The following is a 72,089-nucleotide window of genomic DNA, read 5'->3' as shown; positions in this document are numbered from 1 at the left end:
ACCTTTAAAAGGTGTCGATTTTGAGAACGTAGCCTCATATTTATTTATTTTTTTCTTAATGTAGTTTTTAAGGACTGAAACAAAAGAAGATGTCAACATGATGAAAGTGACCTACTTTATCCCAGGTGCTTGTGATGATGCTTTTCGTATCCTACTGCGTTGTTCGAAGCGGTACCTGTTCATTTAAAAGAAAAAGTCATCATGATGTCAAGCCACTGAATATTATTAACATACATCAAGAGATTTTTATACATCAAATTACTTGGACATTTTTGAATCTGCAGACTGATTAAAGGACATTCTAAGAGAATTACACAGACTAAAACAAAATAGAATCACAATTTCTGCTTTAGATAATAGGACTGATTGGAGGAATTGTGTGCGACTTTGAAAATAGACATACTGTCAATTGCAAAAGATGTAAAATTCTATATATTTATCCACATGTGTTGTGATCATCATCAATTTGTATCAATTACTCCTGAAGAAAACAAAGAAGTAACTATATATTATATATGGTCATTAGTCCTATAAAGGGTTAAAGTACTGACCTAAGTAGTCCTTGTAGTCCTTATTATAGTATTTGTGCCTCAAGCCACGTCCATCTGTAAATAACACAACAAAAACATAGACATAAAACAAAAAAATACGACATGCCATATCTTATATATTCACACGGCAAGTTGAAAAGTTATTTAAAGGTGCGAGACGACTGTAAAAACTCAAATTCCTTCAATAAAACATTAGTTTTAGATTCCTTCCATCAATCCAGTTTGCAACAGTTCACAGAGTTTCTAGTATCGGTCAGACTCGGAACACCGGCCGACACAGCTCCTCCACATGTCGGTGCATTCACGACAAAAAAAACACTTTAGTTATTAATAAAATAACAATTTAAAGGAGTAGAGGACAAAGGGCTTTGGTCCAGGACTCACACAGCCGTGTACATAAATCAGGAGGAAGCCCTGCAGGCGTACCAGAGTTACCGCGTTGTTTGATGCACTGCCCTCGGTTGGGGATGCCAGTGGCTGGGTTTCCCGGGTTGATGATGTGGCATTCATAGCCGGTGGGGCAGTGAAGAGGCTCGTCTCCATCCTCCGTTGTGCTGCAGGCCTCGGCTTCAGGGCAAAGCAAGATGAGGCACATTTAATCTCTCCAGCACCATTCAGACAATTCACAATGTTTTACAAGGAAATAAAGGAAATACATTGAGACAAATTGATTAAAAGTACTAATCTTAAGAGATTAAGTAAAGGCATAATAAATAGGTAAAAAAAAACAACTATTAAGATAAGAGTAATAAAAACAAGTATAATCTATTGTTTGATGAAAGACTTGAGCAAATAACATTAAGTCCTGATTTAAAGTGTGTCATCAGTCCTCATTCAAAGCTTTACAGACCAGAAGTCAGACTTTGAGGTGGAACCTTTGACTCACAGCAGGGAGGGAAGCTGTGTGTATGTGACCGCAGTAAATGTTTGAATGTCACATGCCTGATGATGAGCTGCGGCCGACAAACAGATTTTCACCAAATCATGCAAACGCATTGTTAAAAAAATCCAGCCTGCTGAAAATAACTGCATGAACAAGTTTCTCTGAACCTTCGCTCAGAAATCCTTTAATCCTCGCCATGTTTTTTCAGACATGTGTTATTGTCTTGTTCTTAATGTGGTTGTTGAATTTCAGGTATGAGTCCATAATCATACCCAGATTTTTCCTTCTTGATTGTTCCATAAGCGCCAACCTTTAACCTTACAAGTAAATGTTGTTGAAGAGCCTCCAGTAAAAGTAAAAACTGCTTCTCCAAAACTGCGTCGGTTAACTTTTCAACTACATTTAATGGCTTTTCCAATGAGAGAGTAATTTGATTGATTTAATTTGCATAAAGAATCAATGTTAAATGATATAAACAGGGCACGGTGGTAGTTTGTTTTATTAAGAGATGTAGCCTGAAATTCTCTCTGTTATTAGAATGAGCTTATTGTTTCTTCTCACCTTGAAGAACTTCTTCAGGACCATCCAGTAGCCAGCCGTTGCCGCCCAGCCACCGAGGCTTGGGCTGCACCAGCCAGTCCAACACTGCCAGCAAAATACCAAAGTACAATTAATGCAAAAGGAAAAAGTTTTTTCCCCCAAAATTTTTATTGAAAATGAGCTCAATTCAAACTTTCTTCAAATTCTTGAAGTTAATCATTTGTCCTCCTATGTGGTTGTTCCCATGTTTATATGTTAAACTCAACATTACATTAATGACAGTTACAACACGTGCCTTTTCTGAAAAATACAAATTTTTGAAATGTTGTGCATTAAAAATAAAGTAAGTCTTGAAATAATCTTCAACAACACCCAAGGGGGAAAGTTCTCTCTGTATAAAAGTATTTCAAGGATAATTTTCAGTTTATTGGCGTTAAAACCAATAACGATATAATGACCACTAATGTCTAATACCTGCCAATAATCAACCATTTTCTATGGAATAAAGCCAAAAATGCAATAACTTGCCAATACTGTCAAAGAACATTTGAGCCATTACTGTAATATTTCAAGATGAACAGCACCCAATAATGTACTAAAACATAAATACAACTGTATTTCTTGTAAATAAAAGCTTATTTTGCAGGTTTTGTGCAGTTTGCTGATCAAATATTCATCATTATTATTCATTCATTGAGAATCAGAATTCATTATTGGGACATTACCGTTTAATTGACCTGATTAAACTCAGAATATCCACAATTATTACATGACTGGCAGTGGTTACATTACTGGCTGCTACATGGAGCATAAGGCCTTGATAAAAAAAAAAATCTCAATTCTTGGAGCTGTATCTGCTTTCGGAGTTGACTCCGCTGACCTGGAGGTGGTTGAACAGACTCCAGGCAGGCGTAGATGCAGCCGTTGTAGCAGCAGCGTTTATGGCGCTCACACTCAGAGTCTGAGCGGCAGCCGGGCACCTCGCAGGCCCTCTCCGGCAGCATCTGGGGCGGCGGAGGACACCGGTCATTCTTCTGGTGTTGTGTGGACTGGGGATGGTTTGGGTATTCATAGTCCTGAGACACAGAGATAAGAAAACAAACACAAACTCTCATTAATAAGAGCTTAAAACATTTAAAAGGCAGTTAAAAAATCAGCACTTTTGAAAAATATCGAGCTCGGGAAGAACGAGATTAAAAGTAACGCTGTTCCCATGGAGGACAGTCTGTGGTTTGGGGTTTCAGGAATGGCAAAGAAAATGTAAGTTTTTGTTGTTGTTTTTGTGACTTCAATTGCAGATGTTTTGCTTATATTATGTATAGGGTTAGGCAAAATAAGTTTGTTTTTTCTTTTTGTTGTTGCATAGTGTATTTGGTTGTCCGAATAAACGCTTACTACTACTACTATTACTACTTCTAATAATAAGCATTAAGAATACATAAGTACTCTTGGAAAAATCGATAAATTCAATAATATACAACTTGAAACAACCAACGTTTATTAGAAAACATGTCAAAGTATATTCACAATCACATTGGAGTTGGAAAAGTGAAGGTTTCGTCTTCTTTTTTTGTTTCATTACTGTGTAAAAAGAAAAAAAATCTAAATGACATCATTCCAGTTTGATTTGAATAATGTTTGTCATTTATTCAAGATAAATATACAATATGCATACATACATACATACATACATACATACATACATACATACATACATACATACATACATACATACATACATACATACATACATACATACATAAATATACATCAAAGAAGCGACTGAAATCGGTGCCGTGTCATGGAGATCATGTTCCTCTCTTTCTTGTTAAATGAATAATGTTAAAAATATCTATAAAACATGCGTCTAAACTTCAGGCTGCGCAAATATTTAAAACAACCAGCAGGGGGCAGCACGGGACCGCCAGCGCTGCGGCTCAGACGCGCAGGTTGGGTTTGGTATGCATGTCTGATACTTAACGTCCTGACCTGGATTAGGAAGGTGACTGACTGTGGGAACAAACACTTTCCCGGCGAGTCTGAAGACGGAGAAAGTAGGTCACTTCACGCGCTCTCAGCAGCTCGTGCCTGCTCACAAACACTCAGCCATGCGCTGTTGATCAGACGATTTGCAATCGCATGCGGAGCAGAGGATAATGTAATCAGAGCCACAGTCTCTGTGGTGTAATCATTTCTTTCTTTTTTTTTTTCTCCCCCTGCAGTCATTCTCACTCACAGTGCAGAGATTGTGAACACATGGGAAATGTGATTAAAATCCCAAGATGCACAGCTGCCATTGACTTGATATGAATGCACCAACTTTCTTACACATTTGTTTTTGCAGTGTAGTCGTAGTTGTGCTCGATTCCACTCAACGATTCAATAAAATCACCCATAAGGCAGAAAATTCTAACAAAAGTATCTTTTTTTCGCAACTACTCTGTGCAAAAGCCTCCAGCCAGTAGACCTGCCACACTTCTGCTGTTTGCATTGATGCTTCTCTTTATCACATTTACTCATGAAAGTTGTGTTTTAACGAATTGTAATTGTTTTAAACTCCACCTCATCTATTTTAAAATCACGATTTATTCTTAAAAATTAATCAGAAAAGAGCATGTTGGGCCAACTCCATCAAGAAAATACACTGTCTTGGAAACGTCACTGCCTCTGGTTTGGTTTATAAATTGCTCCCCAAGTGAAAGAAAGATTTCATGGACATAAAAAACTTTGTTACAGTAAATCGGTTGTAGATCTCTCTGCAGGATCGTTTCTCCATGAGGCTGAAATCCATTCCGGAGACTTGTACAATCGCAGAATCGGTTTTCATGCCATTTTCAATAATGCACGGTGAATTTCTCGAACTCTGCCGAGAGGCCAGCGTTCTCTAAAAAAGAGCACGGTTCCACAATATGACTGTAATTAGATAATCGCTTTGTGGGCTGCACACGACCATTAAAGCAGTGCTGTTTATTTGGCAGGCTTACGGGCCTCTGGCCCGAACCGACTGGAAAAACAAAAGCAAATGTTTGGCACCGATGGTGGTATCACACACACTGTATGTGTGCTCACTTTGAACACACCATAATTCGCCCTGGCAGCTGCGAGCTCAGTGGGTTATTTGAGGGGTTTGGATGAGGTGCGCTGGGAGAAACTTTTACAGCGTTCGGCCGTGGAGGCGAACAATGTGCGGCTCAGCCGCAGCCTGTAAAAGTTAATCTGGGATCCTGCACATTAAAGTTGCGGGATAAGAGTGTGACTTGAGTAATTGCGTTAAGATTGACTCTTGGTTTTTGTACGTAACATGCAATGCTGGATTGTAAGTTTAACTTAGAGGTGTCAAACACATTTTCCCAATTTCACCTTATAAAATGCACTTATACAAAATAGTGCCATGATAACCTTTAAATTTCAACTTGAATGTTTTTCTTTGTTGTGGCGAAGAGTCTAGGTGATAAAAATGTCCATATTTGAACAAAAACCAAAGGATTACAATAGAAAATGACTACAATTTCAACGTGAAGCCAATTTGAATGATGCACTCTGGTGCAAAGTAAAGTGAAACTTCCAGAAAACTTGGCTGTTGCTTTATGAAGGCATTGCTTTGAGGCTACTCGTTGTGTCGATTTTCATAGTTTTCTTGTCGTTGATATCTCAGCTCGGTTCTCAGTGTTGCGTTGTCTGTTACCCTTAAGAAATTTGCTTAAAATCATAGTTTTCTTTGAAATTCTATGGCTTGTGTGATGAATTGATGTGCTGGATTGGAGCCTGTTGCAGCCCGATTTTACATTTGACGCTGTTGTGTTGTTTTTCGAAGCTCTGCTTCTTGAACTGTTTCTATTTCCAAACTCATGCCCAATGAATCCAAAAAGTTGAATATATGCAAAGAACATTTTATTTAATTGCTAGAGGAATTTTCAAGCTACAACACATTAAATATGTATGATTATGCAAAATAAATCTGTTAAAACTTAGAAGGATTCACCCCACCAGTATGTACACTGTATGAGTGATTTAAAGGTTATAACCATAAACAAACCCACAGAAAATTGTTCACATTGCTCTCTTTCTTCTCAGCTCTGCTCTGTATTTTAATATCTTCCAATAGATTGTTTCATCTTTAAGATCTGCAATTTATTGTTTATAAGTTCTGTTTTTCTAAAACTTTTGCTGGAGGACTTATATTTTCTTTGTTCTGCGTGGGTGAAGTCCTGGTCGTGATTTCACTGTCAAGCGTCCTTATTGAAAAATGAGAATAAACTAAAATTCCTCATTCAACTTCCTCATCTTTTTTTTTAGAAGTAATGAAAAAAAGCATTGTGTAATAATTACATTTTTTTTCCTTTGTACATCTTTAACCCTGTACTTTGTGCTTTGATGTTACACATAAGTAGAAATAATCTTTTATATTTCTACTGAGCTTTTGCATTGAATTGGCACCCAAAGCATTTCAAACTGTACTCTGTGGTAATTACTCTGCTTTGCAGAGCCCCTCTTTGCAAAATACCAGGAGACGTAAGTAATCACTGTAAATGCTCAGTGGTTAACAATGTCTCCCGGTACAATTACATCTATGAATGAGCACTACAAAGTACGCTCCGACTGGATAACTGCATAATGACTACTGCTGTTTTCCCTTGTCTCACATCCGATCTGCTTGCAGCGTCTCTAGTAAAGCCGTCCTGCCCAAGGTCAAACGTGCCCTTCCTGTTTATGTGACGGTCGTGTGCTTGCTCTGTTGGTACAAATGCATACTCCACTTCACGAGTACAGGAAGTAATTCATTCTCATATGGTTGAACCATAGAAACGCAGCCTCTAACTTTACTTTTGCCCTTCTTTCCCATCATCCGCCCTTCAGTGGAACTGCTCGACTCTCAGGACTCATCTTGCGTCTTTCGTTCTGCTTTCATGCCTGTCGTCCGCCAGGCTTTACATCCCGACTCCCATCGCACAATCCTGCACAAATCTCTCTGATGTTCCACATTGTTTATTTACACGTCGGGCTTGCCGTGCCGGTCTCCCGCAGAGGCACTGCCAGCAGGCCTGTGTGTGATGTTCCTGTCTATCCGTGGGCATATTTTCTCTTCTCTCTATTTGTCTCTGTCTGTAGTGCTCTATCTCACTTCCTCACATTTCTTTTTTCTTTTAAGTCTCTTTCTTTTCCTGTTGTTGGTTTTGAAATGCTATAATATGGTGGTGGCTGCGGCGTTTGATCCCCCCCAGTGATCCCCATCTCTCTTTTTAATGCCTTTTACTCCGGTTTTATTGGGAGATCCTCTCTCGCTCTGTAACCAAGCGAACATTGAATCATTTGTGGGTCAGTGTGGAGAATGTTAGACAGATATTAAGCTTCTCTGCGTCCTTTGTGGAAGCATGAATGCAAACACACACCCGTGTGCACAATAGAGCAGTGTCGAGACTGTGCAAACATGCACAAACAATAGAAACCTTTTTTTTTTCCTTCATTTTTTCAGTGTTTACTGCCAACCTGTGTTGTCAAGGTTGATTTCTTACCTCTATATCAGGATGCACTCTGACAGAAAGACAGACGGACATGCAGATGTGTGAAGACACAGCAGGCCAAGATGGGATGCGAGCAGACAGGCGGGTGAATCAGCGGGAGATGAGGTTTAGTGAAGGACGCGTCGCCGTGCTGACAGACTTAACAGGTAGAAGCACGGCTGGGAAAAGCAGTCCTTGGAAAAAGTGGACAGACTGGTGACGTCTGACCTTGAAAGTTAGACGAACAAGGTGAGCCGATGTGAACGGCGGCTCGAGCAGCAAGACAGAGGGAAACCAACTGTGAGTGCAGCCAATTAGTTTGGGGGAAACAGTTTGAAAAGATTGTCTGCTACCTGACACACAGAATTAGTGGGATCATGGTTGGCCATGATAGAAAATAAAACAACCTTTGAATCAGTATTGCTGATGTGGAAATACATTTTTGTTTTTGGGTTATTGCATATGAAGCTGTGGCACTGTGAGGTAATCTACCCTCCAGTTCAGTCTAGTAATGTACTATTTCCCAGCAGGCTCATGTCATTTGACTGGGATTAGTCCTTTCCCTGAACTCCAAAAGCCAAAAGCTACAGCTTCACTGGAAAACAACATAAATCTTTCAAAAAGAAAATAAGGAAAAATGTGACATTTATTCAAATGCTGGTCAGAACTGGGCTGTGGCACCAATGGGAACCACTGATTTACACTGTTGTCTCAGGTTAGAGGCAACAACTTTCCACCACAGTCCAAGGACACACATTTTAATTGCCGTCTCTGCATGAGTGGTAGGTACAAAAGTGAGAGAGTGTATTAGCCGCCTGATGTACATGATCCCAGGCTGTACTCCGCCTGCTGCCCAATGTCATCTGGGATTGGCTCCAGGGCACAACGACTCTGCCATTTGCCCAAAGCAGGTATCAATTATGGATGAACGAAGGACAGTTGTGTTTTCTTTATTCAAAACCCTGTTTTTGACCCAGACTTTTGTTTTCAAATGAGATCCAGGTTCGTATGTGGTCATAGATTCAAAGTGACTTCAGTTTGGATAGTCATTTTACATTTAATCTGATGTGTTTATACAAAATACTGAGAAAACTCCCATCACTCTTTGCATTCAGCTCACTTCGGGATCATAAATTGTTCAGCGTAGTCTGATGGTGGTCCCATTTAAATCATGTTGTGAACAACAAAACCCCCCCAAAATTGGATCCGTTCAAAAAGTGCTAATTGAGCAAAGTATTCATGTAGTTCAGAGACGTTTGTTGATGTCCCAAAACTGCAATCAACTCATCATTTTTAACTCTCTCCAATGCAAGCTCCTTCCTTATTTCTCACCATTCGAGGTTATAACATAAGCTGAGGTCATTCTGTCTTGACTTGGGGTCTTTTTTTCCCCCTCGAAACAACTCACGAGTGCCTAAATCTGCTTTTATGTAGCAGCCTTGGGCAAATTCAAACAGCCTACCAGAAGAACAAGAGCAGGAAGTAAAAGTGTTTCTGACCATCTGCAGGGCGTCCGTATTAAAACCAGGTGCTGTCAGAGACCCCCCCCACCCCCCCACCCCCCTCGCCCCACCATCGCATCCCGCAAATGAAACTGTAAAGATTTATGATGCAAGCGTTAGACACACTGACATGTCCAGGCAGATGTCTGAGCCAGACCCTGTTATTGCCGTGGAAGACTAAACAAGTGTGTGTGCGTCTGTGTGTGTGTGTGTGTGTGTGTGTGTGTGTGTGTGTGTGTGTGTGTGTGTGTGTGTGTGTGTGTGTGTGTGTGTGTGTGTGTGTGTGTGTGTGTGTGTGTGTGTGTGTGTGTGTGTGTGTGTGTGTGTGTGTGTGTGTGTGTGTATTGCTATTAAACGAGACTCATGGAGTTGTTTTTATTTCAGATCTACCTGTGGGTGAAAATACTTAGTTGTAGCTCTTCCAAATCCAGAGCTTGGCATCATTGAGCCAGTTTCAAAACCACATAATACCAATCATGTACCAATAAAAAGCAACTCTTAAGCATAATGTTTCTTTTTTTTCCTTTCTTTTTTTATTGTAATGAATTTTGAGTATTTGTATTTAACAAGACCCACTTAGTAATGTGTTGAGTTCACTACACGTGAACAACTTTGTGAATTTGATTTGAAAAACTGTAGGAAACTGAGTTATAATCTATTATACACCACTGTCTTAAATCCACCTAAATTTCATGAATTTAACTAAAATATTAAAGCGAACATGCTTTTCTGAAACTGAAAAAAAAAGACAATTTGCTAGAGTTGTGTAAGTGTACATATTGGTAATATCAATTTAGTCACAACACGCACTTTCATTAAAAAACAACAATACAACTTCCACATGTGCTTTACAGTAAGCTAAAGGGAAATTAATAAATTATTTCAGAAAAAAGGACAACGAGTTGGCCATGAATTTGCATGTTGTACAATTTTAGCTCCGTCATTGTTTCACATTAGACTTTGAGACAGTCTGGACACATTAACCAGACTGAACCAGTGTTTGTTGTTATATTTGCCATCTTCACAAATATGCCATAAAAATAAAAGCGAAATTAGTCTCCGAAACTTCCCCAAGCCTGTCAATCAGGATGACTTTGTGGCGGCGGAGTCACACTCATTTTAGTTGAAGTACCACATTCAGCAGAGTGACTCTCAGTTGTAAAACAACCAAGTCCCAGGAGGAGTCGTGACTCTCTGGAGGAAAACATTGTTATATTCCTCCTATTTGTACTTGTGCAGAAGAACTATTCACTATTGCATGCATGTGCAGCAGTAGCACTTCAAAAAAAGTTCCATCTTGGGAGCCATTTTCAAAAAGTAGTCTTGTCAGTGGCTCCGACCACCGTTGTCATGTTAAACAACTGAAACGAAATGAAAGTTTTGCATTTCCACTTGAAAACGGGTCCTTATTGAACTAAAAAAAAAAAAAAAAAAAAAAATCGAAGCTCTGTTTCAGTGAAAGGAAATACAAGTAGATTATTAACAACCTGAAAAAAGTACGACCTGGGAGCCATGTCGTTCTCTTTAGACTCAAGCCTAAGTTACAAACTCGATGTCCTATAGAAAACAAATTACTGATTTCAGTGCAAGACCTTCTATTGCCACTATATTCTAAAAGAATGAAATCCAATGTGGACAGTTTAGTAATGGCAGTACCGGTAACTTTCATTTAAATATTGGGAGTTAATGTTTAAGTTTGATCTTCTTGCAGGCGGGACATATGATTTTGTGTTTTTGTGCTGAGCATCCTGATGAATTTAGATCTATAACAAAATCACAAATTTTTCTCTTGGGAGCCATTATTTCTCGGTGCAGCTTGAATGTGAACCAGCGACTATAATTTAGCTCCCTGTAAAGCCCCGGTGTCGAATGAATGAGGGTTTGTTATTGTGTGCATGTGGGGAAGAGAGAAGAAAAAAAAGAGATAGATTGAGAGATGCGGAGATGAAAAGGTTCAGGGGATCGTGGCTAACTCCATATGGACGGCTGTCTCAGCATGTTCCAATTACAGTAGCTTTGAAGCAGAGTCCAGCAAGACGGTGCTTTTTGGCCCATCCCGAGAGCCGGAGGAGCCGAGGGGGGAAGACTTTTGAAAAGGGAGAAACCTGAGGGGAGAGGGTGTCGTGGGGTGCGTGGAGAGGTGGAAAAGAGAAACGAAGGCTGTGAATGTCCCTTGTTAGAGATGATCAATCAGCTACACTGAGCTGAGCTAACAAGCAGGGGCCTGGTCTGCAAGTTCAGTTCCTGCCCTAATAATCCACTACAAACAGACACACTCCAGCGAATGCTGCACATCCTGTGTGTGCCCTTCAATTACTCACATGGAAACTCGAAAATTGGCGACTCATTCCAACCTGCTGCACGTTCGACTTTTTTTTTTTCCCATGCTCCACAATCAAAGCAAGCCTTTTCTCAAAACTGCTTTTTTTTTCTCCAAGAGGTGGAATAAATACCCTATAATAGTATTAAACTATTTCACATTATGATCACGTATTAGATTGTTTTATACATGTTTACATTGCCGCTCATTGAAAAAGTGGTTGTTTCCACAATTTGTGTATAATTATAGGGTGATTGTCACTCTAACAAACAAGTATTTTAGTGGGTGACCATAAGTTTTGCGAACCCCTTAATTTACAAGCAATTTATTTTATAGAAAAAGTGAGATAATTTACATAAAGTAGTCATTCGTAACTAAAGCACATTACAAAGTAAAAATTACATTTACACATCTGTTGTCGTCGCTTAGAAATAAATAAATGGATGGCCATATTTACTTCATACCAAAAAAAAAGCAGAAAAAAAAAAAGCAAAAAGAATGTGTAGTTTGTTAAGGCAAAGCGTAGCTGCAACTTGTTGCAGGTGGCATAGAAACTAGTCAACCATAATTAAGGATCCAATATTGACTTTAAGAGACAAGTGAATACTAACACTAATTTCCACTCGTGTTCTTTAACTTCTTTTCACATGTGGTCACAGGTCAACTTGAAGCCCTCTCTCACCTCAACCACTAAACCGCCCCGGCGGTGTGAAGTGCCCCGCAGTATCAGAGCCAGTATTGTACGTCTGGCTTTCGCCGACTCTGGAGGAATCTGCAGTCTTACTGTGCACAAATACAGAAGTCAGAGGTGAGGATAACGGCCTCACCTTGTGGTTGAGTCCTCTTTTCCTGATTCTTCTGGCATCACTTCCTGTGGACAGGGCCAGCAGGGACAGCAGCAGCACCACTGAACTCAGCATCGTGTTGAGTTTGGCACCTGAACTCCGATCGCTTGCAGCAGATATCCCCTCCTCCTTTTCTTCTCTCGGAGTTATTCCTTCGTTTGTCTCCTTACTCCAGTGGGTCCTTCAGCTGCGTGATCTTTCCGAGCTGAAAGCATCAATGGCTCTCGGGCGCTCCTGTGCAGCCCGAGATTACACAAGCCCCCTCTCTCTCTCTCTCTCTCTCTCTCTCTCTCTCACTCACTCTCTCTCTCTCTATCCAACAGGACCTGCCTTTATAGGCGCCCGAGGAAAAGTGCAGGGCAGAATGACAGAGCGGAGGGAAGGAAGGGGAAAGTACAGGAGAGATGAATGGAGGCAGTGTGGAGACGAAATGAAAGAAATAGCAAGGGCAGTGGAGAAACGGCAGCTGTCTGTGCATCAGTTGCGGAGATCTGGAGCTGTCTGCTGGCACAGTGTGCGCACATGTCTCTGCGAGCGAGGAGGGTTGAGCTGAACCGAGGGGGGAACAAGGGGGGGGTAGCGTTGGAAAAGGGCAGTGAGTGGAAGTGGGACCTCCCCCTTTACCCCCATGTTGCGTCTTCCAGCACATCTGGTGATTTTTACTCAAATGTGTCAGTGTCGTAGCAACGTGCAGTTGGTCCGTAGCTTTGGTCCAGTAACTTTTCTTGAATGAACTCTCTGCTATTCACGTGATCTGAACCGGCTGGACATGCATATTAACTATTAACCGGCCACATGCATGTGTGTACATTCTTAATATTTCTTTGTGTCGATTGGGGCTTAAAATGCATCGATGCATTGGAGTATTTGAATGTGTGAAAATATGCTGTCCTGTGTTTGTCTAATGTGTTTTGAGAGGATGCAGTGTGATTTCAGTGGCACTGACCCATACACAATGAAAGCATGTGGTGTGTCTCAGGGGGGAAAAAAAGGGGGCCTCTCTGTCTCTTTTCCGCCCGTCTTGTGCTTCACTGGTCGTCCTTTTTCACATACATCACAAGTTGCTCTCTCTCTCTCTCTCTCTCTCGCTTAAACTAGGACACCACCCCCTCCCTCCCCACCCTGTTGTCACCCTCCCACCTTACCATTAGACCTTTATCCCCTCCCCTTGCTCCGTTATGAATGTCTTGCTCTGAAAAGAGGGGAAAGAATGCTAAGCCCGCACAAATCTCAGTCATTATTAGTTTTACAGGAGCAGGGCTCATGTCACTGGGAGGCCCCGGCTTCACTTACACAAAAGACAGAGTAAAGAAAAAAAAGAGTGGGGGGGGGGGGTGTGTGTGGGCTGGAGATAGTGGGAAAGGGAAGTGACTGTATGAATGAGTGTGTGAGAAAACAAGAGGATTGAATGTTTCCCACTACTGACAATGATTATTGAGCATGTGACAACTCGCGGATGTTACTTTACAATTTGTTCTATTCTGAACTTTGCGCTTAAACATTTCATCTCCACAACCGGCTGGTGCAACCCTCATCATCCCCATCAAACAGTTGGGAGTATTGCAATATATCGGAGGTAAACACCAGCTAACGTTAGAGGAAATGACATGCTGGCGACTGAGACAAAAAATGTGAAGGTTTGAGGCGAGTCTGGTGCTCTTGAGCAGAAAGGAATTCGGCAGCGCAGTTCATAGCTGCAGACGGTGTGCTGATATTCCCAGACGTGCTTTCACATACATCATCCATATCCTGTCTCCTTTCTGAATGTGGAATGTACAGTACACACCATTATTTGATAAACTAAACAAACCCATGAGCCCGGTGCGGAGGGGACAATCCGGCCCACAGACACAAGAACGACAACTATTTGGGCGCATAGCTTCACACATACCAGCGAGTAGAATCCTCCCCACACACGTTTAGATTTGTTTTCATTTGTGACTGACGAGTGTGCGTGTCAACTTTAAAAGGCGGAATTCAAGAGAGACATAGTAGGGGAAACACCTCAGAGGTAAATATTTTTTGCCGACGGGAAAACAGCCGGCGCAGATAAACTCCGCTTGATAGAAAAATTCCTTTCATCCGACAGGCCAAGATGCATTGGAGCTCTCTCTGCAGGAATGGACTGTCTGCAAGTCCCGGGGGGGCTTGATTTCACATGCGCCTCCTCTCTGATGGTGGAGATTCATTCCAGTCTGATTCATGGTGTAATAGTTGGTAACTGTCCAGAGGTCGGCTCTGGCTCGGCGGACAGGGCAGTGCCGCAGTCACAAATGATGCCGAAATGCATGCAGTGAGTATGATTTTGGTCGCACCAAGAAAAATATGTGAGGCATATGTTTGATAATAACGGCCAGCTTGTACATCTGGATGGAATATATGAGCTTAGAGAGCTAACAGTGGTTTATCCATAGCTATTTGTCATGTTGATACTGTGGATTTTTTTCTTTTTTGTCCCTGTCCCAAAAAACATTTACAAGATGAAATATAATTTAGTATCCCAAATCCTTATTCTATCCAAAGCTCCTGTGTTTATTCACAGCAGGAAGTGAAATCCTGAACATCCCATTAAAAGGATGGGTTATTTATATCGTATAATGCAAATACTTCGTATGGAACCGTAAATCACTCCTAACCTTTAAAGAAGATAATACAGCCGATAAAAAGATTTGTTATACTTACAAAAACTGTATTTAGAAAGTTTTGCATCTACAGTTTGGAAAGGTAGACATTCTATGCATTCTGTGCTTTATTGTAGTTGCTTTAATGCATTCTTGTCTGGAAATGATGACACAAGGAGCATCACGACCACATGGCTACAGAACAGAAGTTTGTTTTTGCTCCGTTATTCGGCGTGATTGTGATCCTCTCCATGACGTCGATCTATCCAAGGTGGCGCTTCCTTTCAACTTTCCCAATTTTTTCAGTTGTTTGATTTTAGAGATGTTTTTCAGAAATATTAACGCAGCCGTATGCGTTGCAGGCACCCCAGCCCAGTCAGCTGGCTCCTCTGGTGGGCCACTCCTGTGTCGGTGTGCTGAAACAGAAGCTTGTCAAAGTCATTCCTCCCAAATCGGGGTTGTCAGCTGCAGGCAGAGGTCAACTTAGGAGGTCAGGGGTCATCTGTGATTGCTTGGTATGAGCCAGGCGGCTGTTTTTGAAACCAGAGTCCAATTTGCACCTGGTTGGATTGTCTCTTCTTGTTGGGAAATGCAGTATGTACGGCAAATATTTATGTTAAATTATTTTTACATGATTTTATAAGCCAATGAGTTAATATTTGCACAGGTCAGAGGTGGAATGGTTATTTTAATTTTACTATTTAAAATATTTTAGGACTGAAAAACATCAATTGCAAGCTTGTTGATATCCACCTAACAAAGTGTGATCCTTGCAATGAAGCAGTAGCTATAATTATCAGATTCACCAGGAAGAAGCAGTTGCTCCCTATTGAAGTGGATAGAGGATGACATCCTACAGTTCATTATTGGTCGACCCTCAAGCTTTGAATCTCTACTGTTTCTACTATTTCCCTTAAAGAGATCCCAAATGCCAAACCTCATGATGTTTATCAGCTTTAGTTTGTGAATTTACATTTGTACTATTTCTAATGTTATTTTTCTGCTCTGTAATGCATAAGGAAGAGGATTTTACTAAAGCACTTTTAGTCTTTATTGCTCTCTGACTCACACAGTTAACTTAAAACCAAATTTCGTTCTCCCTTTGATGTGCTCTATATCAACAGCAATAAACATCTTCTCTGACCTCTCTTTACTGTTTGACATTTAAAAAGTTCAGCGCGCATCAGCTGCATCCCAACATTTCCCTTTAATGTGTGTCTGGGAGAGTGTAAGCCTCAAGTATCTGGATGAGAGCAGGAAGATCTGTGACCTCGGAACCTGTTTTATTCACTGGACTAGTTGAAGATTCAACTACAGCTAATAGGAGCACACATGCAGTATGGCTGCAGTCGGAACGTTAAATTGCATTGTGAGTTTTGTATGATTTATTCAGCTATAGTGAGACCAGAATGTACGATGCTACACTGACTTTACAAGGATATCAACTCTTAACATCGGCACAGAAATGGAACAGGCTCACTAGCAATATACAGTAAACTAATAATGCACCTCCCCATGTATTCTACTAAATCTTCACCAGTATAATAAAACCCATATTTGTGTAATGTGTTGTGTATCGAATGCGGCTGCCTGTTGGGCCTTTTTAAGTGTCTGCCGGTTATGTCAATACAATGGGCTTGATGAATCGACGTGGTGCAGCTGTTTAAAGATGTGGGTTGGCACTGGCTGGTGAGAAAATGTGAAATGAAGAAGATCAAGGTGGAAAAGGAAGAAAACAAGAGGGTGGGGGGGGGGGGGGGGGGGGGGGGCAGAATAACTGCAGATTAAAGGAGGAGGATGAAAAGGCATCCGCACAAACCAAGCAATCATCAGACTCAACCATTGTTTCACTCACCGATTTCAGAATCAGAAAATGCAGAACTTAAGCATTTATTGCATTATCCTGTAGGGTGACATCGACCACATGAAGCCATTTTTTTTTTTTTCAGATTTGCAAAAACTCTTTCCATTGTTTTACTCACTTAAGTTGTTAAGTTAAGCTTCTGAAATTCACCCGGAACGCCACAACATAATTATTGTTTTTACAAAGAGTCCCTGCACATGCATGCGTAACTGTTGATGTTTGAAGCACTTCAGTTGTGATGCGGGTTCGGTCCTGGAGGTCCGGTGGTTTGATTGCTGCTTTTTCTCATCAAGCTAAACCTTTGCTCACTGGAAGGATCATTTCTCAATATCGGCTTGGCTTTCTCTCTTTTAATCAGCAGTGAGGTAAAAGCACTTTGCTGTTCCCTGTGCATGTCTTTTTTTTTTCTATACCTGAAAAGAACAGTCATGATGCGATCCTTGAAATGTAAAGAAAACAAACCATTGTATTGCTACATGTAATTTCGTCATCATCAGTATCAGTGTTGTTAATGTTAATATTATAGTTTTTTTTAAAACTTATTTGATACTCTAAAGTTTGTAAATGTTTCTCCAAATAAATCAATTTTTACAAACTGTACAAGGATGTAGCAGTAGTAGCTACACCCTCATGACTGCTATTGTACTGCAGTATCATGTATTATTGACAAAAAAAGAGTATATATAAATGAAAGGAAAATAATGAGATTGAGGTGATTTATACAGTATATTTAACCTTGTATGTGTGTACGCCTACATTTAAACATATTTCTGCGAATATTTTAAAATAAATTACGTTTAAAATTACCAAAAACAAGAATAAATAAATACAATGAAGAAAGATTTTAATATTTTTATAGAACATGTTGGTAGGATTTACATCTATATTGTTCTAAACATATAGTTTATATTTATTTTAATATTACAAAATCTGTTCTCTTGTAAAGTTTCGTTGTCTCATTTTCAAATTATGTGGAAGTTTCTCCACAGTTAGGATCTTTCCTGAAGGCTCATTCTCAGTTTATAGTTTCCATCACCGTGTTTTCCTTTGCCAGCTTCCGTCAAACGCCCTTCTCACCAATCATTTCTCTCCTCTCCCTCCGCTTTCTCCGCCTGCTACCAAACAACTCTTAACTCAGGTAGCAGTGCAGCATTCCTCGACCCGACCTCGAGGTCAGGGGGGGTTAAAAAGAAGAAGAAAAGAAAACAGTTTCAGCTGCTTCTATAAAGACCCTGAGCCCAGGGGTTCCAGTGTGAGGTCAAAGTGACCCATAAGACCCGTCAGACTTCAAAGCTCTTCCTGTGTTTCCGCCTTTATTGGAGTTGATGTTGAAAGGGTCAAATTTAGACTAGCTTTTTCTCTTTCCTTCTCTCCTTTTCAACAGACATTCACATAGTCGAGTTGGAAACTAGCACTTTGCTCACAGTTTGTCATAATAATGCCAGGTACTCATGCGCAAATAAGTATTACGAAAGGATAAAAGTAGACACACTTGATTCAGCTTTTTTTCACCACCAAAGTTGCAAATGTGGGCTCCAAAATATGATAAAATAAGCAAAGTGCATCTTTTTAAATATGTAAAATTCACTATCTAATGGTTTTACAACAGTTATAATCGTAACAGGTAATGACGCCCCAGAAATGAAGAGAGTCCGTCATCTCTCTTCCTGGCTTGTTTAAGTTTTTAAAAAGTGTGTTGCTCCAACGAGCCAATCAGAACTCAAACCCTACATAGTGTCATCTGGGGTTTAGCCAATCCCAATCAAGGTAAGCCCTCCCTTTAACCCTCTGCTCTGGCACATGGCACCACGAGAGGAAGTACTTCCTCCTCTTCCCAAGATAGGCATGTGTGGGTAGAGCAAGTCCAGCTCACACAGACACAGCAGATTCTGAATGCAGCTCCTATGACCCAGTATTCAAATGGAGGAAAATCAAGGAAAGGCTGGATTTGGGGCAACAAACCTTGAATGCAAAGTTTTTAGACCAACAAGACCCATGTGGAAGTGTTAAAAAGCTGCATAGCTGAGGGGGGTTTTGCTTACACATGCTGTCCACATTCAAGCATGATCCAAGCTTAAATCAACTTGACTTAATAAAACCTTTAATCGCTATTACAACTCCGGAATTTTTTTCTCTCTTGCTCAGTAAGACATGTTATTTCTATTAAGTGAGGCACGGATTCAACAAGCCTGTTATGTCATTAAAGCACTCAACTTTCTCAAGTATCAAATAACAGAAGACTTTTTTATACAAAAAGGCATTTTTATGGTTTAAACCTGCAGTAACCTTTTCCTCTTAGGTGGCCTTTTTCTTTGTGGCAGTCAAGTGTGTGTAACTGTGTGTGCGTGTGTGTGTATGCATGTGTGTGTGTGTGTGTGTCTACCTCCAATTAATTTGAATTACTAGAAACTACTCGTAAGAATGTATGATTTTTCACTGAACTTTAGACTGATTGAAAAGGGAGAAACCCACAAGTGAGTGGGGAAAAAAACAACCCTTTTGGGCTTCCCAAAGCATAAAAACAAGAACATCTTTGTTTGTTCTTTTTTCATTCCAGGGATCTGAAAGCTGAGACCAAACTCAACTTTTGAGATCCCGACAATGTTTGGCATGTTTTTAAAGGTCAAGCTATTTTCAAGATGAGTTACTTGAGTTAAAGTTAGGTAATAGTTATCAGTTTTAGAGTTAAGCACGAGGAAATGCATTATCTCATGTTAACTTTAATGATATTTATCAGAATGTTAAACATACCTCGGTTTTGTACAGTGCTTATAGATCAGCTGGAAAGAGAGGATTCCACAGACATGAACACAAAAATAGTTTTACTCCACTTGTGGGGTCTGAACCCTTTGAACATACATAATGTTTGGGTGCTGAATTCCAAAGTTTATGGATCCATACATAGTTTTAGTGATAACTCATTTTTATGTTCAAGTTTAGGATAGCATTAATCACTATGCATGATGTTAAGAGGACTGGACAAGTAATGCTGCCCAAAATTGTGCGTGGATGCAATAACATTTTAATAATATAGTCTTAAGCATGTCTGACATTTACTCAGCTGTCCACCCACTGGTGAGTGTATACGTGCATATAATAAAAAAAACCTTTTTGGGGCTTACTAAGGATGAAAACAAGAATGTGTGTGTTTGTTCTGATTTTACTGCATCCATGGGCCCTGAAATCTTAGACGATATGCTCTGTTAGGGTCTGGCCTCACAATTTTTAGCACGTCCGTAAGGGTCAGGATGTGGCTCCAGGGCTAAGTTGCTCTTATGCGCAGGTTAAAGTTAGAATTCAGGTCAGAGCTAAACTTTTGCACGGGGAAATGCATTATATGTAAGGGAGGCCTTGCTAGTAAGGTTGTCCAAGTGTGTGTGTGTGTCTGTGTCTGTGTATGTGCGTGCATGTCCGTTTGTGTGTGTGTGTGTGTGTGTGTGCTTGCAGAATATAGGGCTTCTATAAAACATGGATTATGTCTTTCTTCTTGTCAAGTAGATCAAAGTGTTGTGGTATTTTGTAACCAGCTCTTTTTGTAGCAGGCTTTCTTTTCTGCAGTGTCATGTATTTGCTCTCTGCGTGTGCGTGCATGCGTGTGTGTGTGTGAGTATATTTTGTATACTTTAGCAGCTGCGTGTTTGTGTGTGTATTTGTGTTGGAGCGGGGAGGATTTCAGTGTGGGCTATTGTTTGTAATTCTCCCTTTAGAGTTTGTTATTGCAGGTTTATGGACAGTGACATGTTTATTTATACGTGTTACTGCATGTTTGCAATATACCAGATTGAAGATGTTTATCTTGTGCCTCTTGTTGCCTGGGTTTATGAAGCCACTTTTCTTGATGGTTGCACATACCAAACAACTGCAACAGAGTTTCAGGCTGCTCTGGGACAAAACTAAGCCAGACGTTGTTTGAACCACCTTTAACATATTGGCTTCAACAGTTTAACCTTTTCGAGATTGTTTTTTAAAAGGATTTTTGGTCGAGCACGCTTCATTGACTTTGCTTAGGTTTTAAAAACTCATCCAAAGGGATGATGCAACTTTGTGTAATATAGTCGTCTGGTTTGTGTTGGTAAATCCTTGAATAAATAAAATATATAATCCTCTGTATGGCTGAATATATCAGCTTCTTCTTTTTTTTTTTATTAAAAAGTGCAATAACAGTAGCCTCTCACTGGAGGGCGCAAAAGGTACATTTGAACTAATCCAGCATTTATTTGTCCATTCATGGCACTAATGCAATGAAGGACAGAAACATTCAGTAACTGAGTTACTTTGAGGAAACAGCTTCTTAGCTTGTGATTTCTTTCTGGAAATCAAATAAGAGTCAGTAGGTTGCCGCGATTCTTGTGCTCCTGACACAATTACTGCACTTTTTTTTTTTCTTACTGTGGAGGAAAGTGACACCAAAGCCAAAGTGTGTTTCAGAAAGTGAAGGCTGTGTTCAGTATGAGCCTCAGAAAATGTTCTCTTTCTCTTGTTCCTGTCATGTTTCCTTCAGCTCAGAGGAATTGTCCGATTTAGTCATCGAGCCCGTCTGGGTTTTGCCGGCTGTGCGTCGCCGCCTCCGGTTCATCTGACTGAGGAGGAGCAGGAACATGGCAGAGATGATGAGAGCCACTCCCGCCATGAGGAATCCCGTCCCGTAATCACTCATCTTGTCGATGAAGAATCCTGAAAAGAGAAGAATTTGTGAGACTTACACACACTTTACCCAAACCAGGACTTTGAGGATTATTCTTTGTAGCTATCTTTACTTTGATGGCTTTTTACTTTTACAAACTGCATTTGGACACAATAATCAATGTTTTTTATTTACTTTACTTTTTAAAACTGGCCTGTTACTTGTTTTGAAATTTCTATTCATGAATACAAGACACAAAAGATTTAACAACACATAGGAAAACAGAAGGGATTCCATGAAACTCGATATTCATCAGAGGCTTACAAGACATACTCACAATATAGTTTAGAGAGCTTTTAAGGTGTTGTTTTTGGACATTTTTTAAAATTTCAATTGATTTTACTTGTGCTTGCTACAGAGTGGAAACAAGTTATTACTTAAAAAGAAAAAGTTTAACATTGTTTGATTTGTGACTCGAGTTCTTTTCTTATCCTCCAATAATGAAGCTGGTCATTCAAGGCCAACAGACATAGTTTTACAAACAATAGTTTTAGTGTGTGTATGTGTGTTTGTGCACGTATCCGCACACCAGGCTGACTCGCTACGTTGACTTTCAAATACGTGTCACCTCTGGTCAAAATCTCCCACAAACACACACATTCACACCTCCAGCCATTTTAACCCCATCAATTAAGATAACAAGCATGTTTGCTGAATTGTAGGAGTTGTATCCCTTGCACAGTTTAGGGTTAGTGTTATATATATGGCAAAAATCAGGCAGAGATAAGCACAGGTGGATTCCACCATAATAAAGTTCATCCTGAGGCGATAACGCCCGAGACCTCCTCTTGTGAAAGAAACATAATTAAAACGCTTTGATGCATCCTCAACATCCATCAGCTTGGTAGTCTTCAAAGTGGTGGTGCTTTTAAAACAGTAAATAAGTTGAAAATAGCCTCTGTGTTACAGGGACCATGCTGGGTTAAAAATAGAACACTTCCGGCTATATTTGTATCTCCTCCACTTCAGTTAGCATTTAACTGAGTAAGAGGTCAGTTTTTGCCTTCAGCACTTCATTAATTTAACATTTACATGTGGTCGTAATGCTTTAATCCAGATCAGGACTTTCCCAGCTGCCGGTTAAATGGAAAACACCATCCAGTAGTGAAGGAAGTAGAAGCTATTTCAAAGGATTTAGAAAAGAAATGGTTTAGGATGAAGGATTGCTTGAATTTCTTTTTTTTAATTACTATATCTAATTGGTCATACTTTAAAACAGGACTGTCTATGTACAGTGTCAAGAAGTTGTTGTCCTTCACACCTCAAATACTCATGCTGCTCTCATGCCCTGTTTGTTTTGCCTGAACAACAGCCTTATAAATCCCATCGTATGAACCTGTCCAAACTACAGTCTGTGAACTTGCTTGGTTTCTGCCTGGGAGGTTTCCCCTGCTGATTTACAGCTCGATGTGCTCGCAGGCGGGACGCTTTCTGGCAGAGGTGCCCCTGCCTGATGCCAACTATAGCTGGGTGTTTTTCAGGCTGTATTTACTGCTATTGTTTAGAGCTGTGAGTGAATGTGGGCCATAACCTCAGTAATAAGGTTCAAATCTTCCCTGGTTTGTAAAGCGGGGCTGTCACGACAGGGAGGTTATTAAGTGCTGATTCGCATCGAGAGAATTGGAAAATATTTTATCCTGCTGGCTGCAGGAATCAGGGGATTTTTTAACTGCAATTTGAGTGTGATGGGTTTTTTTTTTAATGATTGAACTGATTTAAAAAAAGATTGCTAACAGAGTGATACTGGAGATAGTTTTGAGTTGTGATAACTTTTACAATCACATAAAATTGCATTTGGAGTTTACATGCACTTTGCATGTTTTCTGGTACTTGCAGTGCACAAACATGAGGTAATTGGTGACTTGACATTGCCTGTGGATTTGAAGTGATCTGAGTGTGTGTGTGTGTGTGTGTGAGTGTCCATCTCTGTGTGTTTATCGTATGATGGACTGATGACCTGGTAAGCTCTGTCTTCAGCAATGGTCGGCTGGGACTGGGAACCTCCACGAGCCCGAGCCGGTATATAAGATGGATGGATTTACAGAAAAAAATGGGAAAATTTGATGGTAGATGGGAAATAGTGACGTCATTAGACTGCAGAAACCTTAATATACAAATATTGAAAAGTCACGCAAATTAGATTTTTTTTTTCAATCAGTGAATAAGATGTGAAGTTACATTACCTGGCAAATATATACCATTTTTCAGATTATACTTAAGTATTATTTCCTAATTTACTGAAATAATCAATGCTTGTGCTGACAATTTAAATTTAAAGGCCATGTAGAAATACTCTTCAGTTTCAAATGTGTGTCTTTCATCTTTTTTGCTGGCTGTACTCTTTAATTTTCTTTTTTTTTTGTGCTAGGAATATATTTCTATTCAAGAAATGAATTCTGAAACCGACTGTAAATATGTACGTGTGTAGAACCACACTGCAAAGGTAATGACTAGCTGTGGTGCAAAATAAGAAATTAGGCTTAAACGTGGGCTAAAAGATGAATAAATATTAGATGCCTGATTCTTCATGACACATTCAGAGCTGCCAAGACTGTAATGCTCGATTTCTGCACATCACATTGAAACATCTGCCAGTGCATTTTTACAAAGAGACAAAACTAATGTATAACAATGAGGTTTTTTTTTCCTTGTCTGCTTTTGCGTTGCGTTTCCACAGCTGTTATGACTTCTTCTCAGATAATGCAAAAATCAGTGAAGAAGAAAAAAGATATTTGGGAAGCGGAAAGTGATCAGCCATGAAATTGACACAATCATGATATCATAATTTTTGCCAGTTTGCTTTATGAATACCAAATTGAGGATCCTTGCAGGATAGATGAATGGCAAAATCCATGATTAACTGAAGGGCAGGGAGGCAAAAAAAAAAAAATCTCATTTGGTTTGAATGAGGCTTAGTGGGCCGCTTTCACAATGCAGAATGATGCATAAGCACCTCTATTGTGTGATAAATTAATGCCCAGGCAGTACAGGATGGAGAAAACCTTGATTTTTTTTCCCGACACCTCTTCTATTACAAATGTTAACCCAAGCGCCAACTGCGGCGATTATTTGTTATTCTAATGATATGCAATCTATTTTGTGTGGTATATTGCATTAATTCCTTCGCTCGCTGTCGAGATGGTGCAATGAATCAGTGTGGATTACACAAGGTGTAACTGCCAGTAGGCTAGCTGTATTTTTTTTTTAGTGTGTGTGGAAGACTCTTAAAGCTCACCAGCAATAGGTGGTCCAAACAGGCCTCCGCTGCTGCGTATGAGCATGAAAAACCCCAGCGCACTTCCGAGCTGTTGGACTCCCACCACCTCAGCCAGCACGGTGATGTGGATGGCCACCGTTGCGCCGTACACCAGACCGTACGCTGCGCTGAAAGCAGCCAGCTCCGGGAACGTTGCGGTCAGTGGGCAGAGGAGTAACACGGTGCCGAGCAGAGTCACTGTAACTGTCAGCTGATTCACCTGTTTGGAAGAGGGACGGAGAAGTCGGCTGAGTTCATGAATTCAAGCAAATACATGACTGCACACAGGGAACATGCAAACAACTACACAGAAAGGCCCTGAGCCCGGAATTGAGTTAACGACAAGACCAGCGTGCTGCCCTAAACTCAGTTTTGGGATATACATCAGTTTTAAGCATGGGGTTTATTGTTATGTCACAAACCATACCGTCTCCACCAGTCGTAGGTTTGCCACCCAGCCGAAAAACACCCTTCCAAGCAGATCCAACACTGCGGAGATGGACATGAGGGCAGCTGCCTGGTATTCATCGATCCCCCTGCTGCGGGCATATGGAACCAGGAACAATCCTGGGGCAAAGAATCCCAGGGCGGCAAACAACCCGAACATCGAGTACACCATAAACCGAGCATTTGTGATGAGGGTGTAATCTACGTAGCGACGGATTTTGGTTTTGAGCTCAGCACTTTTACTCCTTCTGGACGAACTCGGTTTGTCGTCAAGAGACATCTGCTGATCACCCCGCTCTGACAGATTCAGCGCTTTGGTCTCTTCACAGCTTGGCTGGACATGAACCAAGTCTTCCTGGGACAAGCCCTCCTCTTCTGCTTTTGCGTCACTGACATCTCTTGTGGGTTTCAGGGGCCTCAGGAGCATCCCGCACACACACAGGTTGAGCTGCAGACCTCCGAGGATCAGCAGAGCGCCCCTCCAAGAGTAGCTGTCAATCAATAGCTGGAAGAGCGGCGTGAGGATGAAGGTGAGGATACACTCTCCAGAGCTGGCCAGGGCGTTTGCTACCGGACGTCTCTTCTCAAAGAAAGAACCCAGCAGCGTCATTGTAGGAGTCCATGTCAATGCGTACCCAAGACCTGCAACGGAAGGAGAAACAAAGGAAGTTGCATTTTGCATGCATGATTTGGGTTTGTCTTACTCGTATACAACAAAATCCACTTACCGTTTAAAAACCCCACCGTTAGGTAAAGTTCCACTAAGGTGCGAGAAAAAGAGCCCATCGCAACGCCTACGCTGCATATCAGTCCTCCGATTGTCACTACGGTACGATGGCTGTATTGAGTGCTGAGCGCGGATGCTATCGGAGCTATAGAGGAACACAAGAAATACACAAAGATTCAAGTTTAGAACAAATACAAGCCCGTGAACTGATGCAGAGCAACAAAAACACTGTATTTTATATTACATAAAACACATTCATATTTTTAAAGTGTAGAAATAAAAACATTCTCTTGATGTATAATCCTGTTTCCAGAGAGGTTTGGGAGTTCGACGAGTGATCTTAGTCATTTACTGTTTTAACCCGGGAATTAGCAATGTCGTTAGAACACCGGAGATAAGAAAAAATACTTTATTAAGAGTTTTGGGATTAAGGTAATGTAATTCATCCAACATGGAAAAAAAGCACCTGGGATCTGATGACGCGAACTAAATAGGAGATAATAGAGTGCCACCTGCTGGTCAATTATTGAAAGATTTCACAAACGTGCAGCATTTGTGAAATGTATGCACTTGACATTTGGGTGATCCAAATGTGAACACATTAGTACGTTAAAGTGTTGAACGCGGAGTAAATGAATCTGTGATAGTTACCCACAATGTGAATGGTAGCAACAGCAATGGAGGTGATCCATGACGTTCCTGCTGCCGTGGTTTCAAAGTACTGGTGTATTTCAACATAGAACACACCGAAGGCCTTAATGACCCCAAAAGTAAGACCAAAGACAAAAAAAGCTGAGAGCAGGATGAACCAAGCGTAGCCGCCGTCGGGGGCTGCTGCCGGTGCCGCAGAGACCCTTCTGGTGCGAGTCTTCGCTGGAGAGTCCATGTGGACCTGGGCTGCTTTCTGCTGTACTTGGATATCTCAGGGCAGACGAAGCAAAAAAGGAGGGTATTTCTTAATATCTTTTTTGGTCATTTGTGCAACAATCACCAACAAAAAAAACAAACCCTTTATAATTACTTCTAATTATTCTCCTTTTAAAATATCAGTGATATCCATATAGTTTATAGTATATTGTACAGTGTTTTCATTTTCTTAACCAGAAATGCTACTACACTTATTCGAACATGTAATTTTTTATTTTATTTTTATATTTTTACCAAAATGTGATGCGATGCAAAGTATTCTACTTGAAAATGCATGCAAGAGTAATTCTTACTGCTGGAATCTGCTTCCTTTGAAAGCATTCAACATGATTTTAGTGAACTGAACTCGAGAGAAGACTCTGACCTGCATTGAACACATCAATGATCACGTCGTACAAAGTCAAGCTTAAAACCTGCATGGAACTCTGATAAACTGCCTTTTGCCCATCGACAGGTCGTCTCAGCACTCACAACTTGGTGGGTCGAGGTGATGAATGGATGTATATACTTTGATATATGCCTGCTTTGTGATATTCTAAATTTCGCCCTAAACACACTGCTTTTAAATATTTTATTTGGATCAGAGAGATACACAATCACATCTAAGGGGAATTTCACTAATAACCCTAATTTGCATGCCGTAGTGCATTGGGAAAACATGGGCACGCACAGAAGACAATATGCAAACTACTACACACAAAGGCCCCACTTAGAGTTGAACCATAGTTCATTTCTAAGTTCTGCTTTATGCAGGTCAAAACTCACACTGGTGTAGCTTGAATATTGAGATTTCATTCTGCCCGTGCTTCTTTCGCGTTACCGTTAAACCAAAGTCCTTGGTAAATCGACTCAAAGATTTCCATCTAGTGAGATTTACTTTCACTCCTTCCGTGGGAGTGAGGTTAGAGAATGGATCAACCTCACTGCCATGAGTATGCTCTTTTTACTGACCTTGGCTCAAGCCCTGACATTTATATTGCCTCAGTCCAGGACTTGGTTTCTAAATTGGAATTTCCAGAAAGGGGGTGGTCTTCAGTGATGTGTGTAATACGATTTTTACTCACCAATTCTTTGGAAAAACAAACTTTAAAGTTTATTAGAACAACTTGAAACAAGCCAGAGCAGGGACACTAATCTACTAGAAACCCGGACTGTTTTCTCTCAGATAACCTTGGCATAAAAAGAAAGGGGATTTGTGTGCTTCATTGTTCCCTTTTTAAATGGTGCTACATTTGTAAGATGAGCAGCAGAGCAAATCTTCTCTACAATGCCAAACAACCTTTCTTTGCTGTTGCTAATGATGCTTGTTTTGAGCTGACTGTGAGTAAAGTTAGTGTTTTCTCTAGGAATCAGCTTGCTAGGTTTGAATGACCCGGACACGGCAACTTCAATCTGGTGTGAAATTGAATTATGGCATGTTTTCCAATATGGCCTTGTACCATCCACATAATGGGGGCTGTTGGCAACAGACCCACATAGTGGGTATCCCCCAAAAGGAAAGTTGCCTCATTCTGCCACCATTCAAAACCTTCAAAGTCTTCTACAGATTTGCAGTCGAGGTTTGTAGGACAATATGGAAATGAGCAGATTTTCCAATAATATAGGGTTCACTGCAAGAAGCAGTGTCAAATTTAAAAGTCTTGTGTAAGCTCCCAACTTAAAAGGATCATCCAAAGGACATCCAGGCAGATTTCACTGGATTCCACCTGGATGAATGACCAATTTCCTTCTTTCTCTAGAAGTCAATTTGAAGATGGGACAGTTAAATATAAACATATAATGTATGCAGCCCAAGCTCAGTTTTTTTAGCCATAGTCATTGTCTTATGAAATATTTTACCGTTATTGTTTACTCTTAATCACAAATCAATTGTTTCCTAATTATTTCATCCTTTTCCAGTTCATCACCTTCAATGAAATCAGCGCCTGCAGTTAAGTCCTCATTACAGTTAAACCAACTCGCGCACGCCACGTGCCATTAAAGGGTTAACGCCGGCGTCATGCGTTGCCTGGCAACAGACCTGCTGCTGAACTGAGGGCAGCAGACTGCGTCGCGCAACAAACACAAACAAAAACTCACAGCCGCGTCTTCTTACCGGCTGCCTCGCGGCTGTCGCCGATGTCGTTAAGCTGCACAGGAACGCCGCGAGTTTTAAAAAAAGAAAACGGCCCCTGCCCGCCGCTGTCGTCACCTCTTGCACCGACATTGCTCAACCTGTGTGCGTCATTTTAGAAGCGCCCGACCGCGCACACGGACCATCGCACAAGGTGTTCCTCTTTTATCCAGCGGTTGTTTTGTTTTTTTGCGCAGTGTGATAAAATCCTGTTTTATTTTTCAATCCTTCAGTTGGACTTGACGGGCAATGATACGACCAAAAAAATAAATAAATCAACCAACCAACGAACACAATTAAAAATTGTTTCTGTGCGTCATTTTTGTGTGTAAATATTTTCAAAAAGTCTTCAGGGACCTGAAGCCTTCCTGCAGGATATGTAGAGTTTTTGCTCCAGGCAGTATGTTGATGGGCAATCATCTCTTGTCATTTGAAAGTTACTACTTCACAAATTAAAATGCAAAGCCTCCAGAGAAAAGGTTCAGTATCATGAATTAAAGTGAGTGCATGACCTTTGACTTCCTCTTGACTTTGACTCCCAACTCATAAATACCTGAATGCATTGCCTTAAAAATGTCTCAACATGATAACAACTATCCTTTAAAGGACAACTGTGTAGCGTCGCACAGAAACACTGCCCAATCCGTGTCACGTTATTAAATAAACAAAATAATAATAATAACGACAGCATCAACATTTTTTTGGTTGAAATTTAACCTCACTGAGTTTAATGTTCAAGTGCCGTCTTACTTCATCAGACTTGGTTCTCTGACTGATGATCAGCCAGACAGTGCTTGCATATACAAGCCAGATGCCATCCTGTCGTCTGTGACACAAACTAATATGCACACTCACTGACTGATGGTGAAACATTCATAAAGTAATAGTAAAATTATACAAAAGTCATTTAACTTAATTCAACTTTTCTCAATAGGAAGATAAATGGCACAGACCTAATCTGCAAATTGGTTAAAGTTCAGAAACTTAAAAAAAAAAAGAAAAAGAAGAAATGGTATTTTCTTTAACAAGACTACTTAATTTATTTTGAATGTTGGGATTTATGGCACACTGTGTATAATCAGTCTTGTTTCTATGAATATATGGTTATTACTTTTTTAATGAATCTCCAACTGAACCATTAATGAACAAAAATGATTAATTAACTTTCCTCTGAGCTTACTACATCTTACATTTTAGTTAGTTTTATCAAACCTATATAAGTTTGAATCACTTACAGAATGAATAACAAACGTTAACACCTCAAATATATTGATACAATTGGTTTTATACAACAGTATTAAAGGAAAACAAATTTGCCAGTGTAAGTATTTTTTCTTCTCTTTGGACCAGAGCCACCATAAGCAGATCAGGTTCACCGTGCATGATAGGATTTGGCTCTATTAATTTATTTTTCTGTTGATGGAAAAATGCATTTCACAGAAATACCAACGCTTCACAAAGAGCGGGGTGTGTGTGTGTGTGTGTGTGTGTGTGAGTATTTTTAAGCCCTTTCAACTATAGCGATTACCCGCCTTCTGAAAGAGGTCAGGACCTAAATCCTTATCATGAGCTTTAAAGCTTTCAGTTTAAATCAAGGGGGAATCACGGTATATATCTTGATATGATTTGCAAACTGTAAACATGTAAAATCATACCCGGTTCCTACCTGTCGTGGCCAGTTGGACACCATATGTGCCTTCCTGCAGTCTGGCTTTCCAGGAGGACTGTGTCACATGCAGCGTTGGTGACTGCTGCTGCGACGGCGGTGGTGCTGGTGTCACTCACACACTGCAAATCTAGCAACATACCACATTGTAGATTGACAGAAAGAAAAAGGTTTCATGTTAAATTGTGAGATTGTTAAGCATAGACATGAAGTTGCAAAAGAGCATGAGCAAGAGATAGTGAACAAAATTAAAATAGGAAGTAGCATGTAAAGGTAATAAAGGGTTAACAAGCATGTTGAGTGCAGCTTTTATGGTAACATGTGAGCAACCTAACCTGGACGGACCTCTGTAACCCATTCACTCAGCATCGCTGGGCATGTCAACAACTCGAGACCACAGCAGGGCAAAGTTTTATCGGCTGTCCGCATGTGTTCCATGCGTGGTTACGCAACAGTTTGTAACTTTGTTTTTACGATCGTATTCGTGACACTTTTTGTGAAGAAGTAAAATCTTACAAACAAGTGGTTGTTGCCACTCTGATGATAGTTAATCTCACCTTGTAATTCTAGTACCGGTAAATCATTGCAATATCCTCTAAAGGCATTTTTTTTTTAAAGCGTTGTCATGGTTGCAACTTCCTGTGGAGTCCAGTAAGTAGAAACACAACCTTGGTAGAGTTGACTTTCTTGCTGGGGAATGAATGCTAGGGTCTAGATAATGTCTTATGTTTGTATGGTAGAGAAGAGTAAAGGGAGCAAAGGTCATAAGAACACGCAAGTGCGGCTTAGTTATTATATAGCAATATTGTGTGTGTGTGTGTGTGTGTGTGTGTGTGTGTGTGTGTGTGTGTGTGTGTGTGTGTGTGTGTGTGTGTGTGTGTGTGTGTGTGTGTGTGTGTGTGTGTCTGTGATTGTTTCTAGAGAGAGAGAGAGAGAGAGAGGGAGAGAGAGCGAGAGATGAGGCCACCATTGGGACACACTGTCTATCAGGAGGATCAATAGGTGAAGACATGTTGTATGAAGGGTTAAGGTCGGGGTTAACGTAGGTGTTACAAGTTCGGGCTACAGAAAGTTTGCAGGAAGTGAATCTGAGTCAACAACTCGCAACAAACACTTGGAGCACATTACATTTGTGGGGTCCGACATCCCTTATAGGGACCATAGTGCAGAGCAATGCACAGTTCAAGGGCTGATGTTAACAGTTAGAAGAAGGTAGATTTGAATGATTATTGTGAAGTGTTATTCTGCATACTTTTTTTTTTGTTGCTTTTTCTCACTGGAGTTATTGTTTATTTTTCAAAGGTTATGATGGCAAATGCAAGGGACAACAGAACTTGAGACAAAAAAAAGAGAATAAGAATAAATATATAAATTGATAAATAATAGAAAAGTAGATAAATAATAGAAATACAAACGTAAAATTAAAATGAACGACGGATGGGGGTGGGGGTGGAGGATTTGTCAGGGGGCTGATTCTGTATAATCTTACAAAGACAATGCAACCAGTGGAAATTGCATAAAATAAATACCTTGAGGTGAAAGTTGAACGATAACTCTGAAAATTACTGTAAACTGTATGAAAACAGTTCATGCAATCTGCAAAATCTCTGGTAAATAAGTTAAAGCCCAGCTTGACTTCAAATCGTGTATTTCTCTATCACATAAAATATGTATGTCTTTTTGAAGTTTTGAAAAATATTCAGTTCATATCCATCAAGAATCTTTCCATATAAAACTACAAATCAAGAGTTCGAGTGCTATTTTATTAAATGTAATAAAATAGGTTGGGCTAACAGGTCCATCGTGCTGGTGTGCTATTATAACTATGTAAATGGCCTGGAAGTTAAAAATACATCAATTTTGATGATTTCCACTTCCCCTTGGGCAAAGAGTACAATAATTAAAGTCTGATTTCACTGTAATTTGTTTCTATTTATAATCAGAGCAAAGAATGAAGACAGACCATAATAAACACACATGAGCTACAGGCTCAGACGTCTAAGACAGTACTCTGCACGGGGCAAGGCAACGCAGCGGGGCGCTCGGCGAGTCCTTTTATAAATCATAAGCTTCCTCATGCTGCTGTCTGGCAGACGGCTAACATGACTCCTGCCATGATCAGCGTGTCAAGATGTGTCACACACCAAAACGAAATCATCCAGGCAGGTTAAAAAGGTTTACTCTCGCTTGAAGCAACACTTTGTTTACAACATGAAACTCAGACGTGGTCGTCATATTAGCTGCGAGGAAACAAACCAGAAAATAAGCTGTAATTGTTCTCGAGTCAAAAAGGGCAGCTCTCGGGGTCGCGACGACACGATCTCAGCTGGTGACCTTTCCAGGGTTTTGAAATCTATCACAGAATAAACACAGAGAGACAATTCCGCGCTCACAGCCTCACCGACAGGAAACTTTAGGCATTTAATGTGAAGTTTCAATGAAAACGCATTGCTTTTGTGTTTTTGCTCCAGAAAAGTTACGCGTTTACACGGCAATGTTTCAAAAATGATGTAGTTTTCTTGTATGGCCACCAGTGGCTGCTGCTGTTTGTTTTTGTGATGAAACCTCAGGCTTGACTCAGAACCACACCCTATAAACATTAACAATGGGGAAAAAACAGACCTTCGTATGGACATACAACCAAGTTGCTTTGCTATTATAGTGACTGTCAACTGTAAAACTACCAGCTCCCAGGAGAATATGAACTGACGACACTCTGGAAGCCGCCATTGTTGTTATTGCCCATCTCCTCGCACATGTGCAGAAGAGCCATTTATTATTTATTATGGTCGCGATGCCCATGAGCAGTAGCAGTGATTCGAGTCTGACCATTCTCAGAAAGTTGTGTTTTACCCCATTTACACAAAGACTGTGTATTTCTTTCTCATTCTCAATAATATACAAAGCATTCTCCAAAAAGATTTGCCATGACATTTTACAGTCGCATGCTTTCATTATCCCACATCAGCACTGACGAGGAGCTTGTAAATTTCCTGCAGCCACTTGTCAGCAGTGCAGCTTGCCAATAAACATTTTCAAACTATGAATTAAGCTCTTGAGCAGCATGTTTTTATGAGCTTTACGGTTCACCGAAGAGGCACAGTGTTGAGGTTTGTGGTGTTGTCATTGAGGACGGGGCATCTTTTACAAAGCCAAGACTCTGCTTTCTCCTGAGTCGGCAAGATGCGGTCCAGAGTCTGGCTTATGAACAGGCAGAAAATTATTCTTCATGGTTAATCCGTCTCATTAGAGCTGCCAATAGTGTCAGCACAACACCAAAACACTGCAACAACCAAAGAAGGCTGACTCACAGATTTCAATACTTTTTAATACATGCTGTATGTGGTATTTCAGATTTGATATCAGTCGCTCATGGTCCTATTTTCAAACTTTAGTTTGCTTCTGTATTCTGAAGGTCATTGTGTGGCGGCTCTGTTTAGGTATTAGAGAGAGCTTAGAGAGGGCAAAAAGGAGAGGTGGAATAATGGAATCAATCTTCTTTTTCTGCATCTGTCCACCCAGGCAATTATTTAGACCGGTCCACATACCCAGGGTGTTTCCATGCTACAAAATATAAGGTGGAATTGCCCCTGTCTTTTTTTAAGAGTATCAGAAAAATGACTTTCATGGAGGGGCAGGCTTTTTGGCGCGCTGAACACTCGCATATAGATCCCGACGGGTGCTCTCAAAACAATTAAAGATTCATAGGCATTGCTAATAAATTATAGATTTATGATGGGGATGACTGGGAAAGGTAGCGTTATAGAAGGAGAGGAACACCTCCTGAATAATAAATATGTGCTGCGGAGGCCTGACAGTGCACATCCCGGCTGGTGTTATTAGCTGTGTTTTCATAGGACCTCTCAGATGTTTGGCTGCAGTGTATCAAGCTCCATGTGTGAATTGTTGCTGCAGCAGAGAGTTGTTTGTCTGTGTAGGCAGCCCTCAGATGTCACCGTATAAGCCCTGAAGGAGAGAAAAAAAAAGAAAGGAGAGCGAACTTTCTGCTTTTTATACACAATCTCAGATCTGTGTGCGCATGAGGACGACCCATACTAACTCGATGGCATGTGAATAAAGCCGTTGTAAAATTTTTATGATGGTTCATGTTATACAACCAATACTCTTCATTCAGAATGCAGCTTGAACAGTGTAGGAACTTCAGAGAGCCTCGGCATATTGATTCAGGAGACTTTGCTGACTGAAGCTTTGTAGTTTTTTTTCATTACTTGCTTGTTTAAATTTTGAAACTTTTCTCTGAGTCAATGATGCAATAGCTAAGAAATGCAATTTAAATATGTCTCTTAAGTAAAAACGAAGTCTCATACTTAAAATATATTAGTCAGCCTTTGGGAATAATGTAATATTACAAAGTATTGCAATACTGTTGATTGTAATGCATTATCAATGGTTACAACAGCACTTATAGTTACTTTTTCCATTCCTATACACATTTAAAGCTAGAGAGCTGCTGTCTCTCTCTGGTTGAGCCAAGTTTTTGTAAGCAGAACATGATGTGCTGTGATTCCTTCCAGCCCCTTTTTTATTGCAGTGAGTTTCAAATGACTACAAAGCTATTTGAAGCTACTTAACCAATGGTAAGGAATTAACCGATTAAATGTATATATATATATATATATATATATATATATATATATATATATATATATATATATATATATATTTACATATTTTTTCAAATCACATTTTTAAAAAGTCGTTTAAAAAAAAAAGTCCCCCTAATGATCACAATTCCCGTGAAGTAATGCATCTCTCCTGATGTTCTTTTTCGACAAATGGCACCCCAGACTCTGTCTAAACTACTTGTTTCTAATAACATTCATATAAGTGTCTTATTATTTCACATCTAACACCCACTTTTGACACCAACATGAAATATATGTGACTGTTGGTGCCTGTGTGGACATAGATTTATGTTGCATTTGTCAGGTCTCCGATTTACCACAGGACATTTGTATGGATCTACCCAGCACAGAGCAACAGCAGCGTGACACAAGACAACTTCTCTGAATACTGATGCACCCACGATGTGCCCTGTGGCCACTCACACGTGTGGCACAGTATTTGCAGTAAAATCTAACAAGCCACTTGTCGTGTGCATGCTCTCCTGTGTGTGTGTGTGTGTGTGTGTGTGTGTGTGTGTGTGTGTGTGTGTGTGTGTGTGTGTGTGTGTGTGTGTGTGTGTGTGTGTGTGTGTGTGTGTGTGTGTGTGTGTGTGTGTGTGTGTGTGTGTGTGAGAGAGAGAGAGATGCAGTGAGACGCTTCATTGTGTGATGAGCCAAGGTCATCGTTGAAGAACAACGAGGTGGTAATCATTCGTCGAGAGAGTCTGCTCGCATTGGCTGTCCGGGCTGATTCCCTGGTCCCTGATAAGAGGTGATGCTAAATGGCTGGTAAATTATTATCACAACCGATCTCGTGGTGTTTTTCTGTGATGAAAGACTAATCTTGCTTGAATAACACGCAGACATGACATAAAGCACATTTTTTAACCTCTCAATCGTCACATGTGAGCTGGTTTCGAAGAATATTCTATATGAAGTGGATGCTCATTTTAAAATTTTTTAACTAAATTTCAAATAAAAGTAATGTTATTTGTGATGAAATTGCATGAGGCTGTTTTGATCTGTAAAGCCATCAAGCCATCTTTTAATCGATTTTTCTAATCCAACTTTGGGTCCCAGTGGGACTTGAGGTAATCTCAGCTGCCATTGGGCAAAAGGCCAGTACACCCTCAAGCAGTTTTTGAGTCACACACAAAGATTAGTCACAAATCAACAAGATAAATGTGTTTGGATGGTGGGATGAAATTGGACACCCTGAAGAAGATGCAAACTCCACTCAGAAATGTTTCCAAGCACCAAACCAAATAAGAGAACAAGACATTTGAGTTCAAATGAAATGTGATTTTTTTTTTTCTTACTCTGTTCAATAACATTAACAACACTGCATCCAATTTAATCCTGTCGGACAAAAGCTACATGGCTAATGTCTCCACTTAAAGATACAATGCCCCCATCCTTGTTGATCCTCAGAAAGACTGAACAATGTGTGTGAATCCATATTATATATTCATAAATGCAACATGACACAGCTCGATTGGTGCTTTAATTAAAAGACCCGTGAGTCTGTGATCTCTGCACTTTTGGTTCCTGTGCAGAGGAAACTTTAAAGATGTTTGTGCAAGCTCATTTTTAGGCTGGTCAACTTCTTTAAAACTGCCCCCCGGCACTTTTCCCTGTCTCCACGCTCAGTCGATGATCGTTTTGGATTCAGCTCTGCGCACGCACGCAGTTTGCTCCTTATTTCCTTCTGTCTGTCCTTTTAAACACCTCCACACCGTCTCCCCTCAAGACTGTTTAAGCAGTCTTTTTTTGTTTTTAAGCTGAATGTCGTCGAATGAATTACTCTGCTGAGTGAAGAGGAGCCGGGGGCTCAGGGGGATTGGAGTGGCGCTCCTCCAGAGGGCAACTGAAAGCCTTGTCAGAAATTATGCCGACTCGCGCAAAGTCAGCCAAATCATGCCCCGGGGTGGGAGATAAAGTCAACCTTTGTGATTCCCGGTGATTCGGGGTACACAAACAGATGCATTTCTAATCTTCCCTTTTTTTATAAGCCTGTTCTGACATTCTGACCACATTTCATGCCACTTGCAGTTGAGTTTAGAGTTTTAAGTCGCAGGAGTCTTACATTGGGAAAAGTGGGTGGGAGTATTTTGAGTAAATTTGCATCTACAGTGTTTGGATCTGTATTTCCCAGTCAATCATTATTTTCTTTCTGTCTGTTTATCTGTCTGTCTGTCTGTCCGTCTGTCAGTAAAACTGCTATTTAATCATTTCATAACAATACACATTACAAAAACTGAATTTAATGTAAAAATAATGAAAAAAACTCGTATTAGACTGTTACATGCCTGTATGCAATGATCAACCTACTGGCATGTTTTCTTTCCAATAATGCTTTTTCTCCCAATGCATCTCTGAGAATTGAGATTGTACACGCAGCGTGTGATCTTGGAGTTTACAGTGTGACTTTCACTATTCATGTGTGGGAGTTGGCATCCCCACTTTTGCTGGATGTTAAAACATAATTGTTAAGTGTATGTTGTCTGGTCAGCTGGTGAAGTAGCTTTAATCACTGTGAGAGAGAGAAAAATAAAATTGCAACCCTTGCAATAAAATAATTCCAGAAGGGGTAAACTTCCTTGCATTGCGCGAGGCGGCGGTTCCATATATCATCTGTTGTAATCTCCTTGCACAGCTTTTATTTTCCTCTCTTCTACCCCTCCACCTTGACTTCAATGCTTCAGCCTTCACTTGCCTCCCTGTGGCGCACTCCCAGGAAGCACAGGTGTGTGTGTGGGCTCGCCCAGATGGCAGTGCTGTTGATGACGAGACGAGGCAGCCAAGTAATCGACTACATGCAGGTCATCAACCAGCCACCAAAACTCTTTTCTCACTGGAGCTGAAAGAGAAACTTTAATCTGCGTGTGTAACGCGAAAAGACCTCAAACACACTTTCTAAACTTCCTCTTCAGTATATGAAAGCAGGTTATGTGCCAAAAATTGCCATTCAGGTAGAAGCTTTTCGTTGCCAAAAAGCCCATTTTAACACATTGTTTGTCTTCTTGTTTGCAACAATTTAAAGTTAACCGATGCGTCATTGCATGAAACATCTGCAAGTGGCTGCAAGTTGAGGTATGAGGGTGTTTCCACTCGCCCTAATGCTAAAGTAAACACAAGTATAGCCTCGTCTTTCAGCAAACAATTTGCTTAAAACCAAATATGATTTATCATGCATGCACAGACATCTATGCTTCTTATGGAAATAGTGTAAATTGTAAATGGAATTATGCAAATGTGTGAGGTTTCCCCTCACCTGTTGAGTTGTGCCGGTCTCCAGGCAAAAGGTGCGTATCAGGAGGTTGTTTCCAGGAAACTACGGATGTTTACAGGTAGATACAAGTGTGGCTTAATGGGGGTTCAGCTGAGGACATTTCATGTGGGAACAGCTCCCAGGAGTTTGGTAACAAGCCCTCCTTCTGTCTGCTCCAACATTAGATAATACTCTGACAATTACCTGTGGTAAACTTTCAAGTAGTCGTGTTGATAAAATTTTATACTGTGCCCCATTAGACTGACAGCCATTTGTGTGTAATTCAGCTTGTAGCTTGTGATATTTATTCTTGTTTTTGATCCTTCTGTAAATTATTTAATCAGATTTCAGTGAGCTGAGAAACACATGTACTAAGGCCAAATTAAATTGCCATGTGACCAAAGCCGACTGTGAGGTGGTTAATGTTGGTGTGAAAGGTAGCTGTCTCTTGTTGTGGGCTGTAATCAGTGAAGGTGCGATGTTCGGATCATTACTGTTGACAGCTTATTTTCCTTCTGCATAATTTATGCAGCTTGAGTTTGTGATGAAATGCCCTTGTGTGTTGTTGGAGTCCATTGATTAGTCAGACGTATGATGCAAGGTCTTGGATGTGTGGCATCTTGTTGAATATACAGAATTTATTTTTTACTTTCACAACACAGGGCATCCCTGACATACAGAGGGTTCCTCCTTCCTCCTCTGGGAGTCTTGCTGTTGATAACAGCAGCACTTGTTGGTTAGAACTGTCACAAAACAAATCTTGAATCTTTAACGCATTAGAGCCCGATATGTAACAACAACCCAAATTGTAATAAAGAAATAATGTAATAAAACCCTAAAATGTTATAACCGGTTCATAATGTCAGAAGATTTACCAAGAATTTAAATGTGATGTGAAAATATTTCATGTATTTAAACAAACAAAAAAAAAAAATCTTTTACAAAATGCCGCCATGCAAAACCCCTAAATAGTTCAAATGAAGAAGTTAACAACCATGTACAAATGTGCATCTCAAAATGAATAAGCTACAAAGTAAAATCTTATAAAGTATTTGTCCATCAGATATCAGGGTTTGTGAATAGTGGGCAATCTCCACAGAGGCTGTCAGACTTTATTCTCAAATGATCAATCTCATTCTTTTGATGAATAAGTGAACATAAAGCCCGGCCGAGCGTTTGTGACAAAATATTGATCAAAAAGTAAGTGCTTCAGACAAAGGAGCCTCGGCAACTGCAGCAACTCTGAACCTGTGGGAGTTGTAGCCATTAAGTTTCATCCCGCCTCAATCATTTACCTGATCGGATTTGCATCTCCCTCGGTTTGGGTCGGGTTCTTTCTCCCAGCAAGGCGCTCTTTTGGTTTCCATAACAGAAGCAAACATGGAGCAACACAGCTCTGGTATAATGATTTCATATGAAGAGTCTTCTCTCTGAATGATTTGTTTTGATTATGGGCTTTACTCCAGGTACTTGAGCTGGTCTCCTGGTGAGCTTTCTCAGGTACATTTTGTGTGTTTGTGTATTTGTGTGTATGTGTGTGTGTGTGTGTGTGTGTGTGTGTGTTAATCTCTTGCGGCCTTCATGATGTGTGCCTTCTGCTAAAATAAGGCTCAAAAAAAGGACTGAATTTTCAGAGCAAAGTTGACACAACAGAGAGGGAGAAATTGAGTCTGAGTAAATCATTCAAATGCAAATGTGATTGGCTTCAGAAAAGATGGTAGATGAAGAGACATCCCCTCTTTTCTCTGTCCACCCCCAAATTCTTTTTCATGTCTTTACCCACCGCAGCTTTCTGTCTTTTCTCATTTCTGTCAACCAAACAAAAAGTGCAGCCTACACATCAAATTTGATTCCCCAAACCAAGTTTTGCATTTTGAGAAAAAAAAATAAAATCAACATCTTTTTATTTATTTCTTCTTCTTTTTTTTTTGCTCCAGTGGCTCCAGTGTCCCGACAGTCTGGTGTGCATCGACAGATTTTGTTCACTTTTCCTTTTCATTCCGTTGAATTAGGGAGAGACGACACTCCGCAACTCCTTGAAGACTCGTTTGGTTGATTGAATCCTACATTTGCAGTCTCGGGCCATGTGGTCTGCCATCTCGATGGTGGGATCTGGCCTCTATAGGGGCTTTCTGTTCTGATAGTCTGTGTCTCTGTGCTTTAATTGGATTCACCGTCTTATCAGAAATCATGCGATGTGCATTCACCCTGACATCCACAGCAGGGAGCACATTCAGACTGATCACATCTCATCACAGGGAGAGAGTACATGAAGACGTTTGCTGTTTGTAAACAAAGAAGACGACTTCTATCTGTTGACATTTTCCCAGTAGAACTGTAAGAACAGAAGGCAACTGAACTAAAATCGGCCCTTAATCTGTTTTCAAACATTGCATGGTAAACACATTTCCCTGCTTCCTGTGATTTGAGCTACAAATTGGTTGCAGTTGTGGTGAGTATAGCTATTATGCGAAAACTGAGCAAATAATTAAAAAATAAAATGCATTGAAAGTTTTCTATTTGAATTGGATGGAAAAAAATGTCATCAGGACATATTTAATGTTCAGTTTATAGAGTGGACCTTCTCCAAATCCCAAGGTTGGTGGGTCGATCAATTCCTTATCTCTCCCTGTCTAATTGTGTGAAAGTGGCTTTGAGCAGCAAACTGCTTCTAATGGTGAATTGATGAATATAATTGATCACAGAAAGCATGATAAGACCTACGAAGCATTGGTGATGCTTCGTAGTTGACCTAAGGTGAGAAATATGACTTGGCCAAGACATTTCTTAGCTTCAAAAGCAGCATTTTTTTTTAATCAATTGAATAAGTAGCAGGAAGCTGACATAGGGAGGCCAGGAGTTGTAAAATGTGAGTGTTTTCTTTTCTGGACCAAGTAAAAATTTGAGCAGCTGCGTTTTGGACAAAGCGAAGGGAGAAGGATTTTTTTTTTTTTTAACTGACTGTGGAGAGCAGAGTATTAGACACAGCCTCAGTCGACCCGGAATGAAGATGCGAATAATAATTTCCGCATTTTTGGTTGATAGGAACAGTCTAATCCTTGAAGTGCTTCAGAAAATGTAGAAAACAGAACTGGATTATTGGTTTAACTTGTTTTTCTTTACTGAGATCAAAGTCAAGGATATCTATCCTGATGTCTGATCACAGCACCAGAGAAGCTGTCCGTTATGTCTGTTATATCCACTTTTAGATGATTTCTACAGGGATTGTCTGTGCTGACTAGTTTTTTGCTGAACTGTTTTGATAAATCTGCTCATAAAGTGAAAATGGGAGTACTGAGGCAACCTGCCATCCATTTATAAATAGTCTTATGTTTTAACTTTCCTCTTCATGATTTTGTTATCACATTTTTGCTTTGGTGGTGCTGAAAAAGACAAATTACATTCAATCTGAAGATAAGAAAGTAACTGAATTACAGTTGTGCTTATTGGACCTACGTATATTGAATGATATACAGAAAACATTAGAAGCATTTTGAATAACTGCAGTAAAAGATTAGAGAAGCGACTGAAGAGCAAGAACAACATCGTGCTGCATTCAAACAATTAAGGAAAACAGTGTTTGTGCCTGCCTTCTCCACTCAACTTCGCTTCATATTTATATCATGAATGTTTGAGTTACAAGAGTGAAAGTGGCAGATATTGTGTGTCTTAATTGATCTGTGAAGAAAGAAAGAAGGGAAAAAAAGTATGTTTTGCAGGTTAATGGCAAATCAAGATCTTTTATTATCTTTTTAAAAAAATTTTTTTTATAAAAAGCTCCTGGAGCGGAGACCTGTTGTCTGTAAAGTACAGGCGGAGGAATATACCACTTTTTTATTGGAAGGAGTGGAAAATCCACCTGAACTGCGGGAGTTGCCAGAGAAAACAGGAGGGGGAAACATGCAAACTCCAACGCAGACAAGCTCCCAAGCCTGGACTCCCAACTGGGGGTTCAAACTGCTGCACCTGTAGTACGAGGCCAACTTATCACGTGAGAGAAATACAAAGCTTTTGGCAGCAGATCCTGAGTCTTTAGATCCCCTAGGTATGAACAGATCACCCAACCATATCACGACATTGTCCTGGAGGTTCACCAAAATGAAAGAAGTACAGCGTGTTACTAGTAACAAACATGTTTTGTAAGTATCTGCCAAGCAACAGTCGTGCGTCTCTTAAACCTGCAACCATAGTTTTATTAACAAGTGTACATTAGAATGTCAAAGGATGTAAAACTAGCCAAAGGTATGACGAGGGGAGTTTTGGTGTCTAAACTGCTCACCTGATGAAGGGGAAACAGGTCGCCACGGAGAAAGTAAACTCCTCTGACCTGTAAATAGTAATGTAGCGTATCAGCTCACAAGCACTGCACAAAAGAAAACACTCTTTTATATATTTATTTTTTGTCAGTCCCATTGAGCATATCCACTCAACCTTCTTACCTCCATCAATTTTCAATTGATAGCTGAAGAACACTGAAAGTCAAGTGCTGGCTTAACTGGGAAAATTACTTCTTGCAACGTAGTCTTCAGCTCAAACAACCCGGCAACACTTGACTGTAGCCGTGAATATAAATAGAGAATGAAAGTATAGCCGGCCATGAATTTTAAGCAGCCGCCTCCCGTCTTTATTTTCAGTTGCTTCTCACATGGATGGCCGGCCCTTCACAGCACGAAGCCAGACAAAAATCGGGCCGAGTTGAAGAAGATCACTCAGCTCTCTGACTGAGGTTGAACTCTCTTTGCAGCCACAGTAACATGTGCAGTGAGCACATACTGCTTTCAGATGAATTATTTAGCATTTGAGGAAACATGGTGGTTTGTCTTCTGTGCAAAGAGCTTGATGAGAAGAGGGTTAATTATCTTAACCTTCCAAAATGCAAATCTCACATTTTCTAGAAACAGTTTCAGCTCTTGAAACATTTATCATAGTTTTGGTGATTATTTCAATTAATCGATGTCGGGGTTTTCTTTTCTTCTTTTTTTAATGTCACTATATTCTTTTCAAGGTTGCAGAAAAAAAAGAGTTGAATTCAAAACAAGATGACTGCAAGAAGCACAACAGCAGATTGTTGAGTAGCTTTTAAAAACTGATGCCAGAGCCGAACCATGAAACTTTCTTGTTTTTGAAAAACTGCAGTGGACCAGAACTACTGGGACTTTTTCTTTTCTTTTAATCTTAAACATTACATTAGTAAAAAGGACACTGCAAATACCAGATGAATCCATCAGGTTCATTTGCTTCATTCCCACCTTACTCCACGGAAACAACGTGCACATGTTCACGTCAGCCCTTTGCACCTCCGTTCTTACTTAACCCGCTGCAAAAGATGCACATTTGCAAGTTAAGTGTATTTGGACTGCATTTTTTAATCACTTCGCAGTCTCAAAGGGCTTTCCAACACCCACATCGTGGGAACAATGAATGCATGCAGTGACCTCTCCAGCCTTCAGACTTTCAACGAGACGAAATACTCCTACTAAAACCTTAATTTCAAATATGAGTGGGTGTGCGAGGGGGCATTTATATGTGAATGTAGTGGTGAAAGGGGAAAGATATGCCATTTCTAAAACTTGTGATTGATTGGTTAATATGTTTTGACTCTTGGCATAAATTATATAAGAATTAAAATTTTATTGTGGAAAAGCTGCTGTGCGGTGGTGTTTGAATCTTTCTGCATAATGTTTTGGTTTGATTGTTGAAGCAGAGCGGTCATGTAAATTTAGTTAGACGAAGAGGAAACTAAGGATAACATAAGATAGGAAAAAGTTTTAATTTTTTTATTTTATAAAAGTGAGAAAAAAAACACTGCAAGAAACAAAAATCAAGACGGAAACATAAAAGTGTTGCACTGTTATTGTTGGAGCAAAACTGTAAGAGCTCTTCAATTTGTGCTCAGCAGTAGAGTGGAAATGTGTCTGGCTGCAGCGGTGTATGTGACGAGCCTGCTGACAAGATCCTAAGAGAAGGCTGAAAGAGAAGCTACACAGCAGATCCAGTCCAATTACATCTTATAACACAATCTGTGCTCTACCATCCTGTGTGTGTGTGTGCGCGTATGTGTCTAAAGCAAAACAGTGAGTCGCTTTTCATGTGTAAAGATGTACATTATGTGCATGATCATCAATCTTCACTGATATTGGGCCTTATTTCATTTAAAAGTGGTCAATAATCAAGCTTCTGTTGTAATGTAGAAGACCGCTAAACCATCTGGGCCAATTAAAATTCACCAATCTGGCTTGTTAGTGTCATAAAGTCGGCCTCATTTGTTCATAAAGAGCATTCAGACAGGTACCTTAAAAAAAAAAACACGAGCCGTGATTTATTTCCAGTGGCTGCATTTGGTGGATAGTCAATTAACAGAAGTAAGGCGAGTCGTTTGTCAAGTGTAAATATGATGGGAGGTTTGTAAGTTATTACTCAGATTTTGACTTGCACTGTAATGAGTAATTGTCATCTTGGGTTTTATGCAGGAAAGAGGTGTTTGGAACATTTTAGTCTGGTTTAAACCATGGGAAGCAGGGATGGTGCTTCATGAAGGTTTTTCAGTGTTTTCAGATACAAATACTGCAGGTAATAATATACATTCAGTTTCTTTCGACCTTTTCTGAAGCATTACATACAGCATGACACAGACATAAGGATCCAGGATATTGGTCCTTGTGTTTCGAACCCTATCAACATATGAGTGATATGATTTCATTTGTGTTATTTGCTATATCAAAAATGTACATTATTTCTGTGGCTGTTAAAGTTATGCAAGAATTTACAACCAAATTTACCTGGAGACACCATTTAAAGGTTTGATTAAGAAAAAAATCGTCATGATTCCCCTTAATATCACTATTTTTGTGTGAGAGTTATGAAAATATTTATCTGTAATTTAAGTACATTGCAAGCAATTGTTCGTGCGTTGATCTATTCTGCACTGCTTATGTTACTGCAGAATCTCCTGTCAGATGTAACGCCTTTTAAAACTGGGTCCCATACACTAAAGGGACGACAAAATCTTTGCATTAGAATATTCTGGGGATTTGAATACCATGCAAAGTCACATTTCTGGCAGTAACTCATTTGACTGTGTGTTTTGTTTTAATCCCATCTTTAATCTAGATTACATCCACATCTGGCATGTCTTTGCATGCCTCTCCAGTCGTCTCAGACCCTTGTGTGTGGCAGATGACTATAGTCTGGAGGCCAGCCCCAGACTTAACCTGGGAGGATGGAGGGGGGAGTTGTTTCCCAAAACCTGAAGATGTAACAATAAGCAGATCTTTTTTTTTTGGTACAGGATAGTGGAGATACCCATCTTAAAACTGGAGATTTGTGGAGAGGCGTGGCTCCCTGCCAGTGTTGTAACTGTGTCCATGAAAGTACAGGGGATGATGTAAGGAGGGGATTGTTACAGAATTCACGGAATACTTATCTGTGTGACTGGCTGGGACAGCTGTTAGTTTTCTCCTCTTCTCGAAATGTTTTAAAACTCTTTATTGTAGCATCCTGAGCAAGCCTGTGAGATTAGACCTCCATAGTCAGAACAAAAACCAGAAAGTAGAATCAAAACAACGACAGCCCAGAAAATGTATTTCTCTCAGATTACTAGGAGAGCTTTTATTCGGAGCATTGCAAAAGTACATTTCATGGTTGTTAGAGCTTGCGCTCTTTCTTGCACTCGACATCCTCCATCTCTGAAACTAACGCTCATCTTTTTCTCACTCTATTTTGTGTTTTCTTCATTGATAAAAAAACCAACCAACAAAACAGTATTTGTAACACAGCTTGCAGAGAATAGAGAAAGCATCACTTCTTTCAGTCCAAGCATACAAATATACATGAGATAGATGGATATACGTTATATATTGTTCAAACTACCAAATGGTTTGTACTTATTGTGAGAACATGGCTTCAAGCTTCTCAAAAATAAACTAAGAGGAGCACTCTTTTAAATTCATGGCAAAATAGTGTACAGCATGGGATACATTTTGAGATCATACTGTAGGCAACATAACAAAAATAACGAGAATGAACCCTAAAGGTTGCAATCAGGCTTATAATTATTGTCACAGTGGAAGGAAAAGCAACTTTGGATTGAATATTGCATGTTTATGGAAGCAGCTTGTCACTTATATTGCTGCAGAGGCTTTCCGGTCAGTCACAGCGGACCGTCTGATTTAAAGGGTTTGATATCCTTCAGCTTGAATTGCATTGTGTGTAGTCCCTCCTTGTCCCAACACAACACTGAAGCGTTCCAAGGTGCATTGTTAGCCGAGTTTCCAGAGACCCTCGACTCACTCCTCCTTTAGTTGCAACTCAGATATCATTGGACTCCTGGAAGTTCTGGATTCAGTCAGTCAGTGTGAATACTGTTCAGAAAGCAGCTGCTGGAAGGCTGTGGTTGTTATTCCCCGCAGCCTGGCAGCCTTTACCTAGTAGAGACTCCAAAGAGTGCACGCTATCTTTGTCGAGACGTGTTCCCAGTCCAGACGGAGCGAAGTCCTCCCCTCCTCCCTCACCCCTCGCCTCCTGCAGCTCCCCCGTGACAGCAGCAGCAGCTGCGGCAGCAGCCGCACACTCCTCTTTGAACAATCGGTCATGCTCCATCTTGAGCTCCTGGTAGGAGCGGGAGAACATGTGGAAGATGGAGGTAGCCGGGAAGGCCATGATGAGGATCCCACTGAGGATGCTGCTCAGCGCCACGACCTGTCCAGGAATGGACCTGGGCACCATATCGCCATAGCCTACCGTCGTCATGGAGATGATGGCCCACCAGTAGGAGGCGGGAATGCTGCTGAAGTCATGGGTGCCCGTGAGCTCGCTTTCCGCTAAGTGGACCAGCGGAGAGAAGAGGGTGACGGCCACACAGAGGAAAAGCAAAAGGAGGCCAAACTCCCGGGTGCTGCGCCTGACGGTCAGCCCCAGCGTCTGCAGGCCGAGAGAGTGACGAGCCAGCCGCATCACATAGAGAATCCTCAGCGCCCGCAGGATCCTCAGCACCAGGCCCAGCTTGTCCAAATATCCTTTACCGCCTGACTTCTCCTGCTCCTGGTCTGAGTCCTCCTCTTTCACCACGAGGGAGACATAGTAGGGCAGGATGGCCATGGCGTCGATGATGTTGAGGGGCCCGCGGAGAAATTCCAGCTTACTGCGAGCCTGAATGAAGCGCAGCATGAACTCCAGGGAGAACCAGGCCACGCACACCGTCTCGATGATGAACATGTTGTGACACTTTGGGGAACACTCGCCCTGAGGTTGAGAGGGGGAGAGATTGAGGATGAGCGGAGCAGGGATTGACAGGAAGCAAGATAGATGGGGAGGAAAGTTGAGGGAGAAGGGGAAAAGACAAAAATCCTCAGGTCAGATAATCATCCTTGACATTCATTAATAAAACATGCGTTACAGTCAGTGAGTATGTCGAAGCTACTGCAATTGCACTGATACATATTCCAGCAACACAATCCATTATTTTGTCGGGACGACTTCTGTGATTAATATTACATTCAATGGGAGCTGTGGCAAAATGCAATCAGGCCTGTCTGCCCTCTAATTATAAAGGCAAAGCAATAAAATTTAAATAAGAACATCTATGTCACAATGCAGGAGGAATGTGGCAATTACAGAACTTGCTGTCAATTGAGCTTTTTAGTTAAACCTTTATGCCACGACAAAGTTAATGCTTCATAATCGTCCTCGACTTCACACTGTCACAAGAAATGATCTGTAACCACTAGAATGGTAATGAGAATTGAAGTAACAGCCACAGCAAAACAATGGGTGAAAATATCCAGCCATTGCAAATAAATTCATTTTCACAACATGTTTTAATGGCAAACAGATCCACCCACCCACCTCCCATCCATCCATCCATCCATCCATCCATCCATCCATCCATCATGGTTTTCCATCTTAGAGTCATCAACCAGCCCAGGATGAATGTCTTTGACTGTGGGATGAAACTCCACTCAGGGAGAACATGCAAACTCTACACAGAAAGGCACCAGTGTCCGACACTGCCATTGTTGAAATAACCTTACAAATGTCACAAAGCCAGAAAAGGTGGAGGTAAATGATAACACCCCTCCCAAGCTACAATCTGCCAATATTTATCTGACCCAATTCAACTACAACTATAAGTACATCCCCCTTCAGTCTTTTTTTGTGTTTCACTGTTTAAAAAAAAACAAAAAATCATGTTCCCTGCAGCCAGTTGATGTCTCTGTCATGTGAATGTCAACCTATGCTGTTGTGAGCATTTGCTGACAGAACTGATGCCATTGTTTATCTTAGGAGGACAATTTCCTCAGGCAGCACTCTGCTGTCCATGCTTGAGTTTACTTGCTGCAGTAACTGAGACAAATGGTAAGAAGCAGTAAATTCCTGGCTTTGGGCCTCAAAATGTCTCTTCTACCACAAGAGGAGGTAAACATTGATTCCATATTTTTGAAACATTTTCCCCTCAAGCGATTTGCACACTTGTTTTAATAAAAATGACATGCTGAATATAGGACTGCACGACTTAATATGTATTATTAAGATGGACATTGTTTGTGTCTTTTCTCTGGCTCCTCTTTCGTCAGCCTCTCCCTCCTCTCGCTGCCCGCTTTTCTCATTGTTCACTTTCTACATTCATCTCTCTGCACTGTGTCTCATCTATTTTCCTTCCATCTCGTCCTCTTTTTTTTCACCCTGCCACCCTCTCTTTTCTCCTCCTGCCTCCATCTCCACCTTCTCATCGCTCATTCTGTTTCCTCTTCCATCACCCTCTCTGGACTCCCTCCCCTCTCATCCTTCATCCCCTGCTTGCCCCTCGCTCTGCTCTCTTTCTGCATTAAATCCTTCATTCATTCAGCATGCCTTTAAGTGAAACACAACTCCCTCCACGGTTTCCTTATGCATGAAGCATCTTTCACACATATGTCCCACTCCTACTGCTCCCGTTCATCACTCTCTGCGTCCTCGCTGCCTTTTTCACCCGCTCTCATCTCACTGTGACTTCTGTGGCTTTATTTCTGCAAGCTGGTGTGTGTGCATGATTTGTAGTTTTGTTGTGTATGTATCAGGGCGAAGTTTTGACTTCATAACATCTTTCATTGTGCATTCATTCTCAAACCACTGCATCTGGTGACATGTCGAGATACTGTTGGTACTGCATTCAGCGGGTCTGAGTTTCCTCAGCATGACTGTTGTAGTCCATTCAAAGCTGGACAGACAGATTTAGTAATGCAGCTTTCATTTGCTCATCGACCTGAATAATTAGAAAAGACCGCAATGGTAAATGTTAGGACTACTTTTACATGCAGTATTGTCATTGCTTCATCTTTCTTCTATATCCATTTTATTCCTGAACAGGTTGCCAGTTCATCATAAGCCTAATGCATGCATGCAAACATGCAGCATTATAGGCACAAAGAATCTACAAATGCATGAGAAAATCCTGACACCCGACTTAATGACAGTTTGAAGTTAAAGAACATTGAATGATTGATTTATTTGACAGGAAATCTGTGTTTACAAATCCAGAGTAACATTTGGAGTGACTGACCACCAAACAACTAATCAATGGAGCTTTGCTTGGAACATCTGGCACCTTATCAGCTTAATTCAGTATATTTCCTGTTCATCTGTGTGGTGTGATGTTAGTAACTGTAAGTACAAAAAAAAAAAAAAAAAAAACTCTACAAAAAGGAGGGGGGGTGGGGGTGTCAGATCCACTCTGCGGAGGATTACAACACCATTCAATTACACTTAATCCTTTATCGTTTGCACAGATTTAAAACGTACTTACAGAAAGAAAAAAAAAAAGAAGAACCCTGTGACCTTTTTGAGTCCAAATTAACACAAACACAAATGTCTTTTTTAGTGGATTCACAGCTTTGTTTGGCATTTTGAAGCTGAATCACTGCACGTGGTTCTGGAGCAGCAGCTCATAGGAGTTGTCAGTGCAGCAGCCCACACAGTGAAAAGTGGAGCTCTAACGGCTTGATTCCAACAGCCTGTGATTTCTCCAGAGGTACGAAGCACTGACAAGGGGACATTTCCTCCACAAGCACAGGACACTTACAAAATTGAAGACACATTTTAAATTTCAAAGCTTCCCTGGAATAAGAGGATCAAATCTTTAACAGAATATTAACCTTGATTTTCACCTGCATTTCTCTTTTTTTTCCCTTCCACCTTTCCGTCTGAAGTTCAGCCTTCCTGAAATTTCACTTGCTGCCTGTCCTCTATGAATCTTTGAGATACTTCTCCCCCACGGGATGCTGTTATGTCTCTCATGTGCACTTCCTACCTGTCATTTATCCCCCTCCTTTCTGGCCTCTCTTTTTCGTGCTGACATTAAGCCCATCAGTGCATTGTGTTCTCACCCCCTGCAGGATAGCGGCCAATTGTTACGGCTAGTGGCTTCTCACTTCTGTCTGTCTCTCGCTCTCTCTCTCCCCCTTTTAAACACACACACACAGACAATTGCACACACAACAAGCTCCCACAATAGCAACCATCTCCCTGACCTTATCTCTTCTGCACAACTCTCTGTGGAACTAATGTCAGCGACAACACATTTCAGCACAGGCCCTGTTCACCCCAGCAGCTGTCTCATATAGAGCTTCACGTTATCCTCTGCATTAACACATCTCAATGTCAATTACTGAAAGGACCACACTAAGGGTGAAAGACAATATACAAAGGGTTTTTCTTATAGGCAGGGGGAGCAGATAAATGATACCTTTCCACCCCTGGTGCTATTTGTTAACTTGAATTTCAATGGTAAGTATTACTGCATTTCACTATGAAACCAGCAGAAGAGAAAGAGAGAGAAGATGCATCAAGTCACTAATTGTTGAGAAAAAAAAAACTTTTCAAAGACAGATCAGGTATTACACACAAAAAAAAGTGAAGGAGAAAAGGTAAATCTTTCTCAGGTTTGTCAGATATCAACAGCGGCTCGCTGGTAGTTTTCCATAAACCCAAGTATGATTGACAAGAACATGGCTGGATGTGATTTAGTTGTAACTCAATACATTACTCTGCCTAAGATACTGTCTTTAGTAGTGCAGTGGGACACAGTGGGGCCTTCTCTGAGTCTGCCTGGATATTCTTGTAACAACCCATGCGTTCTAAGTTAATTACTGTCTCCTTTGTAAATTAACAGTTGTTTTTTTTTTTTCTCCGTTAACCTCAGACCTGGTCCAAGAGGTGCCCAAAACGATATACCGCTTAATTCTGTGCAGGGTCATAGGCTGCTGGTGCCAATCCCAGTTTACAATGGGCGAGGGCAGAGTACACCCTGGACAGGCTTCCAGTTCATCACACAGGGAGAACACGCAAACTCCACTCAGAAACGTCCTTAGTCTAATCTACAACCTTCTAAGATTCCATACACTTGAATAATTTAGATATCGTTAAAGGAAATGGATATGTAAGATATGATTTAGATGTGACAATGATATTTTTGGATTGTGGTGGTGAGAAACATAAGCGAGGGAATATTAATGATGTCTTTGGTGCACGAGGATGCAAGATGCACATGGAGGCAGGTCACCATATTGCATTTCATACCAGATGATCATTGTATTGACAGGCTAATGTTTGCCTTTGACTTCACAGAACAATTGAAGAGCTTCTAACCGATTAAACATCTGGTTTCATTTGCAGGATCACCATTAAGCTTTTTGTGTGACACTGATGTTAATGTTTGTGCTGATGGCTAGACAGATTGTCACTAATTTATCATTTTTTTAAAATTGTGCTCAATGTATAGTTTTCCTTTTGTTAGCAGCAAAAAGATTTAGTTACATGTACACTTTTTTCATGGAAAAAAAAAACCTTAATCACTGTTAAATTTTAATAGTAGATTTAAAAAACTGATCACAAACACCAACCATCCTTCAGACTGCACAGTACATTATGCACTCGGGGAATTTTGACCATCCCAGACTGATTCAGTGCAATCATGGCAATATCTTTAATTGTGGCTTACAACCTATGGTCTGATGCTGTACAGGAAGGTGGGTTTGCGGACGAGCACACAACCACAGACAGCCTGAGAGCATCTTCAAACAGTGTTGGAAATTTCATTACTGCTGTCTCACTATCCCACACAGTCTGACTACTGATACAAGTTGCAGCTGCTTACAACCAATAGAAATGATGTGACGCCAGCGCTGCACCAGAACAATAGTTGATGCTGAACCACGTTCACATTATCTGCTTACCTACAGTATTATAAAAACAGTGTGAATCTCTGCTTGGCTCATTTATTTATTGTTGCATACATAGACGTCATCCAAGGTGACATTATTCCTCTACTGGATTTTACTTATGGAAGTTATTTAACAGTCTCAGCAACCGCCAAAACTTTTTACATTGTCGTTGCCATGCGCAAGGCACTCAGTCGTCCATTGCAGTCAATTTGGAGTTTTCTCAATGTCACTTCGATATATAGGAAGAGAGAAATATGGGCTCAAATAACCTCTGATTCATTGTGCGGTCAAACTTGAACTCGTCATCACACAGTGTAGTAAGTAATAAACTTTACGGTGTCCGAATTGAATTGAGTGAAGTAGTATAAACGATGGATGGACTGCTAAAATCAGGCAGACCGCGGGAGCCTTTAGGGAACTTTCAAAAATCCCAAATTTGTTTAGGATTAATGGAAGATATGTGTTAATTTCCAAATAAAGACACTTTTCCAAACAGATTTCTCAGATTACAGAAAGAAAACATATTGTAACTGCTTCAAAATGCATTTTGAAGTGAACAATTTGTCCATTTTCCCAAAATTGTGTCTGTTGCTCTTGATCAGCACCAGTCTATGATTCATTGTGTATTATGTCAGCTTTTCTACCAGAACCAGCATTACCCTCTGGTGGATCGAACCACACAGGGCAGCCTTTGCTCCCAGCATGCATCAGTAAGCCTTGGCCACCTGCTAACCCATTACTGGGCCACTGCTCTTTATTCATTCTACAACTTTTGATAGATGCTTTGAAAAGCTACAGCTTTGGAGACGCATTCGTCGCGCAATCACAGATGATCCCATGTTAAACTTGCACCATTCCTTCTGCTTGCCCTTCTTTTCTTGTGTCTTACACATCAACTTGTTGGATGACAAACTGAAATTAATTTAAAGACATAAGCTTATTCCTTTTGACTAAATTAATTGCTATAATTGCCTTTGTGGTCATCACAATTTTGCCAGACATCAGTCAGGATTAATGATTTGATAGTGAAGTTGCCAATTCCTGGCTGTGATGCTGTATTGTCAGTTGAGTTTTATTTTTTTGTCCACCCACTGTTTTCTACTGACTGTGCAGTGGGACAACTGCTGGATGCGTCAACACAAGGTCACTGTTCATGCCACGGGTTTGAAGCATTAATGCGTCTCTTTATTGTTGGACAAGTGAAAGCTTCTCCAGCTCTGAATTATGAATGTGTTTTTTTTCTACTTGCGTATCAGATAAAGCCTCACTTTTCACCGTCTTCAGTGAGTAATTCAAAGATTTCTTCTTGTACACGACTCCCACATGGCTCTATCAATGGTATAGAGGAAACATGCATACACCTCTGCTGCTCTCTGCATGATTGTTACCTTCAGGAAGTTCTGTTTAAAATTGGGTCTACATTCTTGGCGATGCGCCCTTGTGTTACGGTCTAACTTTCTATACCTTGTGTGTCTTGAGCCTCTTTTCCCTTGATAATTCTGCAATGATCTAACGATAGCAAGAGGTTTGGATAGAAAGGGGGGGAATGACTCTGTCCATGAATCAACCTTACCTCGCAGAAAGTCTTTGAAAAAAAAAACTTTGCACCACTGAACACCTTCCCTTGGCATTGCTGCACTGGCCTCGCCTTCATATTTACAGCTTAAAGCTCCAATGGAGAAGAATTGAAAGGACGAGGAAAGGGGCAGGCAGCAAGGACAGCCAGAAGAAGAAAAAAAAAAATGAGGAGACGTTGCTGAACTGGCAGACTGTTGGCCTTAACCCGAAAGACTGCTCATCAAGCACGGTGTTCACGAGTCATGGGCTATTAAAGCACTTGTATTACGTGACACCTCCATCCATTATTAGACTGTGCGACTGTCACCTGAGAGGTGGATGGATGCACATGTGCACAGGCTAAAGGATGTGGTGTGCTGTTTAATTTGCAAGAATCCTTGATAGCAGCCGAATAGCCTCCAACACTCCAAACACACACCATTCATTGACTCATGACACTCCGCTCCGTTTCATGGATACTGTAACACGGACATGAGCAGTTTTCCTCCCCATATGAGGCGGCTGTTTGAGCTGCAGACCTGCTCGTAGCCAACAAAAGAGCAACAGCGAGCTCATGCACAGATGCCCTAATGGAGAAAAATGAAAGGGGGAAGGTGGGCACGAGGGAGAGAACAAAAGAAAGAGAAGAACGCATGAAAGGAGAGTGGGTGGCAAAGTGGTGCAGAGGGATAGAGCAGAGAGGGATTACAAGATAAGTTGATGAGGAAAAGATGGGGTGACATCTGAAGCGTGGCGATCCCTTCACACCTCATATGTCTCTGTTCTGCAGCTGTCAGGATTCTGCACACCTACATTCACACCGTCTCCCACAAACATGCATTCATGGCTTCAGACTTTTGTGGAAAATACTAGTTGAATTGAGTTGCTACTCACAATGAGTTTAGTTCCGGGGCCACATTCCGCCTCATTAGTTCTCAACTGAGAAAGCTGTAAATTTACAGCACAGTAATCTTTAAATGCAGATAAATGCAATGTTTTCTCCAAGTTGCAGTGCAAAAATAAATGATGCAAAACCTAAATAAATCCCTTTGGATACACCTTTATTTCTCATATTTTCACAAATCCCATTTAAAGCTCAGTGGGATTCGAATCAGGAACCTGACTTTTCTAACCTCTAGGCCACTACAAGCACATGTTTTTCTTATTCAATACGTTTTTCACACATCTATGAATAATTTCTTGATGGATAAATCACCCTTGTTGCATGGCTATTTCATTAAAAACACGAGAGCTTTGATAGCTCTTACTGAAACAGTGCAATTTCAAGTGGTGAAGCTCAGAACCGTTACCTTTATTCATAAAATCACAGGTGAGTTTTTTTTGGGGGGCTTTTCAAGGTCAACCTTTTATGCCGAACTGTCAAGAACATATTTGGGATCTGAACAGTCAAGGAAAGCCAGCCTGTGGATCACTAAAAACAAATGTTGAGCTTCAGCTGTCTTTAGCTCGGACAATATAAAGTGATGTTCACTCCTCACTTGGTGGTTGGAGGCCGTTTGGCTACATAAGTCCTATTTCCTGCATCGACTCCTGCCGAAAGCGACGGAAAGACAGGTCAAGTGATTGTTGTGCAAGTGTTGCATTGTGAGCGTGCATGAAAGGCGAGTTTCATCCAGGGAATATGTAAATATTCACTGAATTGCTGGATTATGTCACAAATTGGACTCCATTGCGCTGACAAGAATAGAACAAACGAACACAATCCAGTGCCATCAATGCACTTCGAACTGTTATTGTGTAAGAGGAGGATGTTAGATGTGCTGTGTTGTATTGTGCAACAAAACAAACAAAGAAGATGGTTAAAAAGACAGATGATTAAAAAAAACAAAAACTATTTCAAGTTAGGTTTTGAATGGAGCACATTAAAACCAGCCATGCAGGGTCATCAGAAATACAGTAAAAACACATGTTGTTCCCAATTTAGTCCAATATGGGGCAATTTTTTGTTTGTACCTGGGAGAGCTGATGCAGTTTTTCATACATGGAGAGTCAAAGGATTGGGAAGGATTCGAGATGTTTACCTACCTAACTGTGATACATTAATGAGCTTTCAGGAGTTACAAGATAAATTTCATATAGATAAAAAACAATTCTTTAAATATCTTCAATTGCGAAGTTACATACACAAAACCCAGAACAATATACTAACGAAACCTACACACTCAGACTTAGAGGAAATTATGACAAAGGATAGTCAAAAGAAAGGCATAATATCACATATATATAATTTTATGATGGGAAGAGATCCTGAAGATTCATATGGCAGACTCAAAGCTTGGAACGAGGATTTGTCATTGGATTTAACTGTGGAGGAGTGGAGGGCTACATGTAACTTGGCACATACCACATCTATTAACGTACGCCTCAGATTAATACAGTTTAAATGGTTAATGCGAGTATATGTAACACCGGTAGATCTTCATAGATATAATGGTAACATTCCTGATCTATGTCCAAAATGCACCGACTGTAGGGGAACACTGGCTCATTGTATGTGGTATTGTAGGAAGATTATAATGTTTTGGGAACAAATAAGAGGTGTCATTGAAAAAATTATTTCTAGGAAATTTATATTGGACCGAAAGCTATTCATATTTGGTTTATACCCAGAGGAATGTACATATACAAGGAGTGAAAAAATGTTTATAAATATAAGCCTGTTGAATGCTAAGAGATGTATATCACTATTTTGGAAAAAGGGTCATGGACCTTCTGTGGAACAGTGGAGGCAGCAGATGTTGTCAACACTCCCATTGGAGAAGATCACCTATGTGTTGAAGGGCAGACAAAATGTTTTTGAGAGTGTCTGGGGGCCTTTCATGTTGTATGTCAAAGACCTTTGAGCATGAGTAATAGTGTGATGGTTACTTTACCTTTGTTAATTCTTTCTAAACGGGCAGTGTGATGTGTTTTTTGTGTGTGTGTGTGTGTTTTGTTGTGTGTTATGTTATAAAAATTAATAAAAACTTTTTTTGGAAAAAAAAAAAAAACACATGTTGTATTACTACTTCACAAACTGTTGTAATGTGTTTGAACTCATTGACCTCTGCTACGTTGACCTCGTCTATCACAGGTAACCAGTGAGGGATGGGTGGGATATTCAATCCTTTCTAGTCTATGTATCTCTGCTTCTGTCAATTTATTACCGTATATAAAATGTGTCTCCCCATGTGGTGTTTAACACTTTTTTCACCAGACCAGGCAAAACATCTCCAGTCAATGCAATTTTAAATGTAAGCAATGCAGAGCTGTCACCTCTCGCATACTGAAGGAAAATAACGTAATTAACTCTAAACTTACGCCACACACTATTTGAATTACACTGGAACTTTAAAACTAAAATGTATTGTTGTTATTCGCTGATCCATCATAGGTATTAAATAAAATGTTCTCACAATTAGACATGTATAGTAAGTCTCAGAACCCTGAAATTATTATTATGGTCTTGCATTTTTGTTGTTGCTGTCATTATATCTTCATATTTACGACATACATTTTCTCCTATAAGATCAAGTTGTGAAGCTTGAAAAAAACCAAACACTCACATAATGCACATCTTCACCATAAAACACTGAATCAACCCTGAAACTGTGCGTTAAAGTCCTTTAAAGTTGTGACTGACAATACAACTCGCACTCATGCTCGCATACACATAAAAGCAAGAAACTCAGAGTCAAACATATACATAAATAAAAAATGACGATGTGTTTTTTTTTCCTTTCCAGCTTGGTTCCCACTTCCAGGATTAGTTTTTATTGAAAATAGTCATAGAAACTTGAGAACCGCTTGTGCAAAACGGAACTCCGGTGCACAGACTCATCTGTACAAACACTTACTGCTCCGTTTAAATGAACTTCTTTGTTTGCTCTACAAAATGTAATAAATAACATTTAAAGGTTGTTGAGTCACTTTAATTTTTCATTGTCGCACACACACAAAAAGAGATGTGAGACCCATACAAGCTCAGCGAGAAGAATGGTCTACCTTTATTACCACAATTCTGTGGGGGCTCGTTTTTTTTTTCTTTTCCATCCCCCTAAAAAAGAAATCTATGACAAGGTTTTGAAAATCATAAAGTTAATTTTTAAAGTAAATGGTGAATTCATTCGCCGCAGATTTGATTTGGACTGGCTGTTTGTGTGAATGCAGTGTAGATGACATGAAGGCATTGAATTGACTTCACTTATGATGTGTTTGAGCTGCGGTGTGAAATCAAAACACCCACATTTCATTTCGCAGCCCCTCTGGGCAGATTGTAGTTCTCGTGTGCTGGAAACCCGCCGCGGTGTATAATACCTCAGGAAGCACAGCAGCTGTCCTCTGTGTTTGTTTACATGTGTGCTTTTCCATGCGACTGTCGCAGCTGTTTCACCTTCTGGGTTTAGCACACATTGCTGATTCTGGATTATGCTCTTGCCCATGTCATTTTTTACCTGTCCACCAGGTGTCCTCTTCATCTCATCCTCTGTTGTGCACCTGTGGTTCATTTTTGATCCACTATAATCTGCCACCTGCCTCACAAACTGCTCAGCAGCACACACAATTGTCTGCAAGTGTCTTTCTAATTCTAGATTAGGAAAATATTGGTTTTGCTGTAGGTATAGTAAAGTGCGTATGTATACAGTGAGGTGGATGATGTATTATAGTGATACGTAAACCACCATTACTTTATAAATTGCAAACGGTATATTGATATAGATATTGGAAGCAAATGTTTTCTCTTCATTCAAGAGCACCTTTAATTAGTGGCTCAATAAACTAGTTGCATAAACAATATTGGAACCTTCGATTCTTGCAGGTGGTTTATCTAATGTTCTAGTAATAGCTGTATAAATCTGTTTATTTCTAGAATCACTTAAGAGAAGCGAACTCATCTAAATTCCCTCGACCCTATTAAATTAATTGCTCATTTCTACTTGACTGAACCACACAGTGTAGACTCCTCAGCTAATGTGTCACTGTACCAATGCAATAATAAAGTCATGTGCATGTTAATAAAAAGAAAAGGAAACCCTTGGTTTAGCTTCCAAACACTTTAATGACACCCAACAGTGACTCACAAATACCAATATAATTTATTCACTGATTTCTGATGACAAGGGTCCATTAAAAAAAGATCAAAAGATGGACGATGTGAAAACTTCAGCAAAGTGAATTGTCCCCGGTTGGTTGGTTTCATCTAATCCTGCCAACTAAAGACAAATTAAATATGAAGACATGCACAATCGTTTAAAAAAAATAATTTTTTGAAATTGTTATATGCATCTGGCTTTATTCGGTTTCGTAGCCAATATGTGAAAAAAAATTATTATTGTATAGTTTCATGAGTGATCACTGCTCTGACTGACTTGTTTTTGTCTGTCAGGTGGATATGAATGAGTTAGATCTTAAAAACACGGCTGATCACGACAATGCAGATTTGAATTGCGAATGCTCCCACCAGCACAGGATGTGAGTATGTCAAAAAATATTTCACCTTCACAATGAAACTAATGTACTCTGTACTCTGGAAGCCTGCTTGAAGCAAAAATCAGCTGAAAAATGTGACTGTAATTCTGCTCATTAAAAATGTAACATACTGTAACCTTTACTAGTTTTTATGGAAATCAGTCTGCTACTTTATTTAGCTTGCTTATTTAGCCCACGCGTGTCGGAGGCCGGCGAGGCCTTATTGGGCGATCACCGTACATCTGGTCTGCAGAGTCTGCGGGGGATAAAATATGGCAGCACAACTCTGTCTCAATTCTGCTGATGCATTTTCTCGGTCTGTTTCAAGACGACACATTTCTTTGTTTCAGGCGTTTCAGTTCCTTGCTTTATAATGCAAACAACCAGAGTGTATCCAGGCAGCGTTATTTGATTGATAAGGTGTAGGTGTCAAATTCTGGGGCGCCAACAAATCCATGACTGTCTGAGAGCATGGGGCAGTCAGTGTCACTGAGGGCAAAAGGGGGGAGGATTTGCATGGAACTGCAGTAGCTGCAGGACCCCCTGCTGGTTGTGGTGCTCAGGCCGAATCTTGAGAGCGAGACTCCATATGTCAAGAACTTATATCATAACATAATTGAAAATTGTCTTTCCTTAGAAATGAATCAACTTTTCTGTGGTCTTGTGAGGTCCCAACACGTGTGGATACTCAGTTTGTCTCCTTCCAAATAAACTCTTGACTTCAATGACATCTCTGTCAAACTGCACTAAAAGCATCACAGGCCAGAGAGCTGGAAATGGACCAAACACAGGATGAGATTCGGAAGCAGCATATTCATTCAAATTATTATGACGAAGAATTTCACAACACTGTTTTGACTCCTTTATGCATTTTATAATCTGTCGGTGAGATTTGCAGCTGGTATAAATACCATTGCAATAATCTGACATGCATTGTCATGTACTTGGCATCACAACAGCTGCTGAGCGTGCATTTTTATTTGCATATTTTCTTTCACAGGTCAAATGCAAAATGAGAGCAAACCAGATGAGAGTGCAAACCTTATCTCTTTCATGTTAACTTTGGTTCGGACCACAGAACTGCACCACAAGTGTCAACAGTAAATGTCCCAAACCGTCAGAGAATTTACATACAGCGTCACTGCACTGCCACCGCGCAGTGTTTGTCTTTGCTGTGCAATCACATCCTGGCATGAAGAGGATAAACACCTCATACTTTGCTGCATTCTCAGTAATCCCACTTGGCAGCCACGCTGCACATCAGACGCAGGAATGCAACTCCTAACCGAGATATGCCGTAATAGGCATGGAATCTGCTCTGCACTGACGACACACGTCTGGAGACATAAACGGAGAGGAAATGCTTGTGTAAGCATGTTTTTAAACATGTGCATTTAGTCTCATTATTGCTGAGGTTTTTCACCTTATTAGCTTCCTGGAGCTACTGTGTCCATTTTACTGGGAGGGTTTAAGTGTGTGTAAATCTAAAAAAAAAAAAAAAAACCCCAGCAATGCACTGTTATGTAATAGATTCATGGCACTGCTCTTCCTCCATCTGTTTTGCTTGTTTGTTTCTTCATTTCAATCCTCCTCTATGTATATTCAGACCAACAGCTCCTCTGAAGTCTGTACTTTTCTTGACTTATTGTCACTCTGAATGTCCGCCTGTGTGTCAGCTTGCTGAGGCAACAAAGTTTACAGGCACTGACACTTATTTATGCTCCCCTCATGTTCATTTAATGGAGGGTGGAATTACAGTGACAGAATTTAAAAGCATTTCATGCAAAAGAAAAAATGCAATCTTAATTGCATGCCCCTGTTGCTTAAGGTTTAAAATGGGGTTCATGATTGATGACAATATTTTGATTTGGCTGATGAGAACGGATAGAGCACACACACACACACACACACACACACACACACACACACACACACACACACACACACACACACACACACACACACACACACACACACACACACACACACACACACACACACACACACTTGTTTAGTCTTCCACAGCAATAACACACTGAATCATATTAAACCTTACTGTTACACTGTGTGACTCGCATCTCAGCAGTGGAAGTAAATTGTCTTCAATAAAATATTTGCAGGAACGGCTTGCAGACATACCATGGCAACACAAAATGCATTCTTTTCTATGTCCACCTCTGCAGCTCTGAGCCAGAGGGAAACTTCATTCATGCTTCCAAGTTCCAGGCCACCCCAAATGTAGGAAACAGCATCACATCACAGCTTCCCATCAGGGACAGTCATTTTTTTTTTTTGTTGGTGGGAGAAAATGTCTTTGTTGATTCACATAATGAAATTTTACACAGTTCCAGCTGATTTTTTTGTTTTGTTTTTTTACAAGCGCAACCAGAAATTCTTGTGAGATTTTATCGCAGCCAATAGTTTTACCTCTCCAAACTGATTTTCAGCAGAGCTGGACATCAGTGTAAAATGACAGATAAGAGGCAAGTTGTTATCGCTATTGTATCTCCTGGTTTCATTTTTCCTCTTTGTTTTCAACAAATACGCTGGTGATTGTATAAGCGAGCTAAAACTGCGATGAATAGTCCTCATAATAGCAAACACTTGCAAAATCATGCAAAATATGAACATCCCTGGTTGAATCTGCTTCTGTAAGGTTTGCATGCGTGTGACTTTATCTCTGGAACTTACAGCTTCCTCCCACAGTCTAAACATTTATAGTTGATCAATTGGTGTCTCTCAATTGATTTGACTGGGCTAGTTGGAATCTCCTCAATCTCTCTCTGTGGAGTTTGCATGTTCCTGGGTTTTCTCCGGGTACTCTACGTGCATGTTGGCTTCATTTTTGGCTCCAGCAGTGCTAATAAACCCAGCCTTTCATGTAGAGTTTGCATGGATTGGCTCCAGATTCCCGAGACCTTGAATTGGATAAAGGAGGTTCAGAAAATGTATTTCTGCGTGGGAGTATGTGTGCATGTTTTCTATTGATAGTTTGTGTACTCGGGTCATATAATTTTATCTCGGGCAATATTTAAACTTTAAACAGCTCATTTGAGAAGAAAGAAGTCAAATGTAGCTTCTCAATATACTTTAATTCTCATTTCTCATCTCATACTCTCTTGTCTCCTCGTGTACTCCATCTTTTTAACCCACTGTCCTCGATTTACTTCCTTCACTCCGGTGCATTAGGATTCACTTCATCTTGCTTAGGGTTTCCACAGTAACGTTTGTCTGTTTATCTTCACTTTCTTAATAGAATCACATATCACCTTAATCACAAGGCGAGACAGGATCTGCATTCTAATAAAACTATTGACGAGCCTGCAGTTGACAACAAATGGACAGACAATGAGAAAACTCACAGTCTGATGGTTCGGTTTCACACTCTCCCATTCTGCCATCGGTCACGTCTTTACAGATACTTGTGATTGATGCTCCGGGAGGTAATTATCGAACAGCAAATTCCACTTCAATTTATGGCATTAAGGGTATAAAACGGCCACTTCAATTACTCCCCAGGCCAGGATATGACTGAATTAGGGAAACGAGAGCAAATCTGATGAGGCTGTCTGAAAATATTCCATCATCTAGTTGAGGCTATTAAAAGACCAAGCGACATCCACTGAAAGCTAAACACTTTGATGTATGTGCGGTAAATGGATTAAAATTAATGCGGAAATAGTTTGGTGAAAAAGTTTTTCTCAGGCATATCTGCAAAGGGAGTCAATGTCTTTAGTCAATGTTTGACATTTGATCAGCTAAAGGATGTAAGCTTGGATAATCTATCAACATGTGGAGGAGCCCTGCTATTTTGAATGCCTCAAAAAAAAACAAAAAAACAAACCTGCACCCTCCCTGTTCTTTCCTGTCTAAACACAGCAACCAGACATGTGACTGTGGCAGATTAGGGAGGTCAGTGCCGGGGTAGAACAGTAGTCAGCGAAGAGATTTATCTCATAAACAAAGCAAGTTGCATCAAATAATGACAAATACCTTCAAATTGGGATGTTTTATAACCGAGAGACTCGGATAAAGAACATAAACAAGCTGATAACACATAAAAGAAAGCTTTACAGTACCATGATTACAATAAGTTCATTATGAACTGATGATGAAATGGAAAATGTCACATTCAAAATCTTGGTGATTCTCACCAACGCAATGGCTTCTATATCTAATTTGTTGCTTTCTTAAATACAAGCCGGTTGAAATTTCTTGTTTTTATGCCACAGAGATGTGTCTGGCCACTGTTTCACCAGCTGTGTGCAGCAGGTGCCAATAAGCAAATTTGAGCAGGAGCTTAAAAGGTCAGGGAGCAAGTGAAGTCTGTACCAAACACAACAAAAAGTAATCTAACAATTTAGAAAATAGAGAAATAAATTTTTTGTTGATACTGACTTGTTGATAAAATGATTTTGGCCTTTCTGTGCTCAGTTTCCCTCTTCTCCACTATTCATTTGTGGCTTCTTCTCTGTATTCTCGTTTCCTCTAACAATCCAAAATCATGAGCTTAACTGGCGACTCTAAACTGCCCCTAAATGTGAATTTAAGTGTGTGGTTGTCTGTCTCTCTGTGTTTGTGTCTGTCATTGACTGATAACCTCTCCAACTTCGGTATATAGTCCGCTGGGATCAGCTCCAGCCCCGTAAGTTGGATCAAGCTGTACAGAAGATGGAGGGATGATTTTGGCTGAAAATCAGCCAATTTATTGATTTAACTTCAGCCTATGTAAAGATATCTGTATTGTTGAGTATCTAAAATTTGCATAACAAATAACTTGTCAATACATTTTGTTTGCTCAATGCACATTTGCACACTCAATGAACGTTACATAAAACTTTACAGCCCTGCAATTTGCACCAATTTCCATCAATATGTACAATTTTAGAAACGGCAACAAATGTTTTGATTTAACATCAGTATTTTCTTACATTTTTGAGTGTTTTCTCTCAAATTGTTCCGAGTGTACACAGTCAGAAGGATTAACAGTGGCTCTGGAATAAAGGAGTGGTTTTTTTTCCTACTAAGTGCAGAGAGCTCAAACAGTGCAGCCACCGACAGCCGCAGCAGGCGGAGGGATAAACGAGTCATTATTATCAGTGGGCTTGAAACTGAGCTTAAAGATTAGGGCCCCTCCCCAAGCATTTAATTCATAGTGATATACAGTTTGATAGAGGGGATCAGCTGAGGACATGGATAAAGTCATTACATGGCAGAATGAAAGTTGAGGGAAGGGAAAAGTATTACTTTTTTTTTTTTGGGATCAAACTCAGGTTTTACCTTCTTTTCCTCACACAGAGGTATAGGCACCAGAAGCAATATGAAAGACGAGTGGACACAAAACAGGGAAGAAACACTGATGGCAAGGCCACGTGAATTAAAGATGACATGAAAGCTGCAGCTCCTGCCTGGCAATACTTGCTGGACTTCAGTCGCTGCATGCAGGACAATAGCTTGACAGTCAGGAGCATGAAAACAGCAGATGGATTTGTTTACTTGTGAATCGAGCTGCCAGCCCTTTCACAAGAACGCACATTGACATGCAAAGAGATGCTTGGATGAGCAGATATGCGCAGCTCAATGTCCTCACGAGCCACAATGTTCTCTCAACGATGGATCTCAAGGTGTCAGACACAATTATACACCGCTTAGATGACGACCTTATCGCCGACGTTGTTGTCACAAAGCTTGAAGCACAAAAACATGCCTGACGTAGCGGCGGTAAAGAGGTTCATAAAAATCTGCCATTCTTCTGAAGCGCTGGTGTGTCTGGAATCGATACAGTGTGATAACAAGTGAGTGTGTGTGTGTGTGTAAAGGTTGGTGGGTGTGTGCAGGTTTTGGGGAAGTGAGGTGCTCTCTGAGGACTTCAGCTCCGAGGACTATTTGATTTCCTCCATGGACCAGTGCTGCTGCTGCTGCTGTGTTTACCTGAATGAGTCAAATACACAATCCATCAAGATATGTCATCTTTTTTTTTTTTTCCCCATTGAGCAAGTAGCAACACTCATAACTAGTCTCTGCTTCTGCTGCCTGCCTCTCAGCATACTGCTCCATGTCTTCTGTTGTGAACCTTGTCACTGACTCCATTGCACAGAAAATAGATACACTCCACTAGGCTTTTTTGTTCTTTCATCTTCCTCTTGACGATAACATGAACAGATTTGCCCGATGACATGCTGTAAGAAGTCCATATCAAAAACATCACTCAATCCTGCAGGTTTACATACACCACAACACACCAGACACAGGAACTCTGTCCAATCCTGCTGCCAAGGCTCCTCCGTCTGTGTTCTGAACAACTGGACACCTGCTGGAAGCGCTCACGAAATCCTCTCTTCATCCTTTACAAGACGTCGAGCATTTTGCAAGTACCTCACTAAATTCTCCAGCATCACACCCTCTTGTACTTGATCCTCTGGCCATCTGTGACTAATCATATCAGAATCAATTCATGGACGGTGCTGCGGCTGACCTCTCAAGGAACTGTCTGTCGAACACATTTGCAAAGTTTAAGTACAGCCACCAGCAAGTGCACACTAAAAGCAAATTTTATCCAAGGTCACCTTGAGCGCAAATGTGCAAACGTTACCTGCTGCAACAGTCAACAAATGGAGGGAAAGCTATCTTAAACATGAAATCTACATATGTAACCTTATGCGTAATTCGATTTCACTGAAAAGCAGTTTATCTCTGTGCAGAGGATACGCTGCTGTTGAATTGCACAAGTGAGCAAAAGACCAGAGTGAAGTGCGTGCATAATGCAGAGAGAGCCGTGTCCGTCACAGTGGATGAGTTCATCAGCATTGTATCTGTAAATGCCCACATGTGAATGTGTTGGGATGGGACTGCAAAGTTAATGCATGTGTGTGTGTGTGTGTTTTTATGTGTGCACATTTATACAACTTTAACTGTGTCTATTGATGCACATTTGTGTGAATATGTGGTGGCATAGAGTATGCCCGTTTCATTATGCAGACACTGGATAGGCCTCAGTGAGCAGCTCGCTCTTCATTATCCCACGCCGCTGTGGGCAGATACAGATCACAGAACACACACACACACACACACACACACACACACACACACACACACACACACACACACACACACACACACACACACACACACACACACACACACACACACACACACACACACACACACACACACATACAGCACTGTCCGACAGGGATATTTAAAAGGTGTGACAGCAGGGAGTTTTACATTTCTCTGTGAATTTTTGCAGAATTATACATTTTGATCAGATAGAAAATTAACAAAACATCCTTATATTAGACACCCCCCCCCCCCCCCCCAAGAAAATTGATATAAAGATTTGTAAACATTCAGAGAGAGTAAATAAAGTTATCGTTGGGAACATTTCCTAAGTGAACATCCAGTTTGTAGAGTTATGAGCAGGTCTGTCACTTAACAATCGTGGCATCGTTTATCCAAAAGGAGCTTTGAGAAGTGACAGCTGTAATCACTCATAACACTCAGGATAAATCTCCGCCGGCAGACGGAACTGCTTGAGGCATCTTACCACAAAACCCGAATTCAGAGTTTAATGTTATGACGGATGTTTTGGTATTAGCCAGGCTTTTGTTTGGAGCTGTCCCATGCTGACAGCCACATTCACAGCAGGCCAACACACACTGGCTCACTCACCCTGTCCTCTTCCTCTCTGAGGTCTGGCATGGTGCTGATGCACAAGCTGATGACCGTCACCGCCACCATGATCACCGACAAGCAAGCGAAGATCTTCCCCGGTAAACCAGACTGTGGATTCTCCACCGTGTCTCTCAGCCAGTTCATCATTTTCCGATACTGGGTTTCCTCCACCGGCACCCGCTGCATGGCGTTCCTCTCCCGGCACTCCTCCTCGCGCCTCTCCTGCTCGTGTACGTCCTCCATGCGCGTATACATCTTCCGCTTGCAGCATCGCTCCATGTACGCCATCTCCACACCCCAGTAAGTCAGCTCGTCGTGCAGGGAGAGGATGCACATCTCTCGCAGCAGCCGCAGTTTCCCCGCGGCCAGGAAGTTGAGGATGACCCTGAAGGCAGATGGCGAGCGGTCAAAGAAGAACTCTTTGCGGGCTTCGTCGTAGTCGTCACAGACGCTGGCGATGTCCTCGGGCGACCTGCAGTCACAGAGACGGCCGAGCCGCGTGAGGGGGAACTGCTCCAGGGTGCTCCAGGGAAAGGTGTAGCGGTTTCCCCCGACATTGATCACCGCCAACAAGGCGTGGTCGACTGAGACCAAGTCTTCTGGCCGACGGATGAACTGAGCCCGCTGGTAGTACACACCCTGCAGGAGGAAAACAACCCCAAACACTTCAATACCTGTGCAGCTGCATGGGAAGAAAAGTATTTATGAAGTAATTGTCGTTAATATTCAGCCTTTTGGACCAAGTAGCACTCGTACCTTGATGGTCTCAGTCTCGGGAATTTCAGTGAAGATGCGATCAAGGCTGCTGTCATCACTGACGGACAAGTTGCTGAAGTCATGGTTGGCGTTGCTGATGATGGGCATGGTAGCATTTGGAAAGTGAGCTGCTCTGAGGTGGGCAGCTCAGACCAGGTGGCAAAGCCAAGAAGAGTGTACGAATGGTGTCTCGCTGAACTTTTCAGCTTTTTCTTTCTCGGATACAAACTTCAGTTAAAACTTGTGTACGAGAGAAGCTCCTCCGTCACAGCCGACCTCTGCTGCTGATCAGCTGTGGCTCTCTGTCGTTCTCGGTTTCAGGATGTCTCTCGGCAAAACATGAGCGATGGCTTCAAGTTTTTTTTTTTTAAACAACTGAGCAAAACCTCAGAGGGGAGAGGCTGTTAACACCTGCTGTCAAATGGAACTGGGGTTGAGTTTTGACATTTCCATTTCAGGTCCACCGTAGACTCGGCTCAAGGATCAGGACTCAACATCAGATCAGTGGGTAATCCAGATCAGAAACAAGAGTCTAGAAAAAGGAAAGCCCGGATAGAAAGAGTGGGTTAGGCCTGATCAGTCGTTGATTGCAACAGAGGATGAGTCGGAAGGCAAATGTGTAGAGCTGAGGTGTCCGGGGACTGAGGGAGATCCACTGTGTCGCCGCAACAGGATTAGGGAGGGCCTAGACACGTGGTGGCGTCATGCAGGCACTGAGAGAGAGAGAAAGAAGATGGCATGAAAAAAAAAATGTCAGATTGGAACCAGAGTGGAGTGAGATTAAGCCAGGACCCACAATATGAAGCAAGAGTGGGAAAGGAATGGGAAAGACAGATGTTGAAGACAGAGAGAGAACGAGGAGCTGACGGAGAGAGCACACCAAAAAGACACTGCAGTGCTTGCCAGGCTCCTCCCTCAATCTTTCACTTCCTTTCAGAGAGAAACTGGACTGACATCAGCGTCTTGGCTGCTTTTAATGGCCAGTCAGTGCAGGACCTCAAGGGCCGGCAAAGGAATTCACATTCCGGTCGGTTTCGTGTGAGGACACTGATTTAGCGAACATGCGAGTGAGAAAAATCTCAGTAATAGATGTAGAAAAGAACATCCTGGCTGCGTGGTGTTATTCACACTCAGAAAGTTATTGGCTGATTTAATTGGGCAAAACTCCCAGCAACAGACAACCAAAGACATGATCCAAAATGTTTGGAGGTTTTTTTGGCAATGAGACTGCTCTATAACTTATTGGCATGGTTCGTTATTACACTTGCCCAGAAAGGTACGCTGTGTATGAACCACTTAAATAGTTCTGGCTAACAGTTTCACTATATAGTAGCCCCTGTTTCATGTTATTTGACTGCAACTAAGTTGCTGCACACTGCCAAAGTTATTTGATTATATGCAAAGAAAAAAAAACACATGCTCAGAAATGTAATTTACGGCCAACGTGCTACGATTTGTCACAGAAGGAAAGCACTGTTGTTTGTGTTAATCATCATAATGACTGCAATTATTCCAGAACTATAATCATTTCTAATTAAACATGCTTGTTTGCTGCAGTAAATCGGAGCGTATGGACTTTAAAACTGTGTGATTGGATATATCTGAAATTGAAGCTTCAACGTGCAGATGTGCATTTGACAAGAAGCTCATAGATTTGTATCTTTGACAATCAAATCATATCAAGGGGAAAAAAAAGTAAAAGAATACGTGACTGGCTGGTCTTTTTTTTTCTTCGTTTGAGATGTACTGTTCCATACCTGAGGTGGAAGACTGTGTGGCGCTTGTACTTAGACACCAGAGTCCAAACCTTGTTGGGGGACTCGGTGAATAAATCCTGCTCTTGGGTCTATAGTGGCAATATGAACTACTGTACATCCTCATAATGCTAACTCGCACAGTTCAAGAATAGAAGATCGATAGATCGTATGTCGCGTTTGGTATCGAGTTGCCAACGTGAGGCTGACGGTTGAATGTCTGACAGCTTCTGATGTGAACATCACTCAGGCTGCGTTGACTTCAAGGTGAGCCAATATCCAATTATCAATTCAACACTTTTCTTTCGATATCCCTCGTTACACAAGCAGGTACATGTTCTCCTGCACAAGTAGTGCAACACTCATCCGTCACTGTGACTCGTCCTGACACAACACAACAAAACACACAGCCACAGCGGCGCCTGTAAAGTGTTGCCTCACACGAGCTGTCTACGCTCTCTAAAGTTGGAACATTATCAGCATCATCGACAATATTCTGCACAGTAACTTTCTACACTGACACAAGCTTACTGGATTGGATGCGTGACTGGACAGAACGGACAGTCTCAAGCATTGGATCGCATCTTATATGAGTCACTAATTCAGATCCAAGAGGATAGGATCCTGTAAAGGAGAAAGCAATAAATCACTTGTGTCACAATGCTGATATTTCATTTCCACCTCATGTGGAAGAGGAGAACGTGATGAAGTATTTATTAATCGATTCATACTCCCTGTGGATGTGACTTTTTTTTTTTCCTTGTGGAAGTTAATTGAAGTGGGAGTATTTTTGCAATATGCTGTGCTCCATCGTTTCTCCACTGGACACAGTGATGGTGGAGAGAAACGGCATCAAATAAACAGAACTTTATCTCAGCTTATAGTTTGCAATTGTCTTTTGATTGCATGTGGTATTTGACATTGAGGTTGTCTTTATTCCTTTTACATTCATGGATGGACTGAATCAAAAATCAAACATGATTTAAAAAAAAACCTATTTATAGAAAGGGGAAAAATGTTGAACTAAGACAAGTTAACCCCCATTAGGACTCTGGTGATGTAAAGTGAACTTTATTAAGGTTGTTAATGTGTGTTTTCTAGTCAAGTGCAGGTTATTTATTTTACACTGTCCCTATTAGACATTTTCAAGAAATTGTATTATCATTATTCTATGATTTATAATATAATATTCAGGAGCTGATTGAGAGACCCGCATTTTAAAAGTCTCCCTCCCTCCCTCCCTCCCTCCCTCTCTTGCTCTCGCTCTCTCTCTCTCTCTCTCTCTCTCTCTCACACACACACACACACACACACACACACACACACACACACACACACACACACACACACACACACACACACACACACACACACACACACACTTGTGTTAGCGCACAGTGGTTGCTGAACATTTTCTGCGTCCTTATCTAGTCGAGACCTTTAATTAAACTCATTCATATAGAGCGTTTAATTAAGATCATCAAACTAACAGGCTTAGAAAAATGATCGGGAATAAAAACAAATAACGGAACGACTGAAATCAATCGTGCCTGAGAGGACATTAATATTTATCTTAATAATAAAGTAGAAATCCGGAGCTATTTTGCTTTAAAACATTGGATGTGATCATCTCCATGTAGAACAACCCCGCACAGACACAGTGAAACAAATTCACATTATACTGCAGTAGAGTATAATGCACAATATCAAAGAATTATGACGGAACATTACAACTCCAGATAGAATGTTGCGCTGCAGCACCTGCGCACAGACATGCAACTTAAGAAGTGCACCTTACCATCCAGAGCCCATCTCCAGACAGCCGAATCATCTCCCAGTAAAATCCCTCTTATTCCCCCCCCGATCACTCAGCCATCAGCAGCCACCACATGTCACGGTAACACGGGACACCTCTCCGGCAACCGCATCATCCGAGCCGGTGGAGGAGGCGCACGCACACGGTCAGGGCACACCGGGGTTGTGCGGCGGGTGGAGGTCTGGTGTGCTGAAAGTGTCCCGTTACAGCTCGAACAGTGGTGCTGCAGGAGGAGGAGGAGGTGCAGGGGAGAGGGAGGAGGAGGCGGAGGGGGGGAGCCGGAGCCGCGGTGCGCAACAGAGGAGACTCCGAGCAGCTGCGCTCAAGTTCAAGTTTGCGTAAAAGGTGCAGGGTGCGTGCGGGCAGGCGCAGTGCCGAGCCGGCACAGCCTGTGCAAGTTCCTGGCTCGACGAAAGATGTTTTTTTTTTTTTTTTAGAAATGTGGGCGGAGTGTGGCTGGTCGCGTCCGCTTGCAGATCCCCCCCCCCATTGCTTTTAGGCAGTAAAATGAAAATCAAGGACACT

General features: G+C 40.9%; 3 protein-coding genes across 3 annotated transcripts in view; all 3 read right to left on the bottom strand.

Annotated features, from left to right (window-relative positions):
- The window catches only part of wfdc1 (WAP four-disulfide core domain 1), a 13,968-nt gene extending 1,438 nt beyond the window's left edge, over positions 1-12,530 (bottom strand). Inside the window, exons 1-6 of the mRNA XM_080504646.1 lie at positions 12,125-12,530; positions 2,855-3,050; positions 1,996-2,079; positions 978-1,118; positions 552-605; positions 116-175 (exon numbers count right to left, since the gene is read on the bottom strand). Coding sequence (XP_080360772.1) covers positions 117-175; positions 552-605; positions 978-1,118; positions 1,996-2,079; positions 2,855-3,050; positions 12,125-12,217 — 627 coding nt within the window. The 5' untranslated portion in view covers positions 12,218-12,530 and the 3' untranslated portion in view covers position 116. The remainder of the gene's footprint in view (positions 1-115; positions 176-551; positions 606-977; positions 1,119-1,995; positions 2,080-2,854; positions 3,051-12,124) is intronic.
- Positions 12,531-20,963: 8,433 nt separating this feature from the next.
- Positions 20,964-30,531, bottom strand: LOC308136786 (monocarboxylate transporter 13). The gene is made up of 6 exons (XM_080505264.1): positions 30,448-30,531; positions 26,393-26,662; positions 25,743-25,886; positions 24,995-25,656; positions 24,547-24,787; positions 20,964-21,301 (listed from the first exon to the last, which is right to left on the bottom strand). Exons 2-6 carry the CDS (start codon positions 26,625-26,627, stop codon positions 21,114-21,116), a joined length of 1,470 nt encoding a protein of 489 aa, XP_080361390.1. The 5' UTR covers positions 26,628-26,662; positions 30,448-30,531; the 3' UTR covers positions 20,964-21,113.
- Positions 30,532-46,707: 16,176 nt separating this feature from the next.
- On the bottom strand, positions 46,708-68,102 carry kcng4a (potassium voltage-gated channel, subfamily G, member 4a; the record flags this gene model as incomplete). The annotated part of the gene is made up of 3 exons (XM_080504887.1): positions 46,708-47,583; positions 67,236-67,877; positions 67,995-68,102. 3 exons carry the CDS (start codon positions 68,100-68,102, stop codon positions 46,708-46,710), a joined length of 1,626 nt encoding a protein of 541 aa, XP_080361013.1.
- Between the last annotated feature and the right edge of the window lie 3,987 nt (positions 68,103-72,089).

The sequence above is a fragment of the Blennius ocellaris genome (assembly GCF_963422515.1).
Source record: "Blennius ocellaris genome assembly, chromosome: 11".
Lineage (NCBI taxonomy): Eukaryota > Metazoa > Chordata > Actinopteri > Blenniiformes > Blenniidae > Blennius > Blennius ocellaris.
The sequence above is the reverse complement of the archived record's forward strand: the minus strand, read 5'-3'. Positions and strand labels throughout refer to the sequence as shown.

What these genes read in the sequence shown, in the direction of transcription:
- LOC308136786 (XM_080505264.1), bottom strand. Translation starts at nt 26,627, where the DNA reads ATGGACTCTCCAGCGAAGACTCGCACCAGAAGGGTCTCTGCGGCACCG. An exon ending in TGCTACCATTCACATTGTGG is followed by an intron (nt 25,887 to 26,392) that starts GTAACTATCACA and finishes GTTCCTCTATAG; the next exon opens with CTCCGATAGCATCCGCGCTC. An exon ending in AACGGTGGGGTTTTTAAACG is followed by an intron (nt 25,657 to 25,742) that starts GTAAGTGGATTT and finishes CTTCCGTTGCAG; the next exon opens with GTCTTGGGTACGCATTGACA.